This window comes from Theobroma cacao, chromosome 9 (assembly GCF_000208745.1).
Source record: "Theobroma cacao cultivar B97-61/B2 chromosome 9, Criollo_cocoa_genome_V2, whole genome shotgun sequence".
Taxonomy (NCBI): domain Eukaryota; kingdom Viridiplantae; phylum Streptophyta; class Magnoliopsida; order Malvales; family Malvaceae; genus Theobroma; species Theobroma cacao.
This window is the reverse complement of record NC_030858.1, coordinates 14,951,683-15,014,243: the sequence shown is the minus strand read 5'-3', so window position 1 is coordinate 15,014,243 and position 62,561 is coordinate 14,951,683. Positions and strand designations below refer to the sequence as shown.

At 34.0% G+C, this 62,561-nt stretch overlaps 4 protein-coding genes and 2 long non-coding RNA genes across 18 annotated transcripts; 3 read left to right on the top strand and 3 right to left on the bottom strand.

Annotated features, from left to right (window-relative positions):
* LOC18589356 (pentatricopeptide repeat-containing protein At2g34400) lies at positions 3,913 to 16,620 on the bottom strand. Of its 12 annotated transcripts, XR_001929593.1 has the most exons (8): positions 15,608 to 16,619; positions 12,546 to 13,582; positions 12,058 to 12,179; positions 10,869 to 11,063; positions 10,535 to 10,768; positions 5,889 to 5,973; positions 5,624 to 5,776; positions 3,913 to 4,152 (listed from the first exon to the last, which is right to left on the bottom strand). XR_001929593.1 is itself a non-coding variant. In XM_018128309.1 (2 exons), the coding sequence occupies exons 1-2, from the start codon at positions 16,552 to 16,554 to the stop codon at positions 12,631 to 12,633; spliced, it is 1,899 nt and encodes a 632-aa protein (XP_017983798.1). In that variant the 5' UTR covers positions 16,555 to 16,620; the 3' UTR covers positions 12,186 to 12,630. The 12 variants fall into 12 exon arrangements, 1 of the variants encoding a protein (XP_017983798.1); XR_001929597.1 differs by lacking the exons at positions 5,624 to 5,776; positions 5,889 to 5,973 and adding an exon at positions 8,598 to 8,639; XR_001929596.1 differs by lacking the exon at positions 3,913 to 4,152 and having other exon boundaries at positions 4,739 to 5,776; positions 12,054 to 12,179.
* On the top strand, positions 37,633 to 44,297 carry LOC18589353. 2 transcript variants are annotated; one of them, XM_007014292.2, is made up of 5 exons: positions 37,633 to 37,714; positions 38,956 to 40,193; positions 41,314 to 41,525; positions 42,254 to 42,477; positions 43,336 to 44,297. In XM_007014292.2, the coding sequence occupies exons 2-5, from the start codon at positions 39,077 to 39,079 to the stop codon at positions 44,030 to 44,032; spliced, it is 2,250 nt and encodes a 749-aa protein (XP_007014354.2). In that variant the 5' UTR covers positions 37,633 to 37,714; positions 38,956 to 39,076; the 3' UTR covers positions 44,033 to 44,297. The 2 variants fall into 2 exon arrangements, with proteins under 2 accessions (XP_007014354.2, XP_007014353.2); XM_007014291.2 differs by having other exon boundaries at positions 37,650 to 37,714; positions 38,754 to 40,193.
* On the bottom strand, positions 44,877 to 49,687 carry LOC18589352 (mitochondrial outer membrane import complex protein METAXIN). The gene is made up of 6 exons (XM_007014289.2): positions 49,322 to 49,687; positions 47,565 to 47,899; positions 47,245 to 47,321; positions 47,049 to 47,109; positions 45,775 to 45,937; positions 44,877 to 45,257 (listed from the first exon to the last, which is right to left on the bottom strand). Exons 1-6 carry the CDS (start codon positions 49,485 to 49,487, stop codon positions 45,073 to 45,075), a joined length of 987 nt encoding a protein of 328 aa, XP_007014351.2. The 5' UTR covers positions 49,488 to 49,687; the 3' UTR covers positions 44,877 to 45,072.
* On the top strand, positions 54,034 to 55,664 carry LOC108663414. The gene is made up of 3 exons (XR_001929394.1): positions 54,034 to 54,070; positions 54,730 to 54,803; positions 55,624 to 55,664. It is a non-coding gene; the product is annotated as an uncharacterized LOC108663414 (long non-coding RNA).
* On the top strand, positions 56,407 to 57,708 carry LOC108663411. The gene is made up of 2 exons (XR_001929391.1): positions 56,407 to 56,492; positions 57,404 to 57,708. It is a non-coding gene; the product is annotated as an uncharacterized LOC108663411 (long non-coding RNA).
* Positions 57,849 to 60,901, bottom strand: LOC18589351 (pentatricopeptide repeat-containing protein At1g79540). The gene has a single exon (XM_018126660.1). It carries the CDS (start codon positions 60,723 to 60,725, stop codon positions 58,323 to 58,325), a length of 2,403 nt encoding a protein of 800 aa, XP_017982149.1. The 5' UTR covers positions 60,726 to 60,901; the 3' UTR covers positions 57,849 to 58,322.

Below are 62,561 nucleotides of genomic sequence, written 5' to 3'. Positions count from 1 at the left end.
AAAATTTAATAATGATTTCAAAAATAGAGTAATTGGAGACCTATACTATGATTGTGTTGTTTATCCATGATTTTACATTAAATGGCTTATGATAAATGTGGGTATGACTGGTTATTTTTATGATTTAAAGAATATGTGAACTGCTTTGATTTGCCTTGAATGTGTTAAGTGAGCCATGTCATACTATTGTGATTTTATTGGTTGGTGGATTATAAAGTGGGCACTGCAGTGACGGGGGTTCCGTGAGCTAGCCTAATTAGAGGGGCACGATTCTCAATTATTGAGCTTACCTCGATTGGAGAGGCGCGTAGGATAACTCCCAAGGTAGGATTTGAGTGCACCTCACGTTCGGGCCACCACGTGAGAGTGAGACTCAGCCAACGTCAAGGAACGGCTATGTTGTCAGAGGTGAAATGTGTTTGTGTGTGTGACAATAAACAACCTTGACGGTCTCGGTAAGATGCCTCCGCTGGGTATCCCCGAGAATGGATTTTTGGCAAGGGCCAAGTTTTGAAAAGTGCATAAGCCATGTTGAGTAATTGAATGAAATCCAATTATTTATATGGGTTGGGATGAATTATTTTAATTGTCTCCTATTACTCGGCTTTAGATTATTTTAATGATGTCTGTCTACTCACTGGGATTATGTAATCATAATCTCACCCCTCTTCCTATCCATTTTTTAGGCTCAGGACAATTTGTTGATAGTTGATTAAGACGAGAATTAATCTCGGAGTTGCATCCTAGAAAGTAAGGGTTCATAGCCCTACATCTTCTTAGTCAGTTGGAGGCCCACGTGTCATTGTAAAAGTAATTTTATTCTTCAGTTATTTGATTTAAAGTATGTATGAATATATTTAGCTTTTACACCATGTTTTTGGCGAGTTTCGGTATTTTTGAAAAAAAATGACGAAAATGCCCCTGTGAGCCAGAAAGTAATATTTTATTGTTTTGATTTGGAAATGACTTATGATTTTTTTGAAATGTGAGATTTAATAACTGTCGCTCACTGGGGAGATGCGGAAGCTGATGCTAAGCCTTGCGGAGTTTCGATCGGCATTCGGGGTAATGAGTGCCTATCGGGACGTCGCGGCGGTTGTCACGGGCTCGATGGGAGTTTCGGGTCGTGACATAATCAGTGTGCTATGCAAATGTGGATGCCGATTATTGAAAATTTTGAAGCTAGATTAGCAAGATGGAAAGCAAAAACTCTAACTATTTGAGGAACAGTCACACTTCTACGGTCAGTTTTGGCTAGTCTTTTTATTTTTTTCATGCCTATCTATCAAATGCCCAAAGAAGTGATAAGAGAGTTTGAGAAAATAGAAAAGAGGTTTTTATGGGGAGAAAGTAATGAGAAACGAAAAAATTATTTAATTGAATGGAACAAAGTTTATGACTACAAGGAGAATTAAGGGTTGGGAATTGTCAACTTAGAGTTGAAAAATAGAAACTTGTTAACTAAATGGCTTTGAAGGCATGAGAGTGAAAATCAAGTTTATGGAGAAAGGTACTAGTGGAGAAAATAGAAGGCAACCCCACCAATCTTCTTCTTGAGTCAAACACAAACAAGAGAGTATCCATGGTATGGAAAAATATCTTGAAACCTTTAGTTCCAACTAATGATTTTTTTTTCTACAAGTAAATTCAAATATGCAGCTGGTTGCTAGTGATGATAGCCAAATACTCTTCTGTCATGATAAATGGGTGGAAGGGGGGGATCTTAAAGGGGATGTTCCAAAAAATGTTTACCCTAGCAAGCAACAAGGAAGGGTTTATATGTGATTATGGTAACTGGGAAAGTGAATAGTGGGAATGGGATGTGAAATTGAAAGGTATTCCTTTCGGGGTGGAAAGAGAACCAATGGCTTTATTTGAAGGACTCCATTACAAAGTATTACCTAAACAGAAACTTGCAAGACTAGGTGGCTTGGAAATGATCTACATCAAAGCAGTACACTGTTAAAACTTTATGCAAATAGTACCTCTTAAGGATAATAATGTTGAAAGTATATGGAAAAAGACCTAGTCTAATTTAGCTCCTCATCGCATTGAAGTCTTCTGTTGGCAAGTCTTACATGAATAAGTTGCTGTAAAATATCAATTACTTAAAATAGGGTTGATCAGCAATGAAGTAGCAAGCTTTCCGTTATGCTTCAAGGAACAAGAATCTGTTTGTCATTTGTTTCTTCATTATATGGAAGTTTGAAAAGTTTGGACAAAATGGAGTATGGAATGGGGGGCTGTTTGGGCTACACCAAAAAATATAAAGGACTATTTCAGCTTGTGGAATGACAGTGCAATTGTTAAAGGGGAAAGACAAATATGGATGATGGCTTATTATGTTATTTCATGGTCTGTTTCGCTTCAAAGAAATAAAGTGGTTTTCAGAGGAGTAATATGGGACTCTAATCAAGTAGTTAAGCTTAATAAGTTATGAATTACCATGTGCGCCAAAGCAAAGTGGCCAAAGGACTATGGGGATATTATTGATACGTATCGAAATCCTACACTCAGAACTACTCTAATAACCAACAAGGTAGACAAAAAAGTGGAAGGATCGAACAGACAAGCTTCTGGAGTTATGAAATTCAATGTTGATGATGCTATTCGAGGAAGTTCAAAAGAGGTAGGGATTGAAGGGGTAATGAGGGACGAGAACGGGTATGTTAAAATTCTGTTGTCAAAGGGTATCAAAATTGGTAATGCGAACCTGGTTGAAATAAAAGCAATTAGGATGGCTTTCATAATGGTTATTGCCTCTAAATAGTACCGATCTCACCTCTCTTATGATTGAGAGTAACTCAAGTAACGCGATAAAATGGATCAATCAATCATCGAAAGGCTCGTTGAGACTTAACAAGTGGATCCTTCGTATTGAAAGATTGAAGCTTGACATAACAGGATGGGAGGTAAAACACACCTTTAGAGAAAACAACAAACTGGCTGATAAGCTAGCCAAGGCAAAGATGCAATGTGAGAATGACTTCATCAACACGCTAGAATGAGTATGGATCAAGCTTCAACTAGAAAGGCTAAAGGGTGAAGAAGGATGTTAGGTCTGTGTTTTGATAAAAACATCAAGGGAATGTATGTTTTTGATGTTAAGGCAAATACTATTGATACTGATGGTGCTATCTAATGGAGTCTTTTTGTTGTATAGTTGTGGATATTTAAGATTGTGTTATGTCCCCTGCGTGGGAATGTTTGTTTGTTATTTTTTCCTAGAATTTTTCAAATTGTACAAGGATGTATTAATGGGGAAAGCCAACCATGGATTCCATTTATACATTGTGTTAAGAGTTTTGTTTACTTTGGAAGGTTAAGGACATAGTTTCTTGTATAGATTCTGGACAAGGTTTTCTTGTATAGATTCTGGACAAGGTTTCTATGGGGATTTTGGTGAAGTATACCTTACTCAAGGTATCCCAAATCAAAATTTGTTTTTATTCTATTTTTTCAACAGTTAACTGTTTTTGTTTCCTCTATTTTAATACACAATGAACTTTCATAAAAAAAAAAAAAGACATGAGCTCTCGAGTTGTAGAGGTCAACTTTTTATTTGTGTTATATTTGTAAATCTGATATATATATATATATATATATAATATAAATATATATGAAAGCAATTNGATCTGAGAGAGAAAGAGAGAGAGAAAGAGAGATAAATAATCTAAGAAATAAAATCAAGTAATTATTCCATTCAATCTTATTATGTAATGACCCACTCTTACGATCGTTACTGGCGCACAAGTCATGTAGGCAAGCCTACACAACCGACAAGCTTTCTAAATATATCAATCTCACCAAATAAATTCTTTCCTTTATCATATACTAACAATGCTATATAACCAGAATTGCAAATTTAATTCTTAAACACTCATAAAAGTTCTTAACAAGAGATTTAAAATATATGTACAACACGTCTTAAAATGTAAACCTTTAAACATTACACTATTCAAATTTAATCAAACAGTATCCAAGGACCTCGACGTGAAAATAGTTTTATGAATACATCACTTTATTTAAAAACAATAGACAACTTGGCATCTAGATAGCGGAATGACACAAGGGAAATGCTATGAGACGCCAATTACCTATGCAGTAAGCTGAAGTGCCCTCACCATTGCTGCTTCCAATTAATTCACTTATCTGCCATTGTCAACTAGTTAGAGTGAGCCTTTCATACTCAGTAAGAGGGTGAGGAAGGGAAACAAGCATAAAGAAGATAATTTATAAATCAATATACAGTAAAGAAACTTTAACCAATGATAACATTTGCCTTGCAAATTTAAAGGTTCCAAATATGAATAAAATATATGTTTCATGCCATACTTATTTTAAAATATGCTACATGGTAGAACTGCTCCAAAATAACTTGTATATGTGCATACCAAGTAATAGATAGAATTTATAATAACCATAGGATGCTAAAATCATTTCAAACTCAATATTTTACTTGAATTATCTTAAAACTCGTGGAAATTATATAACATAATGTGGTTTCAAAACATTGTGCATATAAGACATTAAATCAAGTCACTAGTACATGTAAATGTAAAATCTTGCCATGTAAAATAGATTCAAATCACAATGCCATTGTTCATGCCTTTTAGAATAGCATAATAGATGATAATAATGAACGACTCTCAAGTAGGTTTAATATAACCCTTAGACTTACTTTTTCATGTTAATAACATCGTCATCTACTCGTGAGAACTACTTACACCATCATATATAAATCGAGGCTTCAAGTCCCTCTTTAACTACTCGTGGGACTCCTCATGCCATCAAATATCTAGTTGGGGCTTCAAGTTCCTCTTTATATTCAAACATCAATCAACAAGCAACCATTACTTTGTTCACAAAGACCACACAAGCCTAGTGTGGCAATAGGACCTATACCCGAGTGCTTATTAATGTAAAATCATACTCATTTCATTCAAGCATAAAACACACTAATGGAGAAGTAGGTAAAATACTTTATAATTCAATATGGTATGCACAAATTCATTTAAAAGCCATGGTGCATATCCTAAAACCATCATGCATATTCACAATTTCAAATGAGTGAAATTGTGAATATGCATCAATTACTTTGTTCACAAAGACCACACAAGCCTGGTGTGGCAATAGGACCTATACCCGAGTGCTTATTAATGTAAAATCATACTCATTTCAAGCATAAAACACACTAATGAGAAGTAGGTAAAATACTTTATAATTCAATATGGTATGCACAAATTCATTTAAAAGCCATGGTGCATATCCAAAAACCATCATGCATATTCACAATTTCAAATGAGTGAAAATTGAATTCTTTTTTTTTTGAATCACTCAATGGCCATTCTCGGCCTAAACAACGCACAATCATTTGCAAGGCAGATTTTGAAGCAAAGTCGCAGTCAATGGCTTGTTTCCCACTTTTAAATCAATATAGATAGTCTAGTATGTACATACTTAATTTTTTCCAAGACAATTGATAAAACAATGGCACAATCACAAAAAAGCCTAATTGTTTTCTACCAGCTCATACTTTCCACAATAGATTCAAGTATCCGAGAAGATATATATATATTATACTTCGTATGGAAGTATAGTTCAAGATAGTTCACCCACTCACCTCAATTGGTGGGATTTCTCACCAATATACCAAATACACCTGGAATGACCAATGCTGTATCTAATTTAAGGGCCAAGTATCTTAATTCAAAACTGGAAATGAGTCCTTCACCTAAACATTTTCCAGCAGCTTGCATCTATGCTCATTCAAGTCCTATCAACAATATTTCACAAACATTAATAAATGTCAATATCATTTCATTTTACACATGCTTCCAGCAAAAGGATTCTTAGCTTCGGTCTCATATTTCACCTACCATTCTTACCTTCAAGAATTAATTATCCCAACCAAATCTTTATTGATGGGCCTTGGATTTAGTTCTCCAGCAAGCTTTAAGCTCTCAATCGAACCTGTATTATAGCATTTCCAATATTTTAGATCAATTTCAAGCACCCCATGTCATCATTCAATCATCACTTTGCACATCAATTTATATAGCACATATTCACACCCAATTATTTACCCTTGGAGGCCAATCAATTTCAATAACATCACTTATTTCAACCTCAAATCAACATTCCAGCCACTATACCACATCTTTGTCAATTTTTCCTAACATCAAATATCCAATATATATTCATAATTTCAAAACCATCTATCATGCTCCATTCATTAATAATAAAATCTAAGATTCAATTTCAGCATCATAACTTAAGGTTCCTTACCTCAAGAAATCAAGGCAACTTGGTATCCAATCCAAATTCCCAGCTTACTATATATGAACGGGCTGCAAACATTAATAAACTTTTAAACTCTTTAAATTGATTCGAAACAGCTCAACGATATCAGTTTTTATTTGAATTCCCTTACCATTTTCCCAACAAAACTAGTACACATTTCCAGTCAAACCCCAATCATTATTTTTGTTCTCTTTTTTTTTCCAGCTGAGCCTTCTCCATTTTTCTGCATTTCACTTTTCAATCGAGCTCTCTTTCTCCTTTATTTTATTCTTGCCTGAGCCCTCTCTTCCCTGTTTTCTATTTTTAGCTTCAACCGATTTTTCTCCATTGGTATGAGAGACTTGAAACTTTGAATGCTTGTAGTGTTCTAGTTTCTAGATTTCAAGGTAGGTTCAGTTTTGGCAAGAGAAGAGAGACTAAAATTAATGGCCTTTCAATCCAGTTTTCCCATCCTTGCCGTTAATATCTATGTAATAAGACGAGATTTGCATGCAATAGACAGCCAATAGATAAGGATTTCTTGCATTTGCTACCAATAAGACTTGGCATTGTTAATTAAGAAAAGAAAAGAAAATTGCATGTATATTCTGCCAAAGTAATGCGGTCTTAGTAACAAAAAGAAAAATAAATAAAACATGTTGGATTAATTACTCATTAGTCCTCCAAGTTTTACTTACTTTTTTTTAATTTAGCCCTCCAAACTTTATTTTCTTTGCAATTTAGTCATCAAATATTTTATTATTTACAATTTAATCCTCCGACAATTTTTTTGTCTAATTTAAATTTTTTTTATCTTCAATTTGATCTTCAAACGTTTATTATTATTATTATTATTATTATTATTATTATTATTATTATTATTAGTATTAGTATTCAATTCTTTTCAATTCAATCCTTCACTTACTCACTTTAGCCCACCATTAATAAAATGTAATCCTCCATTGTTTCGTTACCTTCCTTTTATTTTCCCATTTCATCCTCCTTCCATTCCATCTTTATTCTTTTATCTATCTTAGGCCTTTCTCCTTCATTTTCTACTTAGCACATAATTGAAATCTTTGATATTCTTAATTGGGACCCTATATTCACTCATAAGCCTAGTAAGCAACTTCAATCGTTCTAGCATGCCAAGGATCGGGATGTTACAGAGTAAATGAATAATTGTCTTCAATTTTTACAATTTCTAGTTTCTTTGGGTATGCATCAAGTTCAAGGGGAGAGGGAGATTCAAATGACTTAAAAACTGCAAGTAAAAAACCTGAAATATTGTTTATGGTTTTTCATGTTATTACCATGAAGCCAAACTATGCAATGGATCTGTTCTTCCTTACAATTATTTGGCGTCTAGTTAAAATGTTTGTAAGAAAACAAGGATGTATTTATGACCTAATCAATGAATAACCAATTTATGATGCATCTCCACTTTCAAAGAGTTAAAAATAACTTTTTTCTTATCAATAAAAATTAAAATCGACAATGAAAATCAATACATTAATAAAATGCAATGAAAATTATCCATAATGTGTGAAGAATTAACTAAAAATAAACATTACACAAAATTCAATTGACACTTGAGATAGTTATGTGATTAAATTATAATCAAGAATAATTTTATTTATTTGTAAAAATATGTGAGTAAGTTATAATTAAGGGTATTTTTAACGAGTGGGATAAATGTGATTTAATTTTAATTATGGGTAATTTTTTCTTTTGGATAAATATGTATTTAAATTATAACAAAGGTAATTTTTTTTCTATAAAAATATATGTTATAATAATAAAGGATATTTTTTGATTTTATTATTTATTCTTTTTATATTTTAAGATTATTTTTACTAACCAAACACACAACAAGTAATAATAGTAAATCATACCCTACTCCATTTTTCATACCAAACTACCTAATAACTATTCTATCATATTCACACAAAATAACTATTCTATTCTCACAGAATAACTACTCTATTTCATTTCTATTTATTCCACGAACATACTATAACTTAATAAAGATTTTTCCATGTAATTTTCCCTTGCATTTTTCAAAATCCGCTTCACAATGAAAGATTATATGCAATACATGAGAACATTACGCTCTCAAATGATGTCATCTCTAGTTATTTCTCAGACAGTAAACGAATTGAAGTTAGAATCTATTTTTTGTGTTGTTTGAATTTCTTAATCATCAGGATTTTGTGCATCTTTTCATTGATGCTATCATTCATCACACAGATACAAAATCCCCTGCCCAATTACTAGAAATAAAAATAAGCAATATAGCTGATAACACAACTGACCTCTCTTCCCCACTAGTGTGAAACAGAACTTGCTTAGTTACCCTGGAACCAACAAAGAACTACAGTTTAGTAAATACACTCAGATAAGGGGAGGAAGCTATTCTCCAACCTGATTCCTTAACATTGTACTAATAGAATACACACTTTTGACTTTTATACACTTTCAGACTCCTGGGACCAGATTAACCTTCATACTCAGCATGATGAAAATGCAATTTCCAGGAAATTTAACAAAGAAACAACAAAAAATTTGAGAGGTACTTAGCACTAGTACCGACCGGATACCATTCGAGAAGGACCTTCATTCTTATAATTGTAGCTAAACAAATCTCAAGACAAGAATCAGGATGACTAAAACCTGCAAACCAAAATTCTGTAGACAAAAAGGGATTTGGTGGAAAGGTTATTTATAGCATCTCCAATATGATCCTTGCTGACCAAGCAGACTACCATATAACCAAGAAGCCATCTGAAGCAGAATATAAATCCAAGTACTCTAGCAAGAAGACATTCATATGGTATCATAAATATAGAAACCACCTGATATAAATCAACATGGTTTTACTGTATTACAGTATTGGCCTTTCAATATTCTGAGCAGAAATACATAAGCAAAGCTCATGTAGGAACTTAGGAACAGAGCAAACTGCCCCAGAATTTGTGATGTTCTAATAGTGTAACAAACTATTAGAGAACACAACAATGAATTCTTAGAAACAAAGCTTGACCCTCGGCAGCAAGTGCCCACTGGGAGTCTGATGCAAGATGGAAAAATGTTGAGGCTGTATATAACGTAAGATTTTCTTTTGCTACTTTGTGATATTTTTTGGCTTTGATTGTAATTGTTACATATATTTAGGATTTAGATTTTTTGGGTCGTTTTATAGTATTATTAGTATTCTAATTATTTCAAGTTTCAGGACAATAAAGTTAGATTGGTCTGAGTTTATAGTAGAGTTTGCAATTTAGCGATAAGTTATGTTACAAGGACTCAGTGTTTCGAACACAGGTATGTCATGTTTTTGGCAATTTTTTGCCTTACCTTTGAGGATCCAAGCATCATACCCATATAAATTTAAAGCGTCCAAGAAGTATCAGACATTTGTACCTAAGGAACTTAGGGTAAAGTGATGAATCCATGTGACATAGGCTATATGTACCTGCTTTATTTCAGTTTCTAGTATTTTTGAATGATGAATTATTGGAATACTTAATTTTAAGCCTTATGCTTTAAATATTTTGAGATTTTTATCTTGAGAATTGTTATTGACATTTCAGGTTTGGTGAATTTGATTGAGATTTTCAGATTATTTCTCTAGTGTTTTGTTTCAAAATGACTTGTTCGAGACCAGTTTCTCTCCCTTCTCCCTTCCTTTAGAATAATACTTTGTGAGAATGCATGCAGTGCAGCTAAAAAAGTGCATGAATTAGAGGATGTCCATGTTCAGACACTGCTATAAAACAGAACAAATTTCAACTTCCTAGAAGTTTTACATTTTAAAAATCATTTAATTAATAAATAGACAATACAGGTTAAGTGCTTGTACAATATTAATATAGACAATATATTATTTATCCAGAATTCTAAATACACATAGAAAGACAAATGTAAATGCATCCGTATTTTTTCTCAACAGGAGGTCTCAAACCTGGCAGCCTCTAGCCAACAGTTCCAGCAAGGCAACAATTTGATTAGATCAGATATGGACAAAAATGGCTCCCAGTAACACAGGTAAGAAGTAAATATAATGTATCCAACCCCAAAATGCACTTTCCTAAACCGTCAACATCATAAATTCTCAGAGATATTTCAGATTCACCTCAACATCATAGAAGGTAGCGAGTAATATTGAATAATACAACTACAGTGTGATAAGCATAATGCAATCATAACCTAGGAGAAAGACAAGTGACAGAAAGAATGATTGAAAAATTACCCATTTAAAGTTGGTACAGTGATCATAGTGTCAGGTATGCAGCTACTGACATCAATAAGTACAAAGAACAAAGAATTTATCAGCTCACTGGAGGAACTAATATTTGCCATGTGTTTGTCCTGTCAACTGGCAGGAGATAATTTCCCATTCCTTGAAGAAGAAAAATCATGAGAACAACTTCTGAAATAATATAAGCAGCACCCCTGGTGAATTTTTGTCTTCAACTGTTCTCATCTGAAACAAAAGTTCAAAGATCTTCTCAGAAGGTAAAAGATGCATATTCAGAAAGAATATAAAAAATCAAATAAACTACAAGGGTGCAGCAGGGAGCAACCTATGGAGTATCTTGTTCTAGATCCACAAATAGCAGTTCCACTTCAGAGCTTAAGCTTGAATCCACATAGTCAGCCATTTCTTTTACATGTATCAAATATGGCATGTCTTCTATTCTCATTAGTCTTAGCTCTTAAAAAATGGGCAATTCCTGATGAAACACATTAGGAGATAGTGTTAACCCATGAGAACCAACCTGTTAACAAGCAGAGTAAAAGAAAGAATTAAAACAAAAAAAAAATACTATCAGAAGACACAACAGTCATGCAGTGCATCTAACACAGACCTTGCCAACAGGTACTGCTTATGAACATACAAATTAATGGTCCACTAGAACTAGAACTGTCTGTTCGACAAATAGATATGCTTGTAATGAAAAAGAGAGGATAAATGATAAAACCTTATCTATAATTCATTTACACCTATCTAGCTTACACCAAACCAAGCACATTGTTTTTTGGAGCCACAAATAAGTCAGGTTTTAACTTGGTTTGTTTGCATACCAGAAGCATGCTCAGCTCAAGCAAGTGACAAGAGGGATTTTTACAGTCCATATCCAAATTATTTTAAATAATTGATGAAGACATGATTGGAATCTTGGTTTATCAAAACAAGCAGTAACTCAATCAGTGTGAAACAAATAAAGAAAAAAATGCCTAACCAGTTTGAAAGCTATCAAAACTTGAAAGGCTAAAATATAAGTAAACTACAGCATGTAATTTTGAAGAAGTATCTAATTTAAAAAGCTCTTTTTTTCTTCTCTACGTTTTTCAAGAGAACAATAATGTACAGCAGTAAGTTGATTAACAATCATGAATTGATAGAAAATCAACGAAGTTCTGTGTCTAATTAATATGCAGCTAAAATAGAACTTAAATAAGTCCTAAAGATACCTCATCTGCCCAAAGATAAAAATTATCTTTAAGAAAGAAGTGATGACTATTCAAAGAAGATTCTTTCAGTCATAAAGGGATGGACAATGGCTACACATGCTCCAGTTTACACAATGCACAAATAAACAGAATTCAATTCCATAATTTGCAGTACTTAGTACCAGTTACTAAAACAATTTAAATATAGCATGCACCAATTACTAAAACAATACAAATATAAATAAATATGTATCTCTGTGTGTATGTTTGTATGTATGTAATACCTAAGTTGTACAGAGATTTGAACTTAATACCTACTTGTTAGAGATAAAGTGTGGCTACCATTGGGCCGTCCTTGACCACAAACAACTATCCATGTTGACGATTAATAGATCCATAACTCCAGATGACATGATCTTCCCCCACCTTTAGTGTTTTAACTGAATAATTTAGATTGGACATAAATAAGATATATAATAATATATCAACCATAAGAGAGAACAATAAACTATAACTCTGTAAGTGAGAAGATGACAAGCTAGAAGTGGCTAAAAGTCAGAACCAGGAGGACAACATTTAAGGAGAGAGTAAAGGTTACAAGAGTTAAATTAAAGAAACCTGTACTTTTAGATATTTGATCTATCTTAATACTGAAACAATTAACCTATTGACACGCTTCTTCAAAACAGCATTTCTTTGCAGCAGATGCTTTTGCGATGATAAGCCGTCCATGAAAACTTTGCAAACATAACCAACTTATAAGGTTAAAATAAAAGATAGTAAATAAGTTGCCCAAACTGACAAACCTGACAGCAAAGAAATTCCGAGTATGTTTCTTCAGTATTGAAAAGATTAAGAGGAAAGCATGTTTCTGAACTTTTTTTTCTATCTCTATAGACAATCAACCTTTGGAATGTAACCTTCCCTCTTCATCTCCGCATTCAGCAAGTCAAAGACTTGATGAATCTTGATTGAATGATACTGCAAGCCATCCCCAGCAAGAAATTCATGAAGTTGAGCTTCGATTTCAATCCAGCTACAACCAGGAGTCTTATTGACACCCCTCTGCCTCATCAACACCCTCATTTTTGCTGAGTCATCCCACCTTCTTGAATTTGCATATATCTTTGATGAGATAACATAGTTTCCAGAATTTGAAGGCTCCATTTGCAGCAGAAGTTGCATCACCCTCTCACCAACATCAACATTTTTGCGCTTCTGACAGGCACCAAGTAGTGCCCCCAGTACAATTTCATCTGGTTTTTCAGGCATCTTCTCAATGAAATCCCAAGCTTCATAAAGTTGACCAGCACGTGCCAAAAGATCAACCATGCAAGAGCAATGCTCAATTTTTGGTGTTAACCCATATGAAGAGTTCATCAATTCAAAATATTGCCAGCCTTCATCAACCAATCCTGCATGCACACATGCTGAAAGTACTCCTACAAATGTAACATCATTTGGACAGGCATCCCTACCCTCTTTTGACATGCGTTCAAATAGTGATAAAGCCTCCTGAGGTCGCCCATGGAAAGCAAGAGCAGAAATCATTGCATTCCATGAAGCCTCATTTTTTACAGGCATGTTTTCAAATACTCTTTGTGCATTGTCCAAGCTCCCACACTTAGCATACATATCAACCAAAGCAGTAGAAACAAAGATATTGCGTTGTAAGCCTCTTTGTGATGCATATGTGTCAATCCTTTTCCCCAAGTCTAGGGCCCCAATTGAGGCACATGCTGACAGAACTCCAACCAATGTAATTTTGTCTGGGATAACTCCTGCATCCTTCATGCCATGAAACAGCTTTATTGCTTCATCTGACATTCCATTTTGTGCATACCTGTTACGTATTGACAACACAGATACTTATCATAGAACTCAACAAAAGACATTCATTTGATATAAGAATGATAAAACTTTAAATTATTTAAAGAATTTATTGCTAGTGAAAAAAAATGTATTTCTAGTGCACATTAGATACAACATAAAGGAAAGCTTTGGACTTGAATAAGATTGACACAAGACTCAAACATCATACTAGAACTTGGTTGGATCAATTTCCATCATTTTCACATAAGAACTGTCAGAAAAGAATCCAAGTTCAGCGAATAAGCTGACTAATCAATCACTTTTGAGATAGTCCTCAGAATAATTTCCAAATTTTAATACAGATGTAAACTGACTTTAATTATTTTTCAATTCCATATGTTCTACTTTATCATCCTAAGTTATCTTAAAAAAGAAGAAAAAAAGTTAAATATCAGGAGGAAAAGAGACAGCATTGTTATAGGCTTCATTTATACTTATGGATAAAAACAATCAGTACACCAGATTGAATTCTTTAGAATGAATAATTACCAAGAAAAGGGAGTGCAACAAATTTAATTTTCACGCATGAATAATTACAAACCACAAGTTCAAACAGCAAAATCTTGTAGTTGGTAGCATATTCCAATCAATACAATGGATCTCCTCACAATTGAATTTATAAAGTATTATGGGCAAAACCCCTTTGCTTCACTTGTGGTTTTGACTTTTGACTATTGTTGGTAATCTATGACTCAACCTAATAACACGACACATAGTTAGGCACATTTGAGGTTTAGATAGTCATGTAAACCAATCAAAACTTTTTGTCTAATTTGAGTTGAGCCACTTAATCCAAAATGGACTGCATCCCAATTTGGCCTTGCTTTTTTTCAGCTTATCTACCTCTTAAAAACAGAAGCCAAGCCAAACAAGATTTTTGAGAAGCTCTTAAAAAAAACAAACAGTTTTATTTCAAAGAACAAAATTCTAAAAACAGAGCTTAAAGAAAAGCTCCAGAAATGAGTTTTCTCTTATCGTTTTTTAAAAATACGTCAGCTTTTCAAAAAATGCTCCCCTCTCAATCAATGTCCCTCTCCTCTCCCTCCTTTTGGAAATCACCCTTCTCCAACACAAAATCACGATCTCCCTTTCCTTTATCTCTCTCTACAAAGACTATTCAAAAAACAAAAGACCTAGCAACAGAATAACAAAATCTAAGATTTTTTTGTTCTCACAAAGATTAAGAGAAAAGAAAATCCAAAATTCAAAGCTACATTCAAGTACTATTTAAAGGCCTACTCTATTCTGCACCAAAAAATCTAATACTATTACAACTATACAAGTTTGAGAGTTATTCCGTTTCTTTATAAATTTCTCTGATTTTAAGTATATAAACTCAAAACAGATTTACTCCGTTTTGCTTTATTAGGTGATAGAAGATGGCATGACTTATGGTAATTTTAACTTAAATTAGAACTTAAATAATTTATTTTGCCAAACAGCTTATCAAACAACTTTAGATTAATTTTAAAAGCTATTATTTTTCATAAAAGCTTCATAATAACTTTTCAGTTAAAAAAAAAGCTAGGCCAAACAGGCTCTACATTGACCCATTTAATTAATTGTATCAAAATGTTAGCCCCTATAACCTGTTTAAACCAATTTATTCATTATCATTGCTTAAAATTTTCATACCCCATTTTAATTTTAATTAAATAGGGTCTTTCATGTCATGTCATATATCTTGTTTAATAAATAAAATCATGTAACAGGCTTATCATGTCAACTAGTATTAAAATTATCACACACCGTTTGAAATAAACAGGCTTTTTCATGTCATGTCATATAACTTGTTTAATAAATAAAATCATGTTACTAATATGATTAGTAAATTGGGCGTTGTTTATGTCAACCATTCTTATTGTTATACCCAGTCTTTAAGGTGCCATTCCCAAACTTATGGCCTTACTAGTCCAAGCCAACAAGAAAACTTCTTATGGTTTGACACTTACGTAAATAGATATCAAAACAACTGCACAGAATAAGACTTGCTTACCCAGTGATCATCGCATTCCAGGTGACCACATCCTTCCCCTCCATTCCATCAAAGACCCCCCTCGCCGATACAAAATCCCCACACTTTCCATACATACCAATCAAAGCAGACGCAATAAATGAATTCAGTTTGATCTTATGTTCTATAGCAAACCCCTCCACCCACCTCCCTAAACTTAAATCCCCCAAATCCCCACACGCCCCAAGGACACTGACTAACGTCATCTCATCAGGCACAAATCCTTCCTCTCTCATCTTCCCAAACAAACCAACCGCCTCATTCGCATAACCCATTTTAGAATATCCCGAAATCATTGAGTTCCACGACACCAAATCCCTCTCAGATATTTCATCAAACACCCTACGAGCACTACCCAATTCACCGCAACGAGCATACATTGTAATCAAAGAGTGAGTAGTATGAGAATCAACGTCCAACCCCAGTCTAAACACCGACGAATGAGCTGCCTGCCCGTGACTTAGCTCTAAAAGATTGGCACAGGCAATAAACAAAAAAGGGTAAGTGAATTTATTCGGTTTTAAGCCTAAAAATTTCATTTGATAATAAAAATGAAGAGTTGTAGAGTAGTGTTGCCATGTGGTAGTAAGGCCACGGATCATGACATTGAAAGCGTAATCATTGGGTTGAGGGATTTGGGAGAAGAGAAGGGAAGCGTAGGCGAAGTTGTTAAGGTCAATGATTTTGGAGAGAAGGAAGTTCGGTTTTTGGATGGAATTGATGAGCATTTGGGCGTGGATTTGTTGTAAGAGTTTGATGGATGTGCATTTTTTCAAAAAGGATAAGAGCTTTTCTGTAAAAGATTGTTGTCGAAACTTGTGGAGTTGGGTTTTCGAAAGAATGATGATTGGGCGGGAAACCAGGTCTGTAGAGGCCTTTGTTTTGAGCATTGTATGGCGGCTACGGGTAGTCACCTCACCTGCGCGCATTTCAACCTTGAACAACCCATGATATAACCGTTGTGCGGGGAGGTGGCAATGGAGCCGGGTCGGGTTGCTTTGTATTTGGGTCGAATTATTCTGGGTTTGCTTCTTTTGGTTTTAAATTTACGCGGATTGTGGATTTTAGATTCCCCCATGTTTTGAGTTTTGGGCATTTCATATTCAAAATATTTTAGATTCACATCATTCAAGTAGATCCGACATTCAGATATTTGAGTTTGCTTTGAAGTTTGAGTTATTTGAATTCAAATAATTTCAAACTCAAGTTGTTGATTTTAAAAATTAAATGGAATTCAAATGCATCATTTCAGGTTTTATCAACTTTAATTAAATTATTTAACATCATATTTGGTCAATTCATGGCATACCTTCAATTTAAATTCTTGACATTATAAGTAAAGCTTTTAAAAAAAGCATCAGGTTATATATAAAGATAAAAAAACAAAAAAAATTAAAAGTCATTTATTAATGTATTTTATTTTATATCATATATTAAAAATTTTGTTCCAAGAAAAAAGTATTAATTACTTTTTATGAATATCAATTACTTTTTAATTTATGAATTATTTTTTGTTTATAACATTTTTCTTATTTATTTTACTATTTAAAAGAATAAAAAAATATGGACTTCATGTATGTATAGTCAATTTTGTCTTGCCCGTCAATTGCATCATAGTGATGATGGTATTTCTCATTCAAAATTCAATAACTAACATAATTACATATCAATTGCATAACTGGTTACATTTTCTCTAGAGAAAATTGTGAAAAATAACCTTCCTCATAAAGTAATTTTAGAAATAACCACTTATGTAAAGTTATCTGTTTTTATCCAAAAATAAGCATGAATAGACCAAAATACCCTTAACAACATCTTGGCAAATTAATTTCCTGATATCTCCCTCCCGCCATAGAGAAAATAATTGCTCAGCTATTTCAATCCGTTCAACTCTCTTAACTCTCTAATTTGTATTAGCTCTGTCAACTTTTCGTTGAGCACCATCGTCATCAACTCTCTGAACTGTATTAGCTCTGTCAACTCTCTGTTGAGCACTATCGTTATCGTGCTGTGGTCTATCTCTCGGTATCTAGCCATATCATCATCAATAAACAAACCCTAGAGTAGAGATAACATCAAGGTATGTTATTGGGTTTATTACTACAACACATTAATTTCTAAAAGTTTTTGTGTCAATTAGAATATGGATTAAAAACAATGCGTAGAGTTGTTACACACCATGCATCTCTAATGCACATAGCGTGTAAAAAATATATTGAAATAACATGTGTTATCACGTGGTGTGTAACATGTTGTGAACATGGCATGTAACATTTTTTTTAATATGGCTTGTAACAATATGAATAACAAGTTTTAGAACACAACATGTAATGTGTAAAATGATTGACAAATTTTTTGTTTTCAAAATTTCAGTGGGGTTCCAATTATGCAACTTGTGATAAGATACAGTGGTCAATGGGTGGATGGCATTTATAAGGGTGGAGAGTCATGAATGTCGGAGGTTAAGAGTGATTTGTCATTTGCGAGCTTGATGAAGCTAGTTAAAAATGTTGTTGGGATAAACTCAGAAATTCACGAGATTGAGTTACATGCATTGATCAGTACACTCGAAGAGCTATCACGCCCAATTATCAAGGACGATAAGGATGTTGCATTAATTTTACTAGAACAGAGGAATGTTCTGGTAGTATATGTCACCATTAAAGTGTGAGACCTTGACCTTTATAGACTCGTAAAGGGAAGTATACGCGATATCCCTGATTAGGGGTAATTTCATCATTTCCTTAGTAAGCCCATAAAAGTAAGATTTTTAAACAATATTATGATCTAAGTAGGCCGAAGGCATAAATGGATGGTGAAATTAGGGGTAAAATGGAAAGAAAACCAAAATTTTGATGATTTTCACGGTAATGGCAAAATGGTCATTTTTCACCTCGGGTTAAAATTTTAAGTTTTCATGAATCCGAGTATGTTTAGACCATTATAGACCTTGTCCCGGTGTCAAAGGAGTAAAAAGATTGCACAAAGGGTTGCATGAGAACAAGCTAACTATTCAAGGGCATTTTCGTAATTTTAAGGGAATGGATAAGTTTGGCCTATAAATATCCTTCTTCCAACAACTTCTTCTCCCATTTTTCCAGCAGCTTGTCTTCTTCTTCCTTCTTCCCTCTCACGTTTCTTTAAAACCTCCATAGAAGCTTGATATGGAGCTTGCATGATTTTCTCTCTCTAGCTCTAGTTTTCATACCTTTGAGCCCTTTTGACTAGAACCCTTGTATTCTTCCACTCTTTCTCCTTAAAACCCTTGAAAAATCTTATTTCCATACTTTCTCTCACTAGTTGGGCATTTTAGAGAGAGAAAGAGAGAATTACCCTATTTGTGTGGAAGCTATTGGAAGAGAATTCAACTACAAAGGAGCCATAGGGTAAGTGATGAACTAAGCTTGATTTTTAACTGTAGAAAATGGCTAGTAATTGGGATTATGAGTTGTTTTATTGTTGAGTATGTTCATTACTTTTTAGTGATTAAGATAGTGAACATAGATAGCCATTTAATGTGGCAATTGAAAACTAGCTAAGAGATAGCTTTTAGGATTCATAGTGTGTGAATTGACCTATTGCTTATGCTAATGTGATCCTAGGTTCTAATGAAGTCCCATCCTTCCAATTGGATCATTAGGGGAAATAGAGTCAACTAAAGGCTCAACAATAAATTGGTGAGTGGACTGCCTATCAAAACTATTTTGGGAATGTGACTGTTTTGTACAAAGTGTTTGAATGATTTTATACAACTTTTCTTAAAAATGAGTGCCTTGGAAACAAGCTCTTGAGAAATGGTTTATGTTGTGACATGTGACTATTATTGATTCATGCACTACCACATTGTGTTGATATATATATATATATATATGAATATATTGTTGTGTAATGACATTAACTTGGCTATGTGCGAGTAGGGAGTGCGTATAAGCCGAGGATGACCCAGTTATGTGCGAGTAGGGAGTGCACATAACCCGATGATGACCCAGCCATGTGCGAGTAGGGAGTGCGCATGAACTGGTGATGATGATGATGGGATGGTGTGCATGATGATGATGGGTATACGTATACATATATACATATGTAAATATGTGTGTTATAGAAATTAATGAGTAATGGTATAGGTTGTAATGCATATGAAACTTGACATGTTAAACTGTGAAAGATTGTTATGCGTTTCATGTTGGTTTGGACATTTCAATAGGGTGGTTAGATTCGTTGTCGTATTCGACTTGCTTGCGAATCATTGAAGCTTTCATTCTTCAATGGTTCGTTATGTACGGGTTCATGATTTTCAAATGATTAATCATTAAGGCCTTGATGAGGGGTTTTTAATATGAATGGAACTAAATTGTATTGTTTTGAAACAAGTGCATCATGATTTTAAATTCTCCCTTATTGTTGCTTGTTCCCTTCCTTGTTCACTCACTGGGTTTATACTCACCGTTTTCAACTTCATGTTTTCAGATCGCGAGGCAGCCAGTAATTAAGACGAGGTGTCCTTGTAGACTTGTATCCATCTTTTGGTAGGTGTCTCGGCATTCAGTAGCTGTACATTCGTCCGACTCCCTTCGTTGGAAGTCGAGTATTATTTTGTTGTGTATAGATGAACCTAATGTAAATTGTTAAGATACATGTTGTAGACAATGTATATACACTCATTTGGTATGCCAGTATGAGATAGCAATGTGTAGTATTATTTTGATTCTAAGTTATGAAATGTGACTTAGCAGTTTATGATGGAATGATAAACATGTCAGATTAATAGGCTTGCTTGGGCTTCGTGGATTACGTCCATTGGGCCCATGCGTCGGTCATGGCCCGAAATTTGGGTCGTGACATAAAGAATGCCATACAAATGTTATGTCATATGAAGAAACTGTACAACATGGTAATCAACTCAATCAAAATGAGATTTAAAATGCTTCTCATATACCACAACATTAGATCCGTAACCCACAACAATAGCAATTGACATATGCATACGAGTTTGTGCAGCTTAGTAGACACACGACATTCACAGAATAGTTGGTTGCACAATTTTGATCAGCATGTGCATCGAATCAATTACTTGCTTCTGTCCAACAAATGTAATGATTGGGTGAAACTGTAGAGCATGTAATGCCATTTTCAAATAAAACTGCGACACTTGAGGATAACACTGCAATGTTGGAGGATGACACTATAACGTTCAAGGATAGTACTGCATCTGATGAGGGAAATGAGGATTTGTTCCCTACCGGTGAAGATAGATCTTATAACAATTCAGATAATGGGCTTGATGAATGTCATGATGATAGTTTAGATGATGATTGGCTTTATGACAATGACATTCCAATTTGTAATAATGTTAAAAGCGAAATGGAACCTATTGGAAGTGTTGATATAGGAAATGTTCAGTGTGATGACCCCATATACAAGAACCCCATCGCTAGTGAGAATAGGATCGTTTTCCTTAGACATTGCTCAATGAAAGTTATCCAGAAAGGGGAAATGCAAGGATATCTTGTACGTGGCTAATTTTAGGTGCAGAAAGGTTATCCTTCCAAAAAATTACCATTGAGGAGTTGACATGTACCGATGATCACTTATATAAAGGAAACATTTTTTCCTCAAAAGTCGAGCTGAAACAAGCTTTAAACATGTTGGCTATAAAAAAACAGTTTGAGATAAAAGTAGAAAGGTCATGTAAAGGTCGTTTTGAGGTTGGTTGCAAGGACAAGGCATGCAAGTTCGATGTGTATGCAATGAAGTTACTTAAAGAAGAATATTGTCAAGTTCTGACGTTCCACAAAGTACATGCATGTATTGTCGATCGTTTGCAATGGTGATTTCGAATCGCGAGTGCGAAGATAATTGGTTAACTTATGTCACAGAAGGTTCAAGCTAATGGAGTAGCATTGAGCCTTAAGGACATAATTGGTGAAATGAGGGTTCAATAAGGATTAGAATGCTTGTATGGTAAGGCTTGGCAAGCGAAGAAGTATGCGAAGAGGCTTGTTTTCGATCCCCCGAAGGAGTCATTTCAACTACCACTCTTATATTTTTATATGTTAGAACGAGAAAATCCCGACACAATCATTGTAGTGGCTACTGATAGGGCATAAAGATTCAAATATTGTTTTTGGTCATACGAGGCTTGTATCCAAGGGTTTAAGGATGTAATGCGTCTTACGATTGCAATTGGTACGACACATCTGAAAGGCAGGTTCAACTGTGTTTTGTTTACCGCTGTATGCAAAGATGCGAACGAATGCATATATCCAATTGCATTTGGCTTAGCCCATGTTGAGGACGAAGACTCATGGACGTGGTTTCTTAGCAAGATGCGTGATGCGGTTAGTTGTCTTGAAAATGTTATGCTCATTTCTAATTAGCATCTCGGCATTAAGAAAGTAATCCAAAATGCATACCTAGAAACACACCATGGTTTATGCGGTTACCACTTGAAGAAAAACTTTAAAAACAAGTTCAAGCATGATGACGATTCTATGATTTTCACCCTTTTTTAATACTACTATAAGGTTTTCGATTTCAACATACATATGAATCAACTCAAGCATATTTACGCGAGAACCCACTATGACCTTATGAAAATAGGCTTGAGGATGGGCACGTACACGTTCACCGATAAAACGATACCAACTCATGTCATCCAACATTGCGGAATGTCTTAACTCATGTTTGAAGCATGCAAGACAAATGCCAATCATTGTTCTGATCGAGTTCATCAAAGACATGTTCTAGCGTTGGTTCCATAACCGGTACGAAGAGGCCATCAAGGTGACAACACCCTTCAGCCCTTAGGCTACCAAGCAATTGAGCAAACGGTTCAATAATGCACATTACTTTGTAGTTAAACCTGGCAATGGAATAGAGTTTGAAGTTAAAAACAGGAAGATGGACGGACTTGTAAACTTGTCCAAAAAGACATGTTCATATTGTGAGTTCTAGACAGATTTACTGCCATGCAGCCATGCTATTGCGGTAATAAGGTTAAGATATCTTTATTTTTTATTTGAACCTCAATTAACATAGCATTTACATTGTGCTTGAACATTAAGTTTATTGTATTTTTCGGTAAATGCAAACGTAAAGCCGCTGAATTATGTGCTGACTACTACAAGACAACCGTTTTGGCGGAGGGTTATGTGAGGTCCATTCGCCCAGTAAGGTATCCCAATGACTGGGACATCCCCATTCATGTGAAACATATCGTCTTTTAGCCACCACCTTGGCAATGTCAAGTGGGAAAACCTAAGAGGAAAAGGATTCCATCGGTTGGTGAAGGTAGCCAACCACGGAGATGTTCACAATGCAAGAGGTACGAGCATAATAAACAGAATTGCTCATCCCCATTTGTAATTCCATCCACAAATTCGGCATCATCTCCAAGTCAATTGACGCCTCCACGAATGCAATGACCAAAAGCATGTTCAACTTGCAGATAAACCAATCACACACACAACACCTGTCTAATACGAAGGACAATGTCTGGGAATGTAAGGTGTCTTGTAGATGAAGATAGTTTGTTGGCCTACCTAATGTGTGAGCCATGTCCAATACCTTTCTCACAATTTCCTCTTGCAATTTTTTACATTCATTCACATTTTATGTTTGTTAGTTAATAATGGCTAAGAAAATGTCATCGTTATATCCATGAGTGATGTAGACATATGGTGAGTCTTTTTTTTATTTATTTTATAGATATATTATTTGATTATTTGAATTTTGTATTTAGTTTTGATCAATGAATAGAAAATTGTCATATTGTTTATTACTGAACTTGATAATTTACTATGTAAGATCATATATTATTTAATTCAAATATTTTAATTTAATTTATGTAGATGAGTAGAATTTTCAACAAGTTTTATAATTAATTTTAAATAAATAAGTCATGGAAAGATACCGTACCCAAAAATGATTTCACAAGACTCAAATTTTGAGCAACAATAGCATTTTATTAAGTCATATTATATTGTTACACGCTCTAATTGTTAGATGTCGTTTACATCTTGTGGTGACACGCCATGTCGCTGCAGTATTTTAGGTGACACGCCACACTTGTTAGATGTTGTTGACATCTTGTGGTGACACGCTGAGTTGTTGTAGTATTATAGGGTGACACGCCATGCTACAATTGTTAGATATCGTTGACATCTTGTGATGACACGCTGAGTCATTTTAGTATTATGGGGTGACACGCCACGCTCCAATTGTTAAATGTTGTTGACATCTTGTGGTGGCACATTGAGTTAGTGCAATATTATGGTGACATGTCACATTTGTTAAACGTCGTTTAAGGCTAGTTGTGACATGCCATCAGTAAAAAACCCACAAGCTGAAGGTAAAATAACCAATTAATTTAATTTACATCAGTTTCTGATCATTATAGGCACTGTGTCTAAATTGAAAAATTAATGTATAAAATGTACGAATATTAAATTAATTATATCTGTAAAAAATCTACATACAACTCCAGATCTGATCATGGTGTAGGGTTTAGGGTTTGCTCTCACAGTTGTTGATAAAAATTTCTACTTAACTCTGATCAGTTCTGATTGCAAAATATCATTAATTTACCCTATGGTAAACATACCATAGTTGATGCTATCATTTTGGCAATGCACTAATGATTTTGGCAAATTAATTTCCAATGGCATTGGCGTGGAATCTCATGTCTTGTGCGTTTTGTTGAAATAACCAGATTGGTGGTAGATGATGGGCATCATCATCGTAAGGTATGTCATTTGAGTCGCACGCACTCCGTTATCCTTAACAGTCAAAGTTCTTGCGGAGTCCACCACCTTGATCAACCATTTGACCAAGTTGATCTTCGTAACCACCCAGTACCCACCCACATTGCAAGGCTAAAGGATGAAATCGACATCTTCCCATTTTTTCTCGTATATCGGCCTATCACCCTCCACGTACCCCCGTAACTTATTTGAAATTTTCATAGTCGATCGTTTAGCTTCAGTTGGATATGTAGTGTAGAGTATACGGATGGTGTCCTGTGAAATATGTATACATTAGTTTACATGTCATGCAATCCAAAACTTTAGTTTTTTTATAATTGAAAAATATGCAAATAAACTTACAAAGAATATCGTATCAACCATGCATGTACGAGTGTTGTACAACTTAGACTTCGACCCTGTAATTCGCTTACATAGTACGTTAAAGCATGCGTCAATTTGTTCACTTGTCATTTCCTATTTGGGATCCTCTAATGTTGTGAAAAAGTAAGGCTCTTGATCCCCTAAGATCTTAACGTTACTCCAGCACATGTAACAGAATGAATTTCAAAAGGCTTGGTAGATTAATATTTCATTCAAAAATAGTATTTGCAATGTTATTTATAAGCTTACCTCGCATGTTCATCTTTCTTGAAAGGTTCGTACGCTTTTACCATTAAGTTCTTTAGATCCCAACGGCTCACCAACAAGTCAACGTACGACCTTGCCATGTATTTGCTGGCCATTTTGACCTGTGCTAGTTCAATTGGGTCTAAAATGAGTGCTTCACGATTATGGACGTCAAACAACTTTGGTGACAACAACTGTAACACATTGCCTTTAGGAGTGCTCTGAGGAACATGATCCCTTTCAGCTTGAACTTATGCAAAGTGACCATCCCCTCCCATAGCTACCTAGATTACCGTATCGGCCTAAAGAACATGGTTTCCTTCAACCTGAACTAATGCAAGGTTCCCATCCCCTCCTGCAGCTGCCTTGACTATCGCATTGGCCTAAGGAACATGGTCTCTTTCAGCCTTAACTGAGTGAAAATCCCTCTCCTTTCTCGTAGATGCATGGATAATCGCATCGGCTTAAGGAGTATGGTCTCTTTCGACATCAACTAATTGAAGGGTCACATCTCCTGCCACAATATTATCAAGAACGTTATCAACATGAGTTACATTCTCTCCGTAAGCACCAACAACATCATGGTCAATGTGAACACCAAGTTCATTATGTTGCCCATCATTAGCACCATTGTGGTGCTCACCATCATGGTGATATGAAGCACCGCCTTATAGAATGAGACAAATGAAAAAATTCGTTAACTTATAAAATATCTAACCCATTAACTGAAAATATAAAATAGGATTACACCCACTAAATGTAAACCACCAATTTATGAATGAAGCGAGATTAACATACTTGTAAATTCAAGTCGTCTAGAATCCAACCAACCATACGGTCCTCAAATGTCTGCATTATGTCCTTCAATGATTGAATTGAAGCTTTCAGCTCTAACATGTCTCTTCTATGCTTGTGCATAATCCATTGCAACTGACTTTTGGTGACTACACCGTTATTGACTCTCGTTAAATTGATTAACTACAATAATAGATATTATTATGTTATTCGATAATTACATATGGAATTGTTGAACATAAACCATTAGAACTTTAATATCCTTAATGGTAGCTCATTAGTACTGTGCATCTGAGTAGGTCTTGTCAGTGGTTGAGAAGTTATCGTCACATCGGTCAACTGTAATAACAGAAATTACTGTGTTATTCGATAATCATATATGGAATTGTTGAACACAAATAGTTAGAACCGTCTTTACCAATGGCTCATTAGCATTGTGTGTTTAAGTAAGACCTGTCAGTGGTTGAGGAGCTATCGTCACATCTATCAACTACAATAATAGAAATTACTATGTTATTCGATAATCACATATGAAATTGTTGAACATAATCCATAAAAATCGTCCTTATCGATGATTAACTGACATTGTCATGGTCGTCCCCTTTCTCCGTCAACTCAAGGCTTGACAGCTCATCATCTCCAGAAAAAGCAATGTGTCTCCGCTTAACGGGACCAGCGACTCTTTTCTCTTTTAGGTTTCTCATCTTTTCCCTTGCACTTAAACCTCACTCCACTCAATCCTCCATGTGCCTTATTGGCACATACTGGTGCCCCTCAGATAAGGGGATATCGATGTCCACACAATATTCTCGTGTGGCCTCATCTGAGGTAGGCTCCAAGGTTTTGTGTTCCCACAACTACAAAATAAGAATTTTAAATAAATTTTATGATAATTATTATACAAATTCACAACATAAATTAGTAATTGTTCACTCACCTGCTGATGATGACTCCAACTTCTCAACCGTTTTGTAGAAGATTTCGGCTTTTGATTGCATTGCCACCTGCACATATGTGGGTAGACGTTATCTTTCAGAGTAAAAGAGGCAACTAATTTTTAGAAGGCAAGAATTGCCTCCATTGCCCAAAACTGCAAGTTAAATGTAACCATTATCATACTATAAATGATAAAAAAATCCAACCATAAATTATAATGTAAAAAAAAAATAAGAAAATGTTACGTGACAGTACCTGTATCACCCATGTAAATCTGTAAATGTTGTAGCTTAAACGATTATTTTTCTGCAAGTTTAGGGTAGACACTTCGAACCCCTTCGATAGCCACTCCTCAGTCAGCCTCCAAATATATTGACCCCAAAGGAAGACATTCCAAGCATCGATGTTCTCCACCAATGACAAGAGCCAAGGCGTCACCCATCTAAGGTAGTCTTGACCAAATAAAATATTATTCGCAATCACGACGAGTGCGATCTTGGTTGTGTCTCCTGATTGCTAAAAGTTACCTCCATAAAACATATCAAGAAATGCCTACAGCTTAACACTCTACTGCCTGTTCCAGTATCTAGCATGAATTCCATCGGAACACCTCGTATGGTATTGTGAATACATCGGGCAATGGACCAAACTTGAGTTCGGTGATAAGGCAGAACTCTTGCTTTGATATACGCTCCTAGGTCTTACTAGAGGCAAACCATAACTTATGGTCCATTGACTCTGTCTTAGTGATTTGACAAATTATGATATTCTGTAGGAGACCAATGCAAAAGTAGCTTTGTGGATATACTTCTAGCAGCATTACGAAGCATGTATGCTTGATTGCATCGTAGTCCCCTTTCTCTTAGAGAATCTTATTGATGTAACGTAGTTGCAACCACTTACAATAGGTGTTAATAGAGACTTTGAATGCCCACTTTTTCCTCGGCAAAACAAGCAAAGTGTCAAGGTTATCATACTCTCTGATCTATATCTACAAAACATATCACACATGCACGTGTGAGATAAACCAACAAACAGTTAACCCATAATGTGTAATATAGTAGACTGAAGAAAGAAATAAATGTTGTTACACGCTATGCATACCAACTCAAATGTTGTTACACGTTATGCATACCAAGTAAAATGTTGTTACATGTTAAGCATACAAGTAAAATGTTGTTACGTGCTAACACGGTAAGTATACCAAGCAAAATGTTGTTACACGCTAGGCATATGATAACTCTATGATATAGAGTTATTTGGGCTTAATTTTGATAATAATTTAGGTTAGTTTTTGTAGTAATGCATAGAAATTAGTAAATTTTATTTAATTATTTTAAATTAGTTATTTTAGGTGAGTCAATCTAATCTTGATTAATTTTATATTTAATGTGGTTAAGATAGGTTGTTATGGATTTATTTGTGCTTTTGTAGGTGTTTGAAAGAAGAATTTTAGTAAAAGAAGGAGAGCAATTTCGAGGTGTAGACTTTTAATGCACATGTTTTGGTATTTTGGCCATAACTTTCTCTACAGAGATCCAAATGAAGCGATTATTGAACCATTGGAAAGCTAAGAGAAAGATTTACAACTTTTATGTTTAATACTTTACCAAGTTTGATCTTTAAAATGGTCAAAAATCTTATCCAAGTTGACATACTACAGTAGTCCTAAAGCAATTATGATTGTTAATTAATTTGGCAAAGATGCGACTTACATAGTCCGATGATGACATGTCAGCTGAAATTGACTTCTTTATTCATCCAACTTGACCTAACTTGAAAGCCTATAAAAGTAACCTTTCGGAGGACTTAAAGGAGAAGTATTTTTATAAGAAACTCGACAGAGACTTGTAAATAATTTATGACTCTAGGTTAGCAATTTAATCCATTAAACTAAGTTAAGAAAGAGATACAATAATCATATGAAGTATTAAGGGATATTATAATCTTCGATCTGGTAATTAAGTGAGTTTTATTTACTATTTGATTTTAGTTCTTTAGTTTTAATTTTTCTTTTCTATTTTAATTGTTTGAATAAAATTAGGATGTTATAATTTTAGTAGTTAACAGTAGGAATTAAACAATTCTCCGTGGGAACGATACTCTACTTCATTATTATATTACTTGTTAACGATACGTGCACTTGCGTGAGAAAATTCAACAATAGCATACGGAGTCAAATGTTGTTACACATCAACGCTAAGCCATGTTGTGACAAGCCAATCATACTGTGTCGTGACAAGCCAACCCTACCATGTCATGACACGCCAATTATAATTACTGATTCGTTTCACAAACTAACCTAAAATACCCAATGTGGTGATAAGCTAGGGATTATGCAATTTACCCCCTAAACCCCATACAAAGCTAAAAACCCTAAAAGCTTATTAACCCACTACACGTCAGATCAAAAACCTTTTTATTCGAGTTACACGATATGCAGACCCTCTTCAAAACTTTGGTACAACCATAAACCATGTTAGCAAAATGTTGTAGTTCTCTCTACAATTTACCCAGAAACCATAAAACCAGGGAGAAAATAGCAAAAACAAATGCAAAAGCACAAACATATCACAACAACCTAGCAAAAAATTACCAAAAAGAAGAAAGTTTTAATTGACGACTGACTGACCTCTTTATTGAGAACTGACATTATTACTGTGATTCATTAAGTATGCACAGAACGAAGTTGAACACTCTAGTCCCTTTGAGAATGACGAATAAATCAAACTCTCTTACTTCCTTAAACACAAACGTTTGTGAATGATGAAAGTATAATATAATAAAATGCGAAGGCCTTTTAAACACCTTAACCGTTAATATGCATGCCATGGAATTTCAAACGGTTTCCTTGTTATTTTTGCATTTTTTTCTATTTCAAGCCATGGCGTGTCACATATGCAAGCCACGACATGTCGTAGATTCTCACCACGCCATGTCACACATTCTGACCATGCTATGTCATAGATTCTTATAATGCCGTCTCACATGATTTCAACATTTCATGTCACAAATTCTCACCATGTCGTGTCACATATTCCTACCATGGCGTGTCACAAACTTTAAACTCTACCATGTCACAGCCTGTCACAAATTCTCACCATGCCGTCTCACACGATTTCAATATGCCGTGTCACAGATTCTCACCATGTCGTGTCACACAATCCCACCATGGCATATCACAAACTCTAAACCCTGTCGTGTCACAGCCGTGTCACATATGCTCACCATGCTATCTCACATATTCTCACCATGGCATGTCACATATTCACACCATGTTGTGTCACATATTCACATTATGGTGTGTCACATTCTCACACTAGCGTGTCACATATTCTCACCATGTTGTCTCACATATTCCTTTCATGTCATGTCACGTATTCTCACCCTACCATGTCACATATTCTCACCTTACCATAGCATGTCACAAACTCTAAACCCTACCGTGTCTCAGCCATATCACATATTCTCACCATGGCATTTCATAAATTCTAAATCTACCATGTCACAGCCATGTCACATATGGCCTGCTGTAGCATGACCAGTTCATGCTTTGGATTCACATCTTCCTCCTTACGATTCACCACCGTATCAGGGATTTTTAGTTTACATCATTCTCGAAGCTTTGGATTAATCATGATCAGTTCCTCATTCGGTTTAATATCAACCTTTTCGTACTATCTGAAATGCATTTTCAACAGAATATAGTAATGCACACTGAACAACAAAACACTAAACCACATTCTTAAACAATATGGCATTCAAATCACTAAACGCACAAAAAAATCAACATTCACTCACTGACTTAGCATGTAATAATTGTATACTTGTTCAAACACTTTCTTATCCTTAATCTTCAATCAAAAAATCGTTCAATAAACCTGCAGTGTAATATGCATGGCGTTTTTGTTTACGACAATGTCCGAGATATCAAAAAAACCATCTCCTGCAACATGATTTTGTTTTGCACAAGCACAAGCTTCTAAAAAAAAATGGATGTTTTACATAAAATTAGAAGAAAAAAATTCTGTGTAGATTTGTTTTTCTCAATACTTTAAATTAGAAAAAAAGAGTATGCAAGTGTTACATTTGCAGAATTAGACTATAAACATATATAAACATAAATTACTCTTACTTTTTAATATTAATTATAATTTATTTTTGGTCTATTAATATAAAAAATAAATAATTCACCTCAAAATAATATATATAATTGATATTTAATGATGTGACATGAATGCCTATTACCCTTTTATCTCTCTTTCCTCATTTTCTCTTTTTTTCCCTTTTCTTTCTCTTCTCTTTTTGGTTTCTATTAATATATTTTTTTTCAAAGGAAATTGTGAGGAATAACCCTCCTTGATAAGAGCATTTCAAAAATAACCATCAAAATAAATTTAATTATTTTTAGCCATATTTACTCATAACTTGAAAAAAATCCTTTAAACTATTTCAAATAAATTAAACCATTCATCACAATTTCACCCCATTTGTACTTCTGATTTTTTTCTCTCACCATCTAGTTCTCTCTAATTTTATCAATTTTTCTCTTTGGCATTCATCTGTTATGCTCTCGATTTCTCTCTTCTGCTCTTTCAAAACCCCAAGTGATAATTTTGATGTGCTTGGGGTGGGTGGTTATTTAGGAAATTTAATTTTTAGGTATTTTGGATGAAACTAAAATGATAGAAATGATTACAGGTGTTTGAAATAGCTTTTAATTAAATCAATTTGAGAGCTAGATACCAATTAACTCAAGAATTTTAAATTTACAAACCTAAGATTTCAAAGAGATTTTTTTTATTATTTTAGGCAAAATAGGTATTTTAGATAAGAAAATTTGTGTTTTGATTTATGAAAACATATTAAAAACACTTTAATCGGTGCCAAATCGTCAAAAAAAAAATTAAGAGAGTTGAGAGGATTTGAAGTTTTAGTTTGTAAGTAACTATAATATTTTAGGCATTAAAATGCAACAAAATCTTTTTTAACATGGCTTGTAACAACAGACTTTGGCAAACCCATATGGATCTCACCTAAAGATGTTAAGCCTTAAATTGAGAGTTTGGCTCTTATACCACTTATTGGTCCCGTTGGTGTGTTAGAAGGGGTAAATAGCAGTAAAAATTTTAAAGTTGGCCATTTTCAGTTAATAGAGCTCCTAATTAACTAGAGGAAGGAAAATTTAAAACTTGTTATAGTTAAAAAACACTAAGTAAGGAAAAGTAGAGAAAAGTGAACAATGTATAAGTATTTATAGTGGTTCGATCCCCTTGACCTACATCCACTGCCTTGATCTCCTGATCAAGGATTTTCAACCCAACTTCACTATACCAATGGAATTAACAGCTTCCACTAAGCTTTTACAAGGTTAGCTTCTAACCTAAGCTCTAATCCCTTATAATAGTTTTTAGAGTACTTTTCACACTCTAATTCCCAAGAAAAAGAAGAAAAGGAAGTACAACAAATTATTTTTATAGATTTAAAAAGATTACAATCAAGCCCAAACACTTTTTCAAGGATAAAAATGAAAAACAAGTGTTTTTGGTGAAGGTACTTTGGCTTTTTTGCTCAAAATGGCTCTTTGGTGCTTCAATCTACCTTCTTTGATAGTTGGAGCTTCAATTTATACTTGGGAAGACAGATTTTATTGTTCAAGACAGATTCTAGCTGTTACGAACAACTTTGATGCTCTTCTAGCCGTTATTTTGTCCTCTAGTATTTAAATTCAAAAGGATAGACAAAGTTCGGCTAATTGGTTACAGGCAACTCTAACCGATTACAGTTTCTCTACCTTGTACTGTCTTACTGCTATGTGCTCTGTGTTAATGATTATAGGAGGCTCAACCAATTAAGAGATCTCTGTCTTTAAGCTTTTCTTGTTTAGTAAACTTCCTCTAACTGGTTACGACAGGCTCTAACCGATTACAAACTTTATGTTTTCATTTTTCTTTGCACAATAGTGTTCCTTTAATTAGTTAACTCTTCCCTCAACTGGTTGAAGCTCTACTTTTTTCAACCATAGCTGACTAAAATCAGCTTTAATTAACTAAAAATCTTCAGATTTTGAACTTTTCCTTTTTGGCTCCCTTCAATGGTCAAATATCTTTTTAAACTTGATTTTGGCATTTGAAGGTATTGGGTCTATGTGCTCTAACTGATTAACCAAACTTCTTAACCAAATAGCATGTCTTTAAATTCAGCTTCCAACACTTCCTTAATCAGTTAAGCCTGGTGCTAACTGATTAAGGGTCCTCTATCTTGCTTTAAGTCAATGTCTAGTTATACCTTAATTGGTTAAGGCTCATTGTTAATCAGTTAATAATGTTCTATCTTTACTAATCACTTTTTTCTTCTTTCTTTAACTAATTAACTCATCTTCAAATTTAGCAAGCATCTTGACTTGCCCTTAATTAACAAATTTGTTAGGGGAAATAAACTATATCCTACACACTTAAATAGTGAGGTTAGACATTAATGAATAAGAAATATTTTGTTATCATAAAAAAACATATGGAGTTAACAGAGAGTGTTTTTTCTCTTTTTTTCTTTTATATTTGAGCAAGGTCCTATTATTTTTGGGAATGAGTTGCTCAATAAATGGATTTGGCATTTTGGGAATGAGTCCAAAAGCTTATGGAGGAAAATAATTATTGAAAAAATTAGAGGTACTAATGAAAACTTGTTGCTTATTGGAGGAAATATAAGATGATTTTGGGAGTTTGGAAGAATATTATGAATCCACTTTTTTCAATAGATGGTAGGCCATGAGTGGTAAAGAACGGTATGAGGTTTGTGGTTGGTGATGGCAAAAAAATTTATTTTTGAAATGAACAGTAGATTGAGGGTTGTTTTGAAAGAAAGCTTTCCGAGAGTTTTTACTTTGGCAACTACTAAACGTGGAACTATTGCACAATTTGGAGAGTGGGTGGAGGAAAAGTGGTAATGGCAAATTGAAATTAGAAGGAATCTTTTGGTTGGGAGGAAAACCAATGGGCTGATTTTAGTATGTTACTAGATGAGCAATTTCTCAAGAAAAACTTTGATGACAGATTAATTTGAAAAGGCACCACTAGTGGCTTATATACCTCTAAATCGTTTTGTAGACATGTGCTGAAATTGAACCATGGAATGCTTGATTTATGGAAGAGACTAGCTCCACTTAAAGTGTAGGTTTTTGAATGGCAATTGATTGAAGGGAAAATTGTAGTTAGGGAGGAATTGATGAGGAAATGGTTGCTTAGACATGATGTTGCCTGCTGTTTATTGTGTTAGAAAAGAATTGGAATCTGTGGCGCACCTATTCTTCACTTGCGATGAGACATGGAAAACTTGGCACCGGTGGGCAAACAATTGGGGGCTGATGTGGGTTAATCACAGAGACCCACTTGGCTATTTTCTTAGTTGGAATGTGGCTGGTAAGACAACAAATAATGGGAATATATGGAGAATGGCATTTTTGGCGATAATATGGTCAATTTGGCTTGCTAGAAATGATGTTCTTTTTAAAAGCAGAATGTGGGATTGTTTACAAGTTTATGATATAATGAAGTTACATGTTGCTTAGTGGGCAAATGCCAAATGGCCAAATTTAAATATATCTGTGTCGAATTTGGAACAAATGCCAAATATAAGAGCTGCCCCTAAAAAGATCCAAACTTGGAAAACCTATTGAGGCATGGTAGCCACCATTTAAAGGAAGCATTAAGTTTAATGTGGATTGAGCTTCCAATGGTAATCTAGGTGAGGCTAGAATTAGGGTGGTGTTTAGAAACGAGGTGGGTAGAATTTTAATACAATTTTCGATGTGTGTTGATGTGATGAATGCTAATACGGTTGAAACCATGGCTATCAAAAAGGCTCTTCAAATAGTTGCAACTTCATGATGGGCTACCACCTTTAACGTTATCATAGAAAGTGATTCGAAAAAGGTAGTGAAGTGGGCAAAGGATCCATCAGTGGCCCCATGGAGATTGAGATCACAATGATGCAAATGGAGTCTTTCAAAACTCAACTGAGGGGATGGAGTTTTAGGAAAATACCCAGATCAGCAAACGAAGTCGCAGATTACTTAACCAAAATCGAGGTGCAAAGATCGAAAGAATTTATATGGGTAACTAATGAGTTGGATGAAGGGGTTGAGGGCGCATCAGGATTACAATGAATGTTGGTTTTTCCTGGTCATGGCAGCTTATTGTTGTCTATTGTGGTTTGTGTTGGTTTTTTTTTTTTTTGTTTCCGTCTATTCAAGATCATTAGAGGCGCTTTGGACAAGTGGTTTTCATGAGGCTGAAAAGGTTGCGGTTCGTGTGGACAACCAATCAACAGAAAAGATTTTTGAAGTGCACGAGGGAGGTTCTATACTTTCGCTATTACTTTTGTAGATTGTGTATGAACAACCTGGTTGTATAGGTATTTTAGTTATGAGTCACGTCCGGATCTCCTCTATTTGTTTGTTTTGATGTTTTGCTAATCTCTTTTTGTTTGATGGGAGATGTATATGTTGCTTTCTGGGGAAGGCAAGGGTGGTTTTGGATGTTGTAGATGAGTATTTTGTTTTCTTTGCAATTTTATCTGGTAGCTTGGAGGTTGGTTTTCCTCCTTGTTGGCTGTAGCAATGATCTTTATGATGAATGAATTATCACCTTTTCAAAAAAAAAAAGTAAGGTTATTTTTTTTTAACTTGAGTGGGCCAACAAGCAATTGCCATTATCTTATTTTAATAGACAAAAGGACCAATGGCGTGAACATATGACTGTGGGGCACGAGAGGGGACGGGGGATTTATATTTGCAAATCCCACCATACAGGGTCTGCCAGAAACCCTTAATTTAGTTAGAATTAAGTATAAATGGTTGCATTTCAACTTATAATAGAGGATTTTTTTTGTTACATATCAGATTTAGGGTAAGTAGAATGAACTCGAATTCCAATACTTGCTCAAAAAAAATCTAAATTTAACCAAGTTAAAATTAATTAAAAATTTGAATTTAAAAAAAAAATTAAATTTCAAAGTGACCCTAATATAAAATGATTTAAATTCGAAATTGGTCTGACTTAAGCCAGTAATAACAACTAAAATTGATCAAACTTGAAATTAAATAATTTTTCACGAAATATAAAATTTAATTACATGCAAAAGCTCATTTAAAAAAACTAAACATTTAATTCATGTTAAAGTAATAAAATTTTAAGTAAGATTTATGAAACAAAATCCGTTTAATTATGAGCGAAATTCGAGATAATTCAAACAAATGAATAAAGGCCGAAACGACTTGAACATAAAATGACGCCAACTGGACCCAAACCCACTCTTGATCAAATCTGATATAAATCTAATGCAAATTGTTATGCGGTAGGATGAGTGAACTCCTCTACAATGGCATTTCTGATAATTGGCTATAAAGTGGTGGGGGATTTCGGAATATGCCGTTACCGAGGCATCCCCAGTCTTTCTCTGGGACCGGTGGTGTCTCTTTTTCTTTAGAGCCGACTTTCCTTTTTTGCTTTTCAAAATTCTCTACAGATATTGCTTTGGGCCAAATTTCTCCTTGAAATGAGATTAAATTAACCAAAACTATGCACCATCTTTTTTCGGTAAAATTATTTTCATCATGCAATGATTAGCCATTGACAAGAAGACATGTGTCCAAAATACTAATGGGTCCACCCATCAGTGGATATAATCAAATGGCTCTAAAACATTTTATTTTTGGAAGTGATGTTTAAAATGTAAATCCGGTTCAGTACAATCCTCATCTCTTCCACCTTTTGGCACTTGGCAGTGGATGGAAGGTTCTTTGTGTACATGGAAAAAAAAAAGATAAAAGGAAAAGTTAACTTTAGTGAGAAAATAAAGAATATGTAAATTGTTTTAAACTTTTATCAAGCTTGTGAATTAAGTACCTAATCCTAATCACATTGATCCTAAATTTAGAACTACATATACCTAAATGAGTAAAGTACTAAAAAAAGGATTAAAAATAAGTCAAAAGCCAAAGACAAAGATCCGTAATTATTGACACTTAAGTATTAAGTGGTTCACCAAACATAGTATGCTACATTTTGCAACGTTGGTCAAAAGGAATGGAGAGATAAAATGGCTAAATCCCATTCTTAGTTATCAAATCTCAACCATTTAATGTTATGAGCATGGGTTAAATCAATGTTTGGTCACATAACAATTGTGGGTTTGCCTCAATAATACTAACTAAGGGCGACCCTTACTTACAAACTCAATAATCATTCCATCTCTTCCTAATATATGTTAATTAACAAATACTATCATTAATGGAATGGTTTTTTATGTATAAAGTATAAATTTCACTTAATATAAAAGTTTACATGTCACAAGTTCATGTTTCCAATTTAAAGTAAAGTTAATGAAAATCTTTAATTATAGATCCAAGATCTTTTATTTATTTATCTTCTAATTTTTAAATTTTTTTAAATACTTCAAAATTTGTTTCAAATATTATGTCTATATGATATTACTCTTGTAAACAAATAAAAACAGTATTTAGCTTGTGTTTTTTCATTGATATTAAAAGCACAATCACCATCAATCATGCATTGTAAGCCCAAATATTCCACCGTTTAAAACGCAAGTGGCATGATTTTATTCAAAACAATAATCAAAAGCAAACAAATCGCAGCAAGGCAATTCCAGCGTGTAGGGGATGGGTACAATTGTCATTTGACGGAACTCACGAAATACGACTGGGTGGCATTATTGAAATAAAGTCAAGCATGAAGGGCAAACGTTCTGACAAGTTCATATTCCTTGTCCCCCCACTCTTTTTCTTACTTTAGTTAGTTCTCCAACCTGAAACTTTTGTTTTTGTTTTTTTTTATATATTTTAATTTTCTCACTTTCTCTTTTACTTGGCTTTTGACCGTTGCTTTTCTTAACGTCTCTCTTTCTCTCTCTCTCTCTCTCATCAAACCCCAAGCAACTCCATCTTATTCCCGCCTACATTTCTTCCCTGGTATGAATTTTTTTCTTTTTTTTTTTGTAATGACAGTCTATTATAACAATGAAATGGTAAATCTTTCTTTCTTTTTTTTTATGGGTTTAAATTTTCATGCTTTGTTTAGCTTGTTTTGCTTCATTTTGAAGCACTTTTGTTGTTTCTCTGTCCTAAATGACTCTTTTTTTTTTCAAAAGACTTTAAATTTTGTTTTGTTATCTGGGTTTTTTTCATGATGTTTTTATATGATTACTATCTTGAATTCTTGTGGTTATTGGCTTTATTTTTGTAACTGAAAAAGTTATTTTAATGTTTCATTTATGTACAAAAGTGGGTTGTTTTCATTAACTTTGGAATGCTTTTCTATTATCTTTTTTTTCCAACCCATTCTGCATAGTTCTAAAGTGGGTACTGTTTATTCTTCATTCTTTCCTTCTTCAAGAAAAAAATCAGATGTTTGTGGTGATTTTTCTTCTAATGAACAGTTCATTTGAATTTTCAATAGCAGCAAGTGATTGGAATTTTCATCTTTGTTTTTGTACTCATCAAATGAAACCATTGAGAATTTCAACATTTGATTAAGTCTAAATTAATGTTTTTCTTTTCTTTCCATTGAGAATTTTCATCTACCTTCTTTTGTTGTGTCCTTTTTCTGGCTGCCTTGTAACTGAACATTGTGATTCTGCAATCTCTCTCTCTCTTTTGGATTATATTTCTGTATCTTTCATCTTCATTCAGGTTCCTATGCATTTTTCTTCTTAGGTTATTACCATTTTATTTTCAGTCAGCTTATGTTATTACTGTTAAAAGGCTAGTAAATTTTCATGCGTTGATCATTTGTGTTAAACTGTATATTCTTTATTCTAAATTATAACACTGCAATCTCAAACATTTATAACAAATTTATTCATCTTTGTCTTAGGCTTTGTAGCTTGTGTTCTGTAAATTATCTCTTACTCGGAAGATACACCAAATTTTCTGAACATTTTCTTTGGTTTTTGGGAGAATTTATGGAGAAATCTTCAATGAATGTCCATTTCTTTGTTCTGGTGCGCAGGTTTGAAATGTTCTAAGACTTGAAATTTAAGGAAAGAAGCACCATAGCTTTTCAAAATTGTTCCCTAGCATATCAGCTAAAGAATCTGTTTATGTGTTAATTTACCTGTCCTTAACTTCACTTCTCAGGAAATCTTTTCCTGCTTGATAATGTTTCATCAAGATGGTTCAAGTTCTTGAACTCATTTGTTTTTGCTGAACAGCCTGGGAAAAATCCATATGAATCTTGTGAGAAATACTGAGGAGCACCCTTGGGATTTCTGCTTTGGTTCAAGTCTTAAAAATTCACAGTGTATTATAAGGGAGTAAAGAAGGAAGTAAATCATGGGATGTTCTACATCAAAACTGGATGATGAAGAGGCAGTTCAACTTTGTAAAGATCGAAAGAATTTCATTAAACAGGCAGTAGAGCAAAGAACCCGATTTGCCTCGGGGCATGTAGCCTACATCCAATCCTTAAAAAGAGTTTCTGCAGCTCTTCGAGATTATATTGAAGGAGATGAGCCCCGTGAATTCTTATTAGATTCATTTATAACCCCACCTTTCACACCCCTCAAGAAAGCAAGTCCTGGTTTCATATCGATTTCTCCCTCATCCTTCTCACCTGCAGCCATTCAATCTAATCCCAAGTCCACTTTGAAACTAAATTACCTGAGATCAGGTGGCAACCCTGCAGTTTCAGTTGAGGAGAGACCTCAATCACCTGAAACTGTCCGAATTGAAACTTACTCCCCAGTACACCATTATGGCATTGATGGTATTTTTGCAATGCAATCCTCACCAATGAATTCTTCGTTCTTCTCTTATTCTCCCAACAATAGACCCAACATACCTCCTCCTTCACCTCAAACATCACAATGGGACTTTTTCTGGAACCCATTTTCATCATTAGACTACTATGGCTATCCCAACAGAAGCAGTCTTGATCAGGCTGTCATGGAGGATGATATCAGAGGACTAAGGCAGGTCAGGGAGGAAGAAGGAATTCCTGATTTAGAAGAAGATGAAACCGAACAAGAAGAACCTGAGAGTATGGCGAATTTGACAGAAGAAAAGTCTAAAGTGAATACAAACTATACTAGAGAAGAAGTTACTGTTGAAGATGTTGATGAGGATGAGGAGGAAATAGATAGTGGAAATGAGACTGAGCACGAAGTAAAAGATTTGGAAGCACAAGGGAAAGTCAGCATAGAAGTACTACGAGCACAAACTGCAGGGCAAGTTGAAGTCAGTAACAAAGAAACGGCACTTGGTGGAAATGAAGCTAAAGAAGAAACACCAGGTTTTACTGTTTATGTAAACCGAAGGCCAACAAGCATGGCAGAAGTTATCAAGGATCTTGAAGCTCAATTCATGGTAGCTTGCGATGCAGCAAATGAAGTCTCAGCATTGTTAGAGGCTAGCAGAGCTTTGTACTCATCAACCTCAAATGAGCTTACAGGTTGAAATTAACACCACAGCATTCTTTTTTCTTTTTTGGCTCACTATGTGCATTGATTCAATTCCTTAGCCACTTTGTTTTTTCATAGTTGGTTCTTTGCAATCCCAACCCATGAGCAAGCTCTAGTTAAATGTGGTAAGGCTCTTTATGATCTGAATAAGAATCTGCTTTGATGCAATTGAAATAGGGGATGCCCCTAAATTTGGATTCCGATAAGAAAATATGAAGTTCAAAATTAGGTTGTTAGATGTCCGAATACAGAATGCTTTGTCTTTGCTACTGTCAACAACTTGACCTCATAGGCTGGTAGTAGCTTTACTTAGAAATGCTAAATTCAAATCTCAACATTCTACTTTGAGTTTTTAATTATCTGAACATTGCACAAAGGATTTAGTCAGAGAATGATGAGAGGGTTTTCTTCCCTGAACATTCTTCTGTACACCTGATGCCACAGAGACTTTCAAGCAGCTAACATGTATTTGAGACATCACCAGCTCATAAATGTTTGTGGTGCATTCTGAATATAAAGCAAATGTTTCATGACAGGATTGTGTGATATCACATTCCTTTTGTTGATACTAATTATTTCTGGTGAATATGATGCTTTGTTGAAAAACTGCAAATTGATTTTATCACAAGTTTTAGTTGTGCTGTTGACATACTCTTCATGAAGTTATGAGTTGAACAGGGCATAGAAGCAATTAACCATTCATCACATCAGAGGACATTGCTAGTATTGTAAACAAAAAAAGCTGGGATTTTCAACCGTTGTCCCTACTCAATTAACCTAATGTTTTGTTCGCAATTAGTTGAAATTCGAAGCAACTCAGAATAAATAAATATATGGAAGCTGCTTTGAATCAAAATGACAAGCTAGTGTTGTAAGAAGATTCTGATATAAAATTTTATCAATGTCTTCATATCTTGCATTGACATTGGCTGAAGTTAGACATAAAGCATGTAGAGCAAGGATGCCACTATCAATTTACTCTAATTGTTATGCAACATGCCAAGCTTTGGCAGTGATAGTGTTACATCATGAAAGACTATCTGTTGTTTGAGTACTTATTTCCGATCATTTAAGTTGCAGCATATTGATTTGAAATATTTATTCTTACAGCCCTGAAAATGTTGAACCCGGTTGCTTTATTACGCTCAGCTTCATCACGCTCATCCTCATCAAGATTCTTAATCAATTCTTCAAGTTCCAAAGAGGCAGGTTATGAAAGCAGCAGTGACTTATCAGAAGAATTCTGCATGTTTAATGGTAGCCACCAATCAACATTGGATAGATTGTGGGCCTGGGAGAAGAAACTTTATGAGGAAGTCAAGGTAAACTTCCTAAACTTAAGCTCACACAGTGTAGTTATCGCTTGGGTTGATATTGGTAACCACTGTTCAAATAGATTTTTGTTAATGAAAAGTAATGATGACTAAAGGAAAAGGTTGAAGAAAAAATGAAATACAACTTCATCTTCTACATTCAAATCAATCTTGGCAACTTCTCAGGGGAAAATTTTTTTTAAAAGAAAAAAAAAACAGAATTTTAAGATAACCAGTATTGTTGCTTCCTTGAGGTCAAGTGGTGAATATGGCTGTATTCAAAAATTTAATTCACTCATTGGGGTTGCTTGCTAGTTGTGGGTGATTTATTTCTTTCCTTCTTTTCATTTCTGACAAGAGATTGATGCTTTCAGTTCAACCTCAGAGATCTAAAGAATAGATTATGCTGCAAAGTAAGCTCTAGGAAGAATCAGTCCGGCAGGAACCTTTGGGTCAAATACATTAACGAGCATAATGCCTTAAGGGACTTTGCTTTTATATTCAAACTTGGCTTTAATCTTATCTTCCCATTGGAAATAGCTGCTCCTTGTTTATAAAATTTGCAGCGATTGATTCTTAATATTCATAATCATGAGAAATACTACTACTTTTTTTTTTTCTAAAAGGAAGTATTTACTCCTTGAATTTTCAAGTGAGGTGCCCTATTAGATTCCATTAGAATAATAACTGTGTTTTCCAGTTAATAGAGGAAACTGAATGTATACCTTTCTGAGTAGTCTGCAGAAAAGGTTCGAATTGCTTATGAAAAGAAAAGCAGACAGCTCAGAAACCAAGATGTGAAGGGAGAGGACCCACATGCGGTTGATAAAACAAGGGCAGCAATTAGAGATCTGCACACCCAGATAAAGGTGTCAATACATTCAGTTGAAGCTATTTCAAAGAGAATTGAAACCCTAAGGGATGAGGAGTTGCAGCCTCAACTTCTGGAATTGGTACAAGGGTATGTCAGTTTCGCAATATTTTATTTGCTCACTTTTATGTTTGCCCACACAGACAACCATAGCCTATATACTGGAGCCATCAAAGAAAATGCCAGCTTTTACCACAGAAAGTGGTAAAAAGTTTGAAGTATGAATATGTTATCATCTATAATGATGGTTTCCTGTTCTTTAATGGCAACTTTATTGTCATTGATGAATCCCTTACAGTGCTGAGAAAAAAAAAAGGAGGCTTTCATTGTGTAATGGCATCAAGATTTGGTCTTTGCCATTCCCCAAACATCATTAAGCTGGATCCATGCAGTAATCAAAAGAACACTTCCAGTGCACATTATGGTCATATGACATCCTGCTTGACTAGATATTTTTCTGAACCAATATATACTTATATGTAGTCTTAGAAACACGCATGATTAACAACATGGTGATCTTATTATCGTGCATGCTCAATGCTTGATATTTGCTCGTTATCTTTATTGTTAAAGAAGTTTGACATGTTCTCATTCTCTGGTATATTCCACCCTTTTAGTATGCCACTCTTATTGACCATATTATTATTTAATTATGATTTCTAAAACCGAATGGTTCAGAATTCAGGATGCTATCAGTGTACAAATATTATTGTCCACAGTGTATCCTCTTTCTACTGCTAGGAACCCCTGATATGAGAAAAATACGGTCTGGCTACAAGTCAACATCCCAAAAATATGTTGCACAGTTGAAAACTCTTTGCCAGAACCATGCTACCGTCAACAGCAAAATATGTTACTTAGTTTATCAATCAATGCAGGCATGGTCCAGTCCAGTTAATAAATGTATCCATATCATTTTAAACTAATTCTTCAGTTCATAAACTACAGGTTAGGCAGGATGTGGAAAGTGATGGCAGAGTGTCACAAGTCACAGAAGCGGACCCTAGACGAAGCTAAGCTTTTACTAGCAGGTGCACCTTCAAAGCTGGAAGCAAAAAGGCAGTCTTCCATCTCAGCTGCTGAACCTCACCGGTTAGCCCAATCAGCTGCAAATCTTGAAGCTGAGCTCAGGAACTGGAGAGCTTGTTTTGAGTTGTGGATCACTTCTCAGCGATCCTATTTGCACGCTCTAAGCGGTTGGCTCCTCCGCTGCTTGAGGTCAGACCCTGATACATCAAAGCTGTCGTTTTCTCCTCGTCGGTCCAGTGGGACACTTGGAATATTTGGACTTTGCATCCAATGGTCAAGGTTTCTTGATGCTATTCGTGAGACGCCAGTGCTGGATGGCCTAGATTTTTTTGCAGCTGGAATGGGGTCACTCTATACACAGCAGCTGAAAGAGGATTCTCGCTTTGTCCCAGTTGGGTCTAAGAGGTATGGAGGTGGGGAAAATATGGAGTTGGTAAGAGTTGATGAGGTGGAAGAGGTTATGACAGCGGAGAAACTGGCTGATGTTGCCATAAGGGTATTATGTGCTGGAATGTCTGTTGCGATGAGCTCGTTGAGTGAGTTTGCTGTTGGTTCTGCAGATGGCTATGCAGAAGTTGTTAACAAATGGGCAAGTGCCAAGTTGCCACAAAATTGAAAGTGGTTCTGGGATGTAATCTATAATTTTGAGCTAGGTAGTCTGGATGAGTCTGTAATTACAAATGTTATTTAACCAGCACAAGATAGCTAGGTTAGAGTTAGTCTTCCACATATTTGGTTGCCAGCATGACCAAGCAAGACAAAATTCATCAAAGCCTTATACATGCAGCACAAGAGATAGGCAAGGTGCTACTACCAAGGATTTTAACTTATTTCAATGGGAGCAACTAAACAGAAACGCAAGCAGAGTTCCTGTGAATCAATCAAGACATGACCTAATACTTTCTTAAAGCTATTGAAGTTGTAAATATTTTCAAGTAGATTGTCCCAGAAAGGGAAAACCACAAAAGAAGAATGCAAATGCAGTGAAGTACGGTTAACAACTATGCCTTGCCATATTTTCTGCTAGGTAGGCCCAAATTGGTTAAAGGCAAATTCATGCTGACTCCATTCTTTTGCAAGTTCAGCACGCTCGCAATTTATCTGAAATAAATCAAATCCCTTGAAACCAAACAAAAGAAGTACATACCACAGCTAACTGTGACCAACGTCCAGTAAATCATAACTTTTTAACACCCTATTGCTTCCCAATTTATGAGCCAAATTTGGTTACTATAATCTAATCAATGCATCTTCTGATCTTCCGATGCCTTTCAGAAATGAAAATGAATTTCCGCTTCATACCACAGATGCTGTAACATATGATGCAACAATAATCGTATGCATTATTACAACACTGATGGTTTCAAGGCTATTAACAGGTTTACTCCTGAACCCTCTAATCTAATACATTGTATTATTTGTTATTCCCTTCACTCATTTATGTCAGAGAAAAAATAATATAGTAACACAATATAGTATAGAGATACCAACCAAAATACCTATTGTACAAATCATATCTTTAAATTAATGCTCTTATTCTCCACAATTTTAATGCAATATTACAAATTCAACCTCAACAGAGTACTAGCCTTGTCAGTAATCATCGGAAACGGTTAGGAAAGAGGACTCAAGTTTGTACATAAATGAGAGATTGTCTCAATCATAAGTGAAGCCTTCATCATCATCGTCAAACTCCATGTCACCGGAATCATATCCACCCATCACAGAGAGAAAAAGTAGAACTGCAAGTAGCTGGGCTCCTAAAAAATATTTTGCCCTCCTCTTGAAAGTTTTTTCCTCATCTGTTTTCTCCCTTTTGGGTTTGCTCTTGGGCTTTGATCCTAGTGTGGGAAATCAGGAAGAAAACCATGTTTACTTGATCTCAAAATTGTCTGACAAAATGAGTTAGTTGACTCCAGAATCCAGCATATAGGAATAAATTCAAATTACAAAGTTGCATCACATGTTGCAAATGCAGAACTTAGCAACCTCAAAGCCAACAGCATTAAAACAACATAACCATATCAATATTTAAATTCATTGCTCAAACAAATTCAACATATCAAAACAAATTATGTTTCCCCAAAAATAAAATAGTCTGAATTATTCCTGACATCATCACCACCACACCAGCCAAAACACCAATAGCAGTTAATTCATCACAATTCTTTTGACGGAAAAAGCAAATAAAAGGATAATTCTTGTTACTGTACATTTAGGACACAAAAAAGCTTAGACATAAGAAAGCAAAGTATAGGTATAACGAAAATGATTCAAGCAAGATGATGAAGGCCAAGACCAGACAGCCACAAACCAAAGTAAAATTTAACTATTAAGGTAAGGAAAATGCTAACTTACTCCAATTTGAGGAATCTTTTCTTGGAGCTGATGATGAAGGGACTGAGTGAAATTGTGGGCCAGAAGATGATGAACCAGACTCAATCAACTCCATTTTAAGTTTTTCTGCATATCTGACAATGTTATCATGCTCCGAGAGTTTGCTCCGTAGCACTGAACTTTCCTAGTATTGCAGAATTGCAAGGAACACGCTTCAAATAAGTCCAAGAGATACAAGAAGAAATGCATTTAGGCTTTGCTTGGTACGAAATGTGGAAATGGAGAAAGAATATCTTTTAATCTAATGACCCAGTTACATCACTACCTTTCTTCTGTACCAAGCAAAACCTGGTGTATGGTCTAAGGTTGAGCATCTAGTTTTGAACATTCTGTAACCATATAATGAGCAGCCCAAATTGCAAATAAATAGATAACTTCTGTATAAAGTATTTTCGATGAACAGAATCAACAAATCCCCTAACACTTCGAAGAGAGAAACTTCTATATTGTAGAAGCTGTGATGCTGGAATCTTCAATTCATTCATACATAGGAATTATCTGTATTCTTAATCGAATTCTTGCTTGATTATTACTTATATTTCTTTTGGATATATATCCACCAGAAAGTAATTTGAAATCAAGATTAAAATCATTAAAGCACAAAATCAATCATCAGTGGTCCCATAGGAGTAAGGTCCTAAAGGCTGATCTAATTTAATATACCCTCTCAACCTTTTGCTTTAATTGGCCGTGGACACTCAGAGTCATCTACTTTGCATTTGGCTATAATGGCATTTTACCAATGCACCAAAAGCAGTCTGATATACACCATCAGGTACCATGTACCTCTTCTTATAAGAACGTATCTAGTTATTCATAATAACCATGAAAGAGATAAAATGATGCTGATGTTTGACATAAATGCTGACTTTGTCATGCAAGTGAAGGAATTCGTAATTCAAACACACCACTTATCAGCAAAAGCCATAAAAATTATTGAACAAACATAATTGGCATGAATGTTTCTTTTCAGTAACTATAGCTATGTAAATTTGCATAATGTTGCTCCCATCAACAGCCCAATTTTAGCAGCTTATTCATCTAGCCAGCAAGCTCAAAATTTTCAGTTTATTCAAGGTTTAACAGAACTAGATAGTCCTCCTCAGCATAATTCACATAAGATGTTTGAATCCAAGTTCAAATTATAATGATTTAAACCAACCATATAATTAACCAAAGTCATCTTCCAGAGATAACAGCTAGAATACAAAAGTATAGCTTCTGAGGTTACTTACAGGTAGAACATGAAGGGTGACAAGAGCATGTCCAAGAAAAGTTGCATCCAAACTTGATGGCCTGCAAACATGTAATAATGCAGCTGTGTACATCACCTTCAGGTTTAACTAAAATACTACACCATTTGGGAAACTATTCAAAAGTTCTATAGCAAACAGACTTTAATATCTACACCAGGACATCAATACGAATTACCTATCATCAAAGAGGAAGTTCTGTTCTCCTAACCTAGTGGACAGAGCTCCATAAGCAATTTTTGCTCTCCTGTAAATCTGCCCACCCAAATTATATAAATAAGTACAATTTTGAAAATTTAGTACTGAACCACAGCTACACACACACACACACACATCAGTATATGAAATTACCCTGTATAGATTTTTCATAGTAGCACAAACCTAAGCATTTGCATGAATGCGTGTGTACATGCATGAACACCCACACACAAGACACACAGAGAGAGAGAGAGAGAGTAAAAGAATAAGACATAGAAAAATCAAAGGTTAAAGTAAAACCTCATCTTCCCTCTGTTCAGCATTGTCTTTAGTTATTCCAAGACGCTGCTTTACAATATATATTTGCTTTAGGAGTAGAACTTTTCCTATTGGCCATGAGAGATCAGAATAATAAATCTTGTTGGCCGATCTTCCATCAGACCCCACCCATAGTTCGTACATGATTGCATCAGCTAGCCAAGAGCTAATCATTGCTTTCATTGATATCCAGTCAGGGACTGATTGGAATTCAGAATCCAGATCAACAATACCATCTTGCTTTAAACGCTCAATAACCCCACCATTCTCATTATTGTAGGCCACATAAGTACCAGATTCAACATAAGGAATTTGGTCTGTCACATAAATAAAAACGCATTATCATGAGTATGTTTATTTACTTAAATACAAATTTGCATATGATAAACACAATTGACATGCAGATGTTTATGCTACAGCAATAGGTCAGTAAAACACAATAGTTATAAGCAAGCCATTAGACAGTGACAACCAGTGATATCTCACAATAAGGGACTTCAACCAATTATTTCAACAGTTAAAACAATAACAACTAAACCTATTTGTACTGTGTGAGGTTGACCATATGGATCATATTTCACCACTGCACCTTGTACCAACAGTTAAGTAAAAGTAGGATCATTGTCTGGCTCATAGAAAACTCAAAATGGTGGCAAACATCAAGTTCAAGCTTTTTGATGTCTAAAATAAGCATGCTTATAGACATATTTTAAAAAATTGTTTAACAGCAAAAGCATCACTAGATCATGCTGCTTCCAATTGAAAATTTACAGTAATAAACCCTAAAAAAGAAGCATCCAGCAACCAATTTGAAACAAAATTTTCTTACAAAGAGGATAGATCAATTAAAAAAAAGAGAAAAGAAAGAAAGAAAGAAACTAAAAACCCAAAAAGTTTACAACAGCAAAGCATTCAAGGAGGACACACAACCTCCTAAACAGATGGCATATATAAAAACAGAAGAAACCACACAAGCTTAACATGAACAAGCTGAGAAAATTTGCTATGAAAAAATGTTCTCAAAGAAACCAAGTCTAGATACGTTTTGATAATAGGCAGAATTTATGCTCCTACAGGCAAGCAAATTACCCATCTTGATAATAATGTGTAATCTTACTTTGTATCCTACCCAAACCCCCAATCCAGATTACAAGAGAATACACCAAGCACCACCCTTCAGCATTAAACGTTTTAAGCAAAGTTAAAAACCCCCCTTTTCGTAACACTAAATAGTGGTCAAGTTATAACTTCAATCTCAAACTTACTTTAAGAAATAAACTTATAGATAAATGTTCTCATGTCCACATTGTATAACCAGGAAGAAGATAACTGAGAGAATCAAACTACCCAAATTTTTTTAAAAAATAAAAATAAAAGTTTTAAAAAGCATATTGTACACTTCAGCATTTAGCTCAATTGTATGTGAATATACCCTTCCCAAAAGAGTTGGATTCTAGTTTCCCTTCCCCAAATAAAACCAACAACAAAAAATGCATCATTCCGCTACTAAGTAGCTAGATTAAAAATTTGGACAAGGGATTTATTCATTTTAGCTCTGCATCCGATCTTAACCTAATTGCTAACAGAAGAAAGACACGGCAATAGGGTCATTTAAAGAAAGAAAAAAAAAACATATGCCCACCAAAGAATTTAAGTAAGGCATAAAAATTTTAACAAAAGAAACCCAATTGAAGTAAATCAGAAAGGAAAAAAAAGGGAGAGAGATAAAGAAAGAAAACCTGAATCAGGGTAGACAGAATTGAATTCTAAATGAAAGGGAAGGTGGGCAAGCTTGAGATAGATGTAAACAGGTAAGCAAAGAGGGCAAGCTGTCGGGAGATCAAAGTAGGGCTTTCTGGTGACCAGAGTGAACTCCTCTGCTTCCCTCGCTTGCACTTGCTCCATTCTCTTTCTTTCTCGTCTTTCCTCCTTAACTCTAACTATCTCTGTCTGTAATCTACTCTAACGACTCTGAATAACAGCAATCAAAGCCTTCTTTGATTTTATGAAGGAGTTTGGAGTTTACCAAAGAGTTTCAGAAGAACGCAGGGGCCAAGCCTTTTGATGGGGTTTTACTTGGTAGGGTTTTATTCCTTTTTATTATTATTATTATTATTTTTAACTTTCAGTTTATATAGTGGATCATATGTATTCTTTTTATATAATAAAATAAAAATTTTATTACATTATTAATTTTAATAATTGCTTTTCAAATTGAGATTAGTTTATTTATATATGTATATGTATAAAAAATAAAATATCTTATTTGACTACAAATAAAAATATATAAATTTAATTAAAAATAATAAAAGAATAAAATTTTATTTAAATATTTTTGAATAATTTAATTTTTTTATTATTATGCTTTAAAAAAAGAGAGAACTTATGCATACCAAAATTCTCAAAAGTTGTTGTAGTCTTCTTCAAACAAATTTTACTAACAATAACATATTATAAATGAAATTTAATTTAATCAAAATTATAAAGGTAGGTATATTTTGAAATAAGCTTTATACCACTATGGTCACTTGTAGAACTATCAATATGGGCTGGCCCGACTCAACCCAACTCAAGTCCTTGTGGGTTAAGAAAATATGAGTCGAGTCGGATCAGTCCATTTTTTATATGGACCATCAAAACCTCAACTCAGCCCACCTCTTACTAGCTCATGGACTGTGTTGGGTCAGCCCATTTTTTTATTTTTACAAAAAAATTATTTTTATAATTTTATAATAAAATTATTTTATGATTTAATTTATAAATTAAAATTATTAATTTAATAAGTAAAGATTAAACACATTAAAATATATAAAATAAACAATATTATTGGTAATTAAATTATTAATCTTATATAATTGAATATATAAAATTATTAAATTAATTAAAATTATTTATTTTTTTGGCCCATAGGGCTGACCCGCCTTAGCCCACCCCAACCCACTGATTTGGTGGGCTGGCCCATTTAGGCCCGATTTAAATATGGACCTAAATTTTTAAGCCCAACCCACCCTTTATTTGATAAAAATGGATTGGCCCAATGGGCCAGACCCATTTTGACAGGTATAATCACTTGTACTTTGATCTGTTTATGGGTTGGGCTTGAATAGGATTTTCAGACTCGGCATTAGCCCAGTGAATTATTTTTATTTTTATTTTAATTTTGAATTAAATTAAAAATATTATATATATATTTTAATAATAAATATAATTTAAATGGGACAAGTCATACGCAAGCCTACGTTTTAAAGATGCCAATGGCTCCTAGCTTGGGTGTGAACAAATTTATTCTACATATAATATAAAAATAAATAAATAGTTAAAACAAGAACTAGGAGTTTTTTATAAATAGGTCTTCCCTTTTGTCAATAATTATTCTTTTGAAAATTTTATAGGAATTGATTTGAATGTTAAAAATTTCTTTTTCTTTTGCTAAATATGCCCCGCAAGTCTCAAGGATGCTTTTGTCTTCATTGTTTTTCAAATATGCTTTTGCTTTGCACAGATGCTTTGCAAATTTTCAAGGATGTTTTTGTTTTTCAGAGATGTTTTTGCTTTGCAAAGATGCCTTGAAAAATGCTTTTGTCTTCTTTACTTTTTCAAAGACACTTTTTTTTTTTACCTTCTTGCTCTTTCTCGGTGGTATGTAGTCCTCGTCTTGGTCTAGGTCAACAATTTTGTTAAATAACTCAGAAGTCTCGTACTCTTATTCATTTTCGTCATTAGAGTTAATGGACTGAAGTATTTCTATAATGATTTTTTTATATTCTTGTTTATTCCTTACTTGGGCAAGTAATGCACTTGCATTTGATTTTGCTTGTAAAAATCTTGTAGCTTCTTGATCTGAGCCAATTGTCTTGCATAATGCTAGGTTCTTGAACCAGTTATCAAGATATTGTACATCATATTTTCTATCATCAAACTTGTCCTACCACTTGATCTTAAAGGTTCTAATTACTATGGGGTACTATTTTAGAGATTAATATCATATGTATAGTTTCATGAAGTTATCCAAAAATGATAAATTTTGAGAAGAAGTGAATAAAGATATGTAATTTATCTTGATCTGGTTCAGTTTGAAATTTTTTGCAAAACTTTTAGTATTGTTCATCAAGTTTGGAGGGAAAAATCGCTCTCAATGGCCCAAACCAATTCCACTAGTGGGTAAACCATAGTGAAAATTTATATTAGTTTCCTTATTTGAAAAATACTAATCAAGAATGTCTAGTATGTTTATTATTGAAAAGGAAAGTATTGAATTAGGCTTGCTAGTAGTCCCAATAATTGAAAAACATATGGTAGTCTGTTCCCATCGTAAATTTGATAAGAAATTTTTAGAGTGACTTTGCGTTTTCTCCCCAGTTTATGGATCTTAATACTTTCAAAATTTGGGCTTTGGAGTGAGTAATGAATTCAGGGCCATCTTTTTCTGTATAGTGTTTAAACAACACAGATCTTGTTCAAATCAAAATATTTTCATAATACTGTTAGGGTTTCTGTAGATCTCACAATTTGTAATGCCATCCTTGAAAAGCTTTTTGGATTGCAACATTATGAGATTTTTCATAAAATCTTTCCTCAATTAATAAAACTTTTTGGAACGACTAAATGTGAAAGTGTTGAGTAGAACTTTTATGAGAAAAGAATATTGTTTGTGACGTTGGAAAAATAGTTTGGAGAGGTTTGGGTTTGTGCAAAACAACCTTTTTGCCTTTGAGGATTCTGTTGCAGTAATAGCAATTGGTTTAAGAAGAGTGTTTTCTTTAATTTGAGAGGCAAGTGCCAAAGTTACTTTTGGGGATTGAGAAAGAGGTTCAATCTAATTTCTGATTTATGAGTCAAGCTCATTTGAATCTTGGGCACTTTGGTAAATTTCGAGTATTTTTAAGCAACTTTTGCCCTTTTGTTCATTTTCATGAATACAAATTTCATATCGTGATTTGATTAGTCATTTGGGAAAGATTTTGGGAAAAGAACTCTCATTTTTCTTTCTCTTTTTTCTTTTGATCTCTCAAATTTGGTGACATGGTTTTCCTTATAAAAATTCTCGAGTAAGAAATTTGATTATCCTTTAATATATTTGATGTCAAAGTCAAATATACTTAAAATTACCTGTCATCAAGTAAAAAATTGTTTTAAAGTAATATTTTAGACATCTTTTTGTAAAATTTCTTTTACAAATTTACAATCGATTCATAGAAGAAATTTTTTATTGAGTAAATCACTTTGAAATTTTGAAAAACATGAAACAATTGATAAAATTTCTTTTTTGATAGTATTGTAATTTTGTTGAGTAGGTGTCCAATGTTTCGGGGTGAATTGGACTACTTATTCCTTTTGATTTTTGACTTGTTTAAGAATACCTCCATATCTTATGTCTAGGCATCTGTTTCTACTATTTTTGAGGTACTTGGATTTACTAGATGTAAACAAGTGCTTCAATATGCAATTTAATTTGTTTGATAAGATCAGTATGTGTAGGCCTCCAAAGAGTAGGATTCTTTTTGAGCCTATCATGCAAGGGTTTATAGATTTTGCTCAAGTCAAGATAAAAATCAATGACATAATTGAGACTTTCTAAAAATTTTTGGAGTTGGGTTTTATCTAAAATTTGATTAGTAAATTTTTTCACAAAGTTTATGAATTTTTCTATCGATGTAATAGTTCCTTGGGTTACATAATGACCTAATAATCTTACTTTGGTTTGGAACAAACTAATTTTGGATCTGAAGGCTACTAATCTGTCAAACCCTGCTTTGTAAAATAATTATAATGTCATTCACATGCTCGATAGAATGTTTGTATATTTAGGAAGTTTGAGAAATCGTTAAAAGATGATATTGCCCCTAATGGTACCATTGAGTCGATTAAGCCTCGAACTAATTCAAATAGGAATTTTAAGGTGAAATTAAGAGTTTCACAGTTCAGAGATGACTCAAAATGGTAATTTGGAGTTCGAAGATCAATTCGAAGTCAAACCGAAATTTTCACTATTAAGGGGTAAAATCGTAATTTTTCCACCTACGGACAAAATTTGAGATTTTGAGAGAATTTAGATCACATTTGACAAATTGGAGAATGGTATGAGTATAAGGGATGAAAAATATGTCTATAGGCAATTTTTCAGTTTTTAAGGTAAAAACGTAATTTTTCACTTTACGGGGGTAAAAGTGTAATTTTTAAAAATTTGCTCCACCAAAACTTTGAAAAAGTCTAAAAATTTCATGAAAGACATGGATAAGTGAAGAGGATTGAGTGGTAGAAAAAGAAAGTAAAAAAGATGGCTAGAAAAAAATAAAATAATAAAATATTCAAAAGGTAAATAAAATAATAATATTTTATTAAGCCTATTAAAAGGCTTGAAAATTTCAGAATTCTTCATTGAGAGGGTCAGCCAAAACCAGCAGGAGAGAGAGAGAAACAAGAACAAACCCTCGAGTGAGAAAATTCAAAGAAAAAGTATGATTTTTCAAGGAATCAAGTGTTTAAAGGTATGATTTTTCAAGCTTAGCTTAAGATTTATCATTTCCATGCATTTCTCCTTATTTTCCATGGTTAAATTATGTGTTTTGATGATGGATTCAAATCTGATCATATGGGTTTAGAGAGAGAAAGTTGTTAGATTAATTTGATTTTGAACTATGTTAGTGTTTAGTGTTAGTTTAGCATGTTTATGAGTAAAACAACAAGAAAAATATTCATTTTCTCCATGAATTTCTCTAGGCCGAATCTAGCCAATGGTGTGTGAGGATGAGGTTGACTTTATTTTAAGAGAATTAGATGGAAAAATGATGAATTATGAGGTTGGAAATTAAATGGGAATTTTTGGTGCAAAAAAATTGAAATTTTTACCCACTAGGGGTAAAAGCGTAATTTGTGGTCCGAACTGATAAATTGGACCACATTCACAGTCATTGAGGTATTGTGGATATAATTGGATAATTGAAATTGAAATGGATGGAATTGGAGTTGAATTGGAGATTTTAGAAATTTACACCGTGTATAGGCGAGTTAGGTCGGACACTGTGATTAAGCGATTGTCCAAACATTTCACACCCTATCTAGTGCATACGCATGGATAAGAGCCTGAAATAATATATATTGATTTGACACAAATTATTGAATTTTTTGTGTCATGTATTGTGGATAGGTGGTGAGCTATCTGATACGGGTAAAAGACTACACCCGAGGACCGAGAATAGGAGTATATCTACTCCTAGTACAGTGAGTAAACTTACTATCGTCTTAATTATCTAGAGTAGATTTATTTAATTGTGTGATTTTATGGAAAAATGGTTTAATTGGAAAATTATTGTGTTTTATGGGAAAATGAGATTTTATAAAATAATTTTATAAAATTTTTGAAAATTTAATAATGATTTCAAAAATAGAGTAATTGGAGACCTATACTATGATTGTGTTGTTTATCCATGATTTTACATTAAATGGCTTATGATAAATATGGGTATGACTGGTTATTTTTATGATTTAAAGAATATGTGAACTGCTTTGATTTGCCTTGAATGTGTTAAGTGAGCCATGTCATACTATTGTGATTTTATTGGTTGGTGGATTATAAAGTGGGCACTGCAGTGACGGGGGTTCCGTGGGCCAGCCTAATTAGAGGGGCACGGTTCCCAATTATTGAGCTTACCTCGATTGGAGAGGCGCGTAGGATAACTCCCGAGGTAGGATTTGAGTACACTTCACGCTGGCCACCACGTGAAATTGGGACTCAGCCAACGCCAAGGAACGGCTGTGTTGTCAGAGGTGAAATGTGTTTGTGTGTGTGACAATAAACAGCCTTGGCGGTCTCGGTAAGATGCTTTCGCGAGGTATCCCCGAGAATGGATTTTTGGCAAGGGCCAAGTTTTTGAAAAGTGCATAAGCCATGTTGAGTAATTAGATGAAATCCAATTATTTATATGGGTTGAGATGAATTATTTTAATTGTCTCCTATTACTCGGCTTTAGATTATTTTGATGATGTCTGTCTACTCACTGGGATTTTATAATCTCACCCCTTCTTCCTATACATTTTTCAGGCTCAGAATAGGCAGTAGACTGTCAATTGCATCGAGAAGTAAATTTCGGAGTTGCATCCTAGAAAGTAAGGTTATAGACTTAAACCTTCTCAGTTATTTGGGGGCCCACGTGTCATTGTAATTTAAATTGCATACTCCAGTTTTCTATATTACAGTATGTATAAATTTATTTTGTTTTTATGTGCAAAAAATTAATTTTTGATGTTTCAAAAATATATATATATTGTTTTACATTAAAATAGATAATTTTAATTAATATTTTTATTTTATTTTATTATTAAAAAAAAAGAAAAAAGAGAGAGGAATGGAAAAACTGGTATAAAAGCCTTGCGAGATCTCGAAAGGCATTCGGGGGAAGAATGTTTGTCGAGGTTTCGCGGCGGTTGTCACGGGCTCGATGGGAGTTCCGGGTCGTGACATAATCCATTTTTCTTAATTATGCTAATAAAAGTTTTGAGATGTTTAAATTGTTTTTCTAAATTTTTAGAAAACACTAGGACATCATCTATGTAAACAATGGTAAATTGACAGTATGGACTAAATGTTTCATTCATTATGCTTTCGAATTTTGATGGTGCATTTTCTACACCAAACGACATGAAATTCTATTCATATTGACCGAAGGGGACAGTAAATGCCGTTTTATACCTCTCATTTTCCTTAATTTGGATTTGCCAAAATCCTAATTTCATGTCAAACTTTGAAAAAAATTTGCATTATATAATTTTTGTAACAAGTCTTTTTTGTTTGGAATTGGATATTTAATCCATTTTAATGCTTTATTTAATGGTTTGTAATTTATTACTAATCTTGGTGTTCATCTTTCTAGTTTTGCAATTTTTATAACATAGAAAGCAGAACAGCTCCAGGTAAATTACGTTTCCTTATGAGTTTTTTCTCTAAAAGATCCTGTATTTCTTTTTTACAGAATTTTTTCATTTCTTTGTTCATTTGGATTGGTCTTGCTTTAGTAGGAATTTGTTTTTCTTCAAAATCCTTTTCATAAGGCAAGTCTATTTCATGTTTTTTTTTAATCCCAAAAAGCATTGGAAATATTAGAATAAATTATTTTTTCAATTTCTTTTTTGATTTATTCGATTTTTGGTTGAACAAATTTATCACCTAATTGTTCATTTATCCTTTTAGAAGAGATTTCTTCTTTTAAGAAAGTAATTTGTTTCTGTTTGTGATTTATTATAGAATTGAGTTAACTTGTATGAACTGATAAAGATTTTAGTAAATTGAGATTTTTTATTTTTGGTTTTTCCATGAAGGAGAAAACTATTTTGGTTTTTAATATTTTAGTAGTAATTGCTTAGTTTGTAACTTTATATGGTTTAAGGATATGAATGATGTGCCTAGTATGACATCTTGTGTTATATTTTTTACCATTAGAAAATGAGTTTTAAATTTGATTCCATTGCTGCATTAAGAATTTTATACGTAATTTTAAGTTTACTACCATTAGCAGTTTTAATGCCTTATGATGTTTTGTCATAATGTTTTGCTGGAATCATTCCTTTTCTGATGCAATTTTGATCTGTACCAATATCAAAAAGTGCTATTGTTTCTAGTTGAAATTCTTTGTTGATTAAAAGATATACTTAATTATCTTTGCATTGATACTTCTGTAAGAACCATCATATATTCTTGTGATTCTTTTAGTTCTGCTTCTGAGGAAGAATTTTCTATTGGAATTCTTTAATTTTGTAAGAATTTTGTTTGGTTTTTAATTTCTCTTTGTTCATTTTTGAGTTTGAAACTTCCTCTTTTATTGCAGACACTGCCCACTCTTAATGCATGGAGATGAAGCAGAAACTCATTGCATTATCTGAATAATGGACTACATCACAAGGCCATTACAAGTTATGATCAGCATTCTGCATCACAGGTTATTATATAGACCAAACAAGTAGACAGACATCATTTACAAACCGCAACCATTCGAAGAAAACTTGGGATATGGTTAAAAATAGCATAAACATATTTAAGTTTCTAGGATCAATTTTGCAATTGCTTTTCATTTTTTTCCAGGTTCATTCTATGAACCGTGCAACTATCAACTGAATCTTCTCAGACTTGAAACATGGAAGTTTGGGGAATAACATGTCAACTCCCATCACCAAATCCTTATAAAATGAATTTGCAAATACTGATTTAACAACTTTATATAGCACAAACAAAACCTAAACTCAAGAGAATATTCAGGGAGAAAGATGAGGACAAATAATCAATAATGAAGCGGCTTTTATTTCCATATAGATGAAGTTTCATCCTTTTCTGACAACTAATAATTTACAAACTAATTCAGTGTACAGATCACAAGATATAAGGATGCATAAAGAAGTTCAATGTCATCCATTTTCCTAAAACTCACTTTTTTGTTATTCTTGAAGCACTGCATTGAAAATTGTACTCCAGGTATTGAAATAAAAAAAGAGTATACAACAGGAAAAGGGTGACGAAAAAATGTGACACGCCCCCTGGTTGTGCAACAACTACACGATGGAAAGAAATATTGCTGAAGTTCAAATCGCAAAGCACCATTCCCCTGAATTAAATGCCTTTTAGCTATTTTCAATGAAATGAAGCCTTGACCTAGAAGTCAACCAGATAAATCCTGAACAAATTGACTCAAATACTTCTGCAGTAGCCTAAAGAATATATATTGCATGACCTTCATGTCACACTAGTTGAAGTCATCCAGGTGCCACATTTTCCATTTTCCATGTATGCCAATGCCTATATAAAAGAGATTTGGTAGTTTTATGAAGGTATGCATCCAAATCATATCTCTGGGAGTTCATTTTGCTCAAAAGACCAAAAGCATGCATCCTTTTATCTTTAGAACGAAGAAGAGACTTGAGTAGGTGGTTGCAAATTCGAGGCATTAACTTGAAACCCTGTTCTAGTGTATAGAGGAACACATCAACTGCAAGGTCCAAATTTCCTTCTTTGCACAGACCAACTATCAACCTTACACAACTAGGAGGAGAGACAACAACCTTGCATTCCTCCAGAATATAAAATATCTTCAAAGCTTCTTCTACTCTTCCTGCTTGACACAAACCAATAAGCCAAATCGTGTAAGGTGCTACACTAAAACTATTCAATTTGAAGTCCATTTTGAGCAAGCCCCGAACTGCCTTTTCAACTTGTCCCTCATCAAAATATTTTTCTACTTCTTTGATTACTGTATCTTGCCGACCAGGAAGGCTCCTCAGATACATTAACCAAAGATTAAAAGCTAGTGAAACCTTCCTTCTCCGACATGACCAAGTCATAAGTGATCTATAAACTGCCACACTGGGTTTACACCCATTTTTTACCATTTGATCAAAGATTCTAAAGGCATCCTCTTCTCTTCCAGCCATTTGAAAACCATTAATAAGAGTTCCATATGTTACACTGTCGGGGGAAATCCCCTTGAGTTGCAGTTCCTTGAAGAGCTTGAAAGCACCATTAATGTTGCCAGCTTTGCAGAATCCATGGATCAATATGTTGTAAGTAAAGATGTCTGGTACATTACCACCATCAGCAAGTTGCATAAGAATCCTGTATGCCTTAAGAATCCTTCCAGACTCATAGAGTTGCTCAACCATAGTTTGTAGGCTTGAGCTATCAAGAACTCCAGAGGATCCATGAGAAAGCCGTAGAAACAGCGAAGGATTTCTCCCTATTTCCATTTTGTAAAACAGAAGATGAGCTTTCTCAAGCTGACCAGCCTTAGAAAGTCCATCAATAAGTGCATTGAATGTAACAACCGAGGGAAAACATCCAAGCTTTTCCATCTCATCGAAAATTTGCTGAGCCTCCCCAACCAACCCATTCTGACACATACCACTAATGAGAATGGTGTAAGTGCAGGCATTAGGAAAGCAATCATAGCTTGAAATCTCAAGCTGAAGGGACCGCGCCTGATCCAAAAGACCAGTATCACAAAACCCTTTAATCACAGCATTATAACAGTATGTATCAGGAACTAAACCTCTTTCAGTCATCTCACTCAACAACTTCATTGCATCCTCAACTTTGCCTGCAACTGATAACCCCCGGAGCATTATCGCATACAAAACAACATCAGGCTTAACATTCTCCTCAAACATCTTCGTATACCATGCATATGCTTCCTCAAATCTCCTAGCTCTAAATAAACCATTAATAAAACTACTATACCCACGTAATCCAAGTACAAATCCGTCCTTTTGAAAAGACTGCAAAAGTGCAAAAGCTTCATCAACCCGACCCAATTGACAAAACCCATTAAGCAAAGCATTATAAGCAACAAAATCAGGGGAACACCCACTCTCTTTCATCTTATTTAACAGCCTACAAGCATCATCAGCCCTATCTGCTTGACACAAGCCTGAAACGATAATTGTATATGAACATCTATTTGGCTCTATACCTCTTTGAGTCATTTCATCAAACATGTTAAGCGCATCCTCAGTTTTCCCATTTTTACAGAGCCCATCGATCAAAATACTAAAAGTAGCTCTATTAGCCTTATAATTATTCTTCAACATCTGATTGTAAACCGCCAAAGCTAACAAAAGGACCTTTCTACGAACCATAACGTATAATATCGTATTATAAGTGAATACATCAGGCTTGCAATCAAAATCCTTCATCTTACCGAAACACTCAACGGCTTTTTCATCGAGACCCAATTTCGAATACCCAGAAATCAAGACTTTAAAGGCGTCGGAAACAATAAGAGCCCCGCATTTTTTGATTTCCTCAAGAGTTTGCCAGTACATGTCAAAGCCGTTGTCCTTCCGGAGGAGCATGTCGACGACGAGTTTGTCGGATGCAGAGCTGCGTAGACGCTTACTCTGCATTGCCCAGATGAAGAAACGGAAACCCAATTGAGGGTTGGGCTGGTCTTGGATAATGGAAGTGACAATATCAGGAGAAAGGAAAGGAAGAAGAGGTTCCAAGGCGGGTTCCATGGGGTTGACAATGTCGAGAATGGAGTGGATTTCATTGGAAACGGAGAAATCTTGGAGGGAGGAAAAGGAGGAGAAGTTGGGAGACAGAAATTTGGATGTCTTGGAACGGAGATGAGCGATTGGGCGGACAAAGAGAGATGGCAGTTTCATTACCAAACAATGAATGACAGTGAGTCCCCTTGTTTTGTTCTTTATGTTTTAGAAATTAGAAGAGAGCAACTTTAAGAGTTGACCGATCACCGCGGAGTACACGATTTTGCTGGTGGTGTTCGGCGGCTATGGCGCTCGTGCATGCGAACACCCTTTGTCGTTGGGAGAATACCGGCGTGAAGTTTAAAACTTAAACTAACTAGTACTTCATGTTTGATTCACGGAATAAGTAAAAATAAAATAAAATTATTATTATGTGAGAATAGAATAAAATAAAAATAAAATAAAATAATTATTATTTTATTTGATATTATGAATAGAATAAAGTAGAAATTATTATTATAATTTATTACAGTATTTAGTTATTAAAAACAAGATTGAAATAAAAAAGAATAAGTGATAAAAAGGTAAAAATACCCTTAATTATATTAATATTTATTTTCATAAAAAAATAAAATTATTCTTATTATCATTTAAATACACATTTATCTCAAAAGATAATTATCCATCATAATTATATTTTCTCTTAATTACTAAAAATAATTATAATTTAGTCACATATTTTTATAAATAGATAATTATTTAAAAATATAATTTAATTATATTATATTTTATCCATCATAATCAATTAAATTTGTATATAGATGTTTTTTTTAACCAATTCTTCATATATTATGAATCATTTTCAAAATATTGTTTAGAAAAAATATTAGAGAAGAAATATTTGGAAAAAAAATGAAAATACTAGTAGAAATAGAAAATCATGTTTTTTGATATATTAAATAGAAAATCATATCTTTGAAATTAAAAAGATAGTTTTCCAATTTTTTCTAAAAAAAAAAAAGTTATGCCTTTTGATATATGAAATATAAAATCATATCTTTGAAAATAGAATGATGGCTTTCAATTTTTTTCTGTAAAAAATGTAAATTATGTCTTTTGATAAATTAAATACAAATTCATATTACCTTTTAAAAAAAGAAGAAAATCATTTCTTTGAACCCAACATTTGGTGCTGAGGAAACATAAATGGCAAAGAGAGAAATAACTTGTCTTTCAATTTAGATAAGCATTCCATATCTGGAAAGAAAATGACAATTTACAAGTATAACTAAAGCATATTAGCATGAAGATGCCATAAACATTAAAAGAGCCTTGTAATACTAAATGCCTTTTAGATGAAAATATTAGTACATATAATCTACAAATCACGTCTAGTTTACAAAAATACACTGACCCTGAAAGTAATGGATGAATATTCATCCTATTACACTAACTTACAACATGTATAAAACGAATAAAGTCGCTACAATAACATTACCCTTATACATAAAGTCGACGCTACAGACAATATAGTCAAGAATGAACTAACAACACGACAAATCTCCATATAAAATTTAAACATAGCTAGTAGCCTTTTTCGTCGTTCAGCATCTCTTCTCAAATACAAACGAACCATGACTGCAAAAAATAAATATTCTAATATATTTTATTATGTACAAAAAATATTAAAGCTATATGGTAACAAAAAAAAAAATAAGTGACATCAAGAGCACATTTCAGCCCCATAAGTAAGCCATATGCATTGTATTCAAGAATCTGTGGCACATCTTTTGTTAGAACAAAAACAGAACGTAAGTGTAAGGTATTGGATTTAACTCTTAAATATATGGAGGTGGAGTCTATAAAAGAAGGGAAATGGTTTATTTTTATTGTGTAACATGACCTTTAAATAAGAGAAACAAATCTGTTTCATTGCTCTGAGTGATATTATGTATGTGCTAGTGGTATTGCATAAGCTAAACTACACGTAAGAGAAAGTTAAATTATGATAAA

Excerpts from the sequence above, each read along its gene's own strand:
- LOC18589353 (XM_007014292.2), top strand. The coding sequence starts at position 39,077 with ATGGGATGTTCTACATCAAAACTGGATGATGAAGAGGCAGTTCAACTT. Across the intron at positions 41,526-42,253 it reads AACTTTATGAGGAAGTCAAG|TCTGCAGAAAAGGTTCGAAT; the intron begins GTAAACTTCCTA and ends CTTTCTGAGTAG. Across the intron at positions 42,478-43,335 it reads CTTCTGGAATTGGTACAAGG|GTTAGGCAGGATGTGGAAAG; the intron begins GTATGTCAGTTT and ends CATAAACTACAG.
- LOC18589352 (XM_007014289.2), bottom strand. The coding sequence starts at position 49,487 with ATGGAGCAAGTGCAAGCGAGGGAAGCAGAGGAGTTCACTCTGGTCACC. Across the intron at positions 47,322-47,564 it reads CTGAACAGAGGGAAGATGAG|ATTTACAGGAGAGCAAAAAT; the intron begins GTTTTACTTTAA and ends TTGGGTGGGCAG. Across the intron at positions 45,938-47,048 it reads TCACCCTTCATGTTCTACCT|GAAAGTTCAGTGCTACGGAG; the intron begins GTAAGTAACCTC and ends CTGCAATACTAG.
- LOC18589356 (XM_018128309.1), bottom strand. The coding sequence starts at position 16,554 with ATGCGCGCAGGTGAGGTGACTACCCGTAGCCGCCATACAATGCTCAAA. Across the intron at positions 13,583-15,607 it reads TGGAATGCGATGATCACTGG|GTATGCACAAAATGGAATGT; the intron begins GTAAGCAAGTCT and ends AATACGTAACAG.
- LOC18589351 (XM_018126660.1), bottom strand. The coding sequence starts at position 60,725 with ATGAAACTGCCATCTCTCTTTGTCCGCCCAATCGCTCATCTCCGTTCC.